The sequence below is a fragment of the Anomaloglossus baeobatrachus genome, chromosome 6, assembly GCF_048569485.1.
Source record: "Anomaloglossus baeobatrachus isolate aAnoBae1 chromosome 6, aAnoBae1.hap1, whole genome shotgun sequence".
Lineage (NCBI taxonomy): Eukaryota > Metazoa > Chordata > Amphibia > Anura > Aromobatidae > Anomaloglossus > Anomaloglossus baeobatrachus.
Genome location: NC_134358.1, coordinates 436,352,346 through 436,424,434, shown reverse-complemented (window position 1 = coordinate 436,424,434; position 72,089 = coordinate 436,352,346). Strand labels below are relative to the sequence as shown.

Genomic DNA, 72,089 nt, shown 5'->3' with positions numbered 1-72,089 from the left:
GTTCGCAATATGTCTGGACTGTTATGCCCCAAGGTGCTCACAACAGCTTCAACCAGTTTACTCATTGCTTGACGCAATGTTTGTTACCCTGGATTATTGCAAATCCTGAAATTGCTCTGCTCCAATATGTTGATGACCTGTTGTTATGTGCCCCTACTCAGGATTTGTGCCGTTCCCACTCAGTGTTGCTCCTCAAGCATCTTGCAGAATTGGACTATAGAGTTTCACACTCTAAATTACAATTCTGCCAGTCTCAGGTCATATTTCTTGGCCACTGTATCTCTAGGGGTGTCAAACATCTCACAGAAGACAGGAAGACCACAATACAGCAATTACCGTTCCCCCGGACGTTCACGGATCTCTAGAAGTTTCTTGGATTAATCACTTACTGCAGACAGTGAATTCCAGATGCCTCAAGAACAATGCAACCTCTTAACGATGGACTAAAGAGCGGTACTTCTGTCTACCAGTGTGACAACCCTGACTAGTATAAAGCTATGAGACTTTCTTTCCAGATGTTGAAGGATAAGATTGCCTCCGCCCCAGCTCTCAGATTACCGGATTACCAATTACCATTCCACCTATATGTCTCTGAAAACGTCGGACATGCAGCAGGTGTTCTTACTGAACGTCATGGCACCAGACAGCGCCCGGTTGGCTTTTACTCTGCAAAGCTGGATCCTGTCGCCCGAGCCTCACCCACATGCCTCAGAGCCATACATGCCACCCAACTTCTTGTCCTGGGACATGAAACCAAGGTCTATGCTCCCCATGATATAGCAGCTGTTCTCAAGCTTACCCAACCCAAACACCTGTCACATCAACAACATCTTCATCTATAGTGATCCCTATTGATGCCTGACAATATATCTCTTCACCGCTGCATTACCCTCAAACCAGCCACGCTTCTTCCACTTTGAAGGGGAGATAGTAGTGAGGAAAATGAAGCTGAACATAATGATTGCTTCTAGGAGATGGAGAAAGAAACTGTCACGCCCGACGACTCTGAACACCCACTTGAAAATCCAGACTACACTCTGTTTACGGAGAGACGGTATGCACACCAGTGACTATGTAAGGGGAATATATGAAAAGCAGAAACTTCTATGTGAATACTGACATGTAGTATTTATATACATATTTATATACATATGGTGTAGATTTTTTAGGTTTTTGCACCCAGTTCAGACTCAGAATGGTGTTCCAGACGTTATTTCTTGATTGATTTGTAGTCTTTCGTTTGTGAACCCGGCCCCGTGTCAAGAGACACGTCAAGAGATATTGCCTAGAGCCACTGTATGAATACCAAGTATTGCTGGTGACTGTCAAATTGGAAGGAAGAAAAACCTGGGTCCATGCCTCCCATTGCAAGCTTGCTCCAGGTAAAGAATAAAGATCCTTCTTTTCATCATGAGTTGTGTCTTGCTAACCGAAGGACTGGAGATAAAAAAAAACAAAACAGTGGTAAACCCTATTAGCTATGGGTCAATATGTCACATCACCTGTGAACACTTTCTTTTTTGACTACTGCTCAGTGGTGGACTGTTCAGGGACTGCTTGGGTGTGGAGGGGAGCGCAATTTATTTTTTATCTGTGCATAACACGTAAAGGTAATGTGAATTGCAGATCATGGAATGATGTGAGATGGAAGATTGGGGATATAGACGTAATTGGAGTCCCAAGGGGGGTCCCAAATGACTATAAAGCAAGAGACAAAGTAGCAGCGGGGGGTTGAGTATCTTATTACAATCACCATGGTTAACAAAAATGTTGCATGGATAAATTATCTGTATTACAATCAGCAAAGGTTTGTTAAACGAGGCTATAGCCATGGCAATCTTCCCTTCAGTATTATATACAACAGTAGCCTCCTCCAAATCTGACACAATGGTTACCATCAAAGAGCAACGACCCAAAGTCAAACTTAGGAGGTTGTTATAGAAGGGCACCACGGGGCTCGGATCCCCTCTGTGGGAACTGAGGTGAAGATGTTAGGAAAGACCAGAGGGCGTGATTAGCACGCACCTATATACCATAGTTGGGGGACATTGTAGTCTCTTGATAGCCCTCACGGAGTAAGAAGACAGATAATCTTATTAAGGGGGAACTGTGAAGGTCTAGGCCAGTCATGGCGAACCTTTTACAGGCCGAGTGCCCAAACTGTAGCCCTAAACCCAATTTTTTTTCCGAAGTGCCAACCAATCCTATTATATAAAGAATTGATTTTAATCTTACCTTTGCCGTCTTCTCCTCAGCAGGGGGCATCACGCTCGTGCATGCTTACCACACATTGAAGCTGAGCCCCTGCCCTTTCCAGACACAGCAGTTGGATTGATCTTTCTGGAAAAAAATTGCAGCATATTAGACAGAGATTTTAGCATGGAATGCAATCAGATGTCACCCTGTAATCCACACCTACATTTCAAAGTCTGAACATCTTGAAATCCCATAAAGACATACAAGTGGCTCCCCTCCCCCTTCATTGTGTAGTTATGTCCCCCTTCCTCGGCCACTTCCTGGTAAACATGTCCCCTATCCTGATAAAGATTTCCTACATTCTGGTATATTTGTCCCCATCATGGCCCCATCCTGGTAAATGTCCTCCATCCTGGTAAATGTTACCCATTCTTACATGTTCCCCCATGCTGGTAAATGTACCCCATCCTGACATATTGCCCATCCTTGTAAATGTTCCCCCATCCCGGCATGTACCCCATTCCTGGTAAATGTTCCCAATCCTGGTTAATTTACCCCATCCAGGTAAATGTACCCCTTCCTGGTAAATGTACCCTATCGTGGCATGTTTCCTACATCCTGGCATGCATGTTTCCCCATCCTGCCATGCATATTTTCCTCCATCCTGCCATGCATGTTTCCTCCATCCTGCCATGCATGTTTCCTCCATCCTGCCATGCATGTTTCCTCCATCCTGCCATGCATGTTTCCTCCATCCTGCCATGCATGTTTTCTCTATCCTGGCATGCATGTTTTCACCATCCTGGCATGCATGTTTCCTCCATCCTGCCATGCATGTTTCCTCCATCCTGCCCTGCATGTTTCCTCATCCTGGCATGCATGTTTCCTCCATACTGGCATGCATGTTTCCTCCATCCTGGCATGCATGTTTCCTCCATCCTGGCATGCATGTTTCCTCCATCCTGGCATGCATGTTTCCTCCATCCTGGCATGCATGTTTTCCCCATCCTGGCATGCATGTTTCCTCCATCCTGGCATGCATGTTTCCTCCATCCTGGCATGCATGTTTCCTCCATCCTGGCATGCATGTTTCCTCCATCCTGGCATGCATGTTTCCCCCCCATCCTGGCATGCATGTCATCCCCCCCATGCTGGCATGCATGTCCCCCCCATGCTGCCATGTGCGTTCCCCCTCTCCCACCCCACGCTGACATGAGCGTTCCCCCTCTCCCACCCCACGCTGCCATGTGCGTTCCCCCTCTCCCACCCCACACTGCCATATGCGTTCCCCCTCTTCCACCCCACGCTGCCATTTGCGTTCCCCCACCCCACGCTGCCATGTGCGTTCCCTCTCTCCCACCCCACGCTGCCATGTGCGTTCCCCCTCTCCCACCCCACGCTGCCATGTGCGTTCCCCCTCTCCCAACCCACGCTGCCATGTGCGTTCCCCCTCTCCCACCCCACGCTGCCATGTGCGTTCCCCCTCTCCCACCCCATGCTGCGATGTGCGTTCCCCCTCTCCCACTCCACGCTGGCATGTGCGTTCCTCCTCTCTCACCCCACGCTGCCATGTGCGTTACCCCACCCCAACTGCCATGTGCGTTCCCCCTCTCCCACCCCACGCTGCCATGTGCGTTCCCCCTCTTCCACCCCACGCTGCCATGTGCGTTCCCCCTCTCCCACCCCACGCTGCCATGTGCATTCCCCCTCTTCCAACCCCACGCTGGCATGTGCGTTCCCCCTCTCCCACTCCACGCTGCCATGTGCGTTACCCCACCCCCACTGCCATGTGCGTTCCCCCTCCCCCACCCCACGCTGCCATGTGCGTTCCCCCTCCCCCACCCCACGCTGCCATGTGCGTTCCCCCTCCCCCACCCCACGCTGCCATGTGCGTTCCCCCTCTCCCACCCCACGCTGGCATGTGCGTTCCCCCTCTCCCACCCCACGCTGGCATGTGCGTTCCCCCTCTCCCACCCCACGCTGCCATGTGCGTTCCCCCTCTCCCACCCCACGCTGGCATGTGCGTTCCCCCTCTCCCACCCCACGCTGCCAAGTGCGTTCCCCCTCTCCCACCCCCACGCTGCCAAGTGCGTTCCCCCTCTCCCACCCCACGCTGCCATGTGCGTTCCCCCTCTCCCACCCCACGCTGCCATGTGCGTTCCCCCTCTCCCACCCCACGCTGCCATGTGCGTTCCCCCTCTCCCACCCCATGCTGGCACTGCCGCACACGAGTTATAAAAAAAAAAAAAAGCAACACACAACTTACCTGCACACGCTCCCCCGCTGCGCGCTGCTGGGTCCTCAGTTCCCACGCGGCCAGCAGACGACGCCGGCGCTGCTCTCTGACGCTCCTCCGTCTCCTAGGCAACCCACTGCAGCCTGGGGGGGAGGAGTGTCAGAGCGGAGGAGAAATGTCTCCTCCGCTCCAACACAGATTTAATCTGCCGGCGCGACTGTACTAGCAGACCAAACCTGCAGCATCGGGCGACAGCACGCGTGCCACCAGAATGGGCTCAGCGTGCCCCTGATGGCACGCGTGCTATAGGTTCGCCATCACTGGTCTAGGCTATGAATCGTTTGTCCAGTGTAATATAATAAGATAATATGTCCTTTGAGTGCTTTATGTATTGCTTCTCCACATATACCTAATTGAACGGAATGCATACCAAAACAAATAATGCTTAGGGCTAAGTAGAATAATTTTTGGTTAATGAATAAGTAACTAACATTCTTGAATAGAAGAGATACTTATCTGTAGTTTCCAATAAGTAACTGACATACATGAATAGAAGAGATACTCATCTGTAGTTTCAAATAAGTAATTGACATTGTTCTATCCATAGACTCTCGTCAATGCCTAGACACACCTGAAATGCTTTACTAAGGAATGTTGCTCAAATAAGGGAATGAGCTAGACCCAAGCTAATTGGTTGGTTAAGAGACAATGCAGAATAACTGTATAAGAATGTTATGCTTTGAACACAAGGGTTAGAAGACCTCTACTGTGCTTCTCCAAAATAGAGATACGTCTCTGTGTGGTCATTTTCCTGATTCATATACATCGGCGCAGTTCTGATTCGGAATCCTCCTCCCAGATCCTGAGAGACCCGGAGGTCTCCTCCAACAATACAACTAAATATTAAAAAACCTGTCTAAGTTGGTTAACCAATTTTTGGAACTTATCTCTATCTTCTGGATAGAGGATGACTTTCCGTTCCCTACAGATCTGACCGCTGGGACCCCCACGATCCTGAGAAACGTAATTCTGAATAGCTCCATCTAAATCATATTAGTATAGTATTTGAGCTGGTGGGGTTTGTGTGCCAGGGCTGATTTTTGGTCTCAGTTCAGCTCTTGGCTCCTGACATACACAGCTCTGCTGAGGAGCTATTTTTGGTCCCAGTTCAGCGCTTGGCTCCTGACATACACAGCTCTGCTGAGGAGCTGACTCTGTTGCATTAAAATGTGTGCCTTTTTACATACTTGCACTTAGCTCTGTTGTGGTGCTGACTCTGCTGTATTATTTTAAGAATGCCAACTAACATACACAGTTTTGCTGAGGTGCTGGCTCTGCTGAGTTATTGCAAGTGTGCCTCCTCTGCTTCCGATCCCATACAGAATATTTAGCTCTGCTGCTCAACACTACTTCAAGTTGCCATCCAACATACGCAGCTCTTAACATCCATGACTATCTGCTGAGCTGAAACTAGAACTGTTGACAATGATGTATATTCAGCCACATTTCTTTGCTGTGCCAATGCCTCTGGTCCGTGCTGAAAATCCAGATCTAAAGCTTACAAAATCCACCTCACTAGATAAGTCTTAATACATTGTGCTTCATCGACATGCTCAAACTTTCATCTAAAGAATTCAAAACAGTCCAATTAGCATATCTGTGCCAATATGAGTTAGCATAGCCTTTTTTTAAGTATAGTAGAACATGTAGCTTTTTTGTTGTAGGAATAGATCAGGAGATCCTACGAAAGTAAACCTCTGATGGTAGGCATTAGGCAGAAAAAAAACAAATAAACAAAGCTTTAAATTATTGTAGATTTTACAGCCTGAAATACGTAGGATTGTTAAGAATGTCAGGCACAAATGGACTAAAAACACTTCATTTTCTTTTGTCCTTAAGTACAGAGTTAATAAATATGTTAAGTATTTTACCATGATACTAAGTAAGGCTTAGTTACAAAATGACTAGAGACAAATTATTGAGTAACCTAATTCCAGATAAATCTAGGCACTACGTTTATAGTTAAATACACTATTGGGTCCAAGTGATGCATTTAAAATGTGTTTGAATTTTTATGTATTAGTGACCTCTAGAGGAAACCTCTTCAAAGTGGTAATAATACCTCTTCTACTGTGATGCCTTATTATTAATTCTAGCATAGAAATACAATATCATATATCATGTTATTTAGACACAACCAGTTTTTGTTATGATTGTGTCTCCAGACAATAAGCTTTAAGAATGTTGGGCTTATGCTCTACAAACCTGGAATGCTTTTCATTTCATCTATTACTCCAGCTGAAAAATAAAGCTAAAGGGGCTGTTTGGGAATAAAATAAAATATATACTCGTATTTTCTTTTCCTCCAGAAAGATGGCACATTTTGTTAAAAGCCTGTATCACTTATTACAGTCACTTGAATTATTATGGATAAGAGTAAAAACAAGTGAGGGGCGATTAGTAAAATATTCGGGTTTGGATTATTCGTACTGAATAAATCCTACTATTCGTGTATTCGTACCGAATAATGAACCTAATGCAAGTCAATGAGAAACTCAAATATTTTTCCAGAGGATTTTTCACAGAGGTCTGGGAGGTTTTTAAAATGCTGCAATGGATGGGAAAGTGCTGATACTGAATGGAAACAGCATGGGGAAGATGACTAGATGCATTTCTAACTCACAGTTAGGCGTGCTTTGCACGTTGCAACATCGGTAACAATGTGTTACCGATGCTGCAGCGATAGTCCCGCCCCCGTCGCACGTTCGATATCTAGTGAAAGCTGCCGTAGCGATTATTATCGCTACGGCAGCTTTACACGCACATACCTGCCATGCGACGTCCCTCTGGCCGGCGACCCGACTCCTTCCTTAGGGGGCGGGTCGTGCGGCGTCACAGTGACGTCACACGGCAGGCGGCCAATTGAAGCGGAGGGGCGGAGATGAGCAGGATGTAAACATCCCGCCCACCTCCATTCTCATTGCAGCCGGCGGCAGGTAAGTTGAAGTTCCTCGCTCCTGCGGCTTCACACACAGCGATGTGTGCTGCCGCAGGAGCGAGGAACAACATCGTACCTGTCGCTGCACCGGCATTATGGAAATGTCGGAGGCTGCAGCGATGATACGATAACGACGCTTTTGCGCTCGTTCATCGTATCAAAAAGGTTTTACACGTTGCGATATCGACTGCGACGCCGGATGTGCGTCACTTTCGATTTGACCCCATCGACATCGCACGTGCAATATCGCAACGTGCAAAGCCGCCCTTAGTTTCTGGGAACAATTTTGTCAGAGTATTACACCACTTTTACAGAGTGACAATAAAAGCTTCAAAACTAAATCTAAATTGGATTTTACAGAAAACAATTGTGATGCTAGTCACTACTTACGGGTAGCACAAACGGTAGAGTAGTCAGCAAAGCTGGGGTCTGGTAACAGGAGGGCACACAAGGCAGAGGCGTATCTAGGGGGGTCTGGCAGGGCATCTGCCCAAGGCGCAACTATCAAGGGGTGCTGTGAAAGTCTCCCCAGGGGCATTGTTTGCCGCTCCATAGTGGGAGCCAGCCATTCTCTGAGCGCAGCTGTCAAGCTGACAGCTGGACTCATAGAATCTGCAGTGCGCGGCTCAAACTGATCAATTGTCCTTGTATCTGTCAGACACAAGGACAATTGAAGCGGTGACCACCGACACTGACTTCTGGGTCAGAGCGATGTCTGTAGTGTGATCATGTCAGCTGATCACACGGCTGACCCGGAAGTCAGGGCTGCAGGGCAGAGGCTGCGGAGAGCGCTGATGATAAATGCGCCAGTGGAGCTGAAGACGCGAAGGAGGAACAGTGAGGGGGGGTATCTATGCACACACAATGGGGGGACAGAGGGTGGGGAGGGGGCAGTATCTATAGACACTGTATGGGGGAGAGAGGGTACTATCTGCGGACACAGTATTGGGGAACATAGGGTGTGGAGGGGGCAGTATCTATAAACACAGTATGGGGGAGAGAGGGTGGGGAGAGAGAACTATCTGTGGACACAGTATGGGGGATAGAGGGTGGGGAGGGTTCAGTATCTATAGACACAGTATGGGGTAGAGAGGGTGTTATCTGTGGACACAGTGTGATGGGAAGAGAGGATGGGGAGAGGGAAGTATCTTTGGACACAGTATGGTGTGAGAGAGTGAGGGGTCATGTATGGGGAGAGAGGGTGAGGGGTGATGTATACAGAGAAAGTATAGGGAGTGAGGGCTAATGTGTATACATAGTATAGGAAGTGAGGGGTAATCTATACAGACATAGTATAGGAAGTGAGGGGTGATATATACAGACATAGTATAGAGAGTGAGGGGTGATGTATACAGACATAGTATAGGAAGTGAGAGGTGATGTATGGTGAGAGAGGGTTATGTATACAGACATAGTATGTGGAGCGATTGGGGGAATGTATACGGACGTAGTATGGGAAGCAAACAGGTGAAAAAACTTGGAAGACATAATGAAGAGTGACATGGTATGAGGAGCAACTGAGCAGGATGGGGAGTGAGGGGGGAAAGTATATGGACACACAGGAGGTAGTGAGGAGACAGTAAGGGATGAGAAAAATGTGAGGGGGCACAGAATAGAGTCTGGGTAGTGGAGGGGGGTGGTATGGAGAGGGGGCAGAATGGGAGGACAGTGTGAGGCCATAGCGAGGAGAGGGTGGGATGAGAGGGCACAGTATAAAGGACAGTGTGAAGAGTGGGCTCTGTATGGAAAGGAGAGGGCAGTGTGGAGGGCATGTACCATAAGAGGGATAGTGTGTGGGTAATATTTTGTGCAGAAAACACAGGGAGGGGCCTTTATTTATTCTTGGGCACAGCATAGGGCAGATATTTTTAAATAGGAGTATTATAATCATTTTGCTATTTTTAGGGGCATCGTGTCGGGATGTGCTGCAGAAGAATGGAGAAGATGGAAATCTGCAGAGACGAGATGTGAATGTGAAAAGTCATCATGGCGTCAGGACAAGACGAAGAATAGATAGAAATGACTCGGAGACAACATCATCTACAAGGTACCTGAATGTAAATGTTTATTTGTGATACTGACTATGTCACATCATTAGTCCTCTGTCCCACTTGCACATCGACACTGATATGAGAGCAATGGGACCCCCACTGATCAGCTGTTCTTGGTCCAGGTGGCCGGAAATGCTTATTTCTGAATCTGCTCCATCTTCTGATAGAAGCAGATTCAGATTCTAATAGGAGGCTGCTGCCACTATCAGAAGATGGAGCAGTTCCAGAACTGAGCACTTCCGGCACCCCACGCTGCCATGTGCGTTCCCCCTCCCCCACCCCACGCCGCCATGTGCGTTCCCCCTCTCCCACCCCACGCCGCCATATGCGTTCCCGCTCTCCCACCCCACGCTGCCATGTGCGTTCCCCCTCTCCCACCCCACGCTGCCATGTGCGTTCCCCCCTCTCCCACCCCACGCTGCCATGTGCATTCCCCCTCTCCCACCCCACGCTGCCATGTGCGTTCCCCCTCTCCCACCCCATGCTGGCGCTGCCGCACACGAGTTATAAAAAGAAAAAAAAAAAAAGCAACACACAACTTACCTGCACACGCTCCCCCGCTGCACGCTGCTGGGTCCTCAATTCCCACGCGGCCAGCAGACGACGCCGGCACTGCTCTCTGACGCTCCTCCGTCTCCTAGGCAACCCACTGCAGCCTGAGGGGGGGAGGAGTGTCAGAGCGGAGGAGAAATGTCTCCTCCGCTCCAACACAGATTTGATCTGCCGGCGCGACTGCACTAGCAGATCAAACCTGCAGCATCGGGCGACAGCACGCGTGCCACCAGAATGGGCTCAGCGTGCCCCTGGTGGCACGCGTTCCATAGGTTCGCCATCACTGGCCTAGGGAAACAGCAGAGCATCTCCTAATGTGCAAAATGCTCTGCGCAGAGGATTCATGACAATAATCTTAAGAAACGTTCTTTCCTGTATGATGACTTGTATATGAGGCAAATGACAAAGAGAAAAAAAATTTATCCTCCCCTTTAGCCACAGCTGTGTCAAGGTTGGCAGACAGTCCTGTGGTGTCCAGCTGTAGAAGGTCACAGCTTTTGGCTACAAAAACTTTTCCCTAACATTCTATTTTTCCTCCTGTGGTGTAAATGGTATCCTATATATCTTCTTATCTGCTTGGAGTTAATCCTTTTTCTTTTACGACCCTGCGAATATCCTCACCTTTCAGCTGTTAATCCTCATCACTATCCCTTGTGTTAAATACCTACATTTCCCCTTGGTGTTTGCTGGTGATAGAGTTATATTCTTACATAGCTGAGTGGAAGCAGTCGGCTTGTAAATTTAATCATCTAGAGAAATGTGGTTGCGATTCCTCTCCCTGAGTCTTCTTGGATATAAGGTGTTCATTTACATCCCCCTGTTTATGCTCCCTGTGTTTTCTTTAGAGCTTAGTGGGGTTGACAAAGTGCTCATCCCATCCGTTCCTTCCCTAAGGTCCAGTTCAGGTTGAGCCAGGATCAGGTATCCTGCTCGGCGCATAGGTGCAGAATCTATCTAGGGTGGTCAGGAGAGCCAGGGGCCAGCAAAAGGTTGGATCAGGGATCACTATTTCCCCCTTCCCCAGACACAGGGTTTCCCTCTTCCCTTCCTGCCCTTTTCATCGTTCGCTTGGTATTTCCCGGTAACTAGCGGCAGTTATTTTGTCAAAGCTGCCAGCGGAACAAGCAGGATTTAGGAAAGACAGAGGAACAAGTGATGTAATTGCTATCATTAGATGGATAATGGAAAAGGCCAAAGAATATAAAAAGGATCTTTAGTTTTGCTTCATCGACTACACCAAATCCTTTGATTGTGATCGGCCTCATTAGGAACCTTTAAATCGACTGAGAAGCAACAGTCCGAATGGAACATGGTAACTCAGCATGGTTCAAACTAGAACGAGGTGTTAGACAAGGCGCCATCCTGTCACCATTTCACTATCCTCAGGAAGGCTGGACTAGCCAAAAAAGAAGGAATCAAAATTTCTGGACATATCATAAATAATCTTAAATACGTAGTGTAAATGGAATGAAGAACTGATTACGGAGTGTCAAGTTGGAAAGCTTTAACATGGGACTCCTACTCGATACAAAGAAGACAAAGATATTGATTGCTGCCAAGTATGACCACGACACATTTGAAATGGACGACCACAAACTGGAAGTTGTAAAGGACTTCAATCTACCCATTTCAATGATCACTCAAAATGTAGCAATGACACCGAAAGTCAATAGGAGAATAGCTAAGGACAAATCAACAATGAAGTCACTGTACAAGGTCTTCGAATCGAGGAACATTTCACTAGTATAGAAGTTACGGCTCATATATAGTCTGTAGTTTTGCTATGGTAACATATGGATGAGAAAACATACAATAAAGGAACAAGACAGAAGGAGAATCAAAGCCTTCAAAATGTGGTGCTGGAGAAGTTTGTTATCAATACCATGGATAGCAAGAAGAACAAACAAATCAATTTTAGAAAAATTCAGGCCAGACATGTCAGTTGAAGAAAGGATCACCAAGCTAGGAAATGCCTATTTTGAACATATCATACGAAGAGAGCAATTGCTGGAGAAGGACACCATGGTCGAAAAACTAAAAGGAAGAAAGCGAAGAGGAAAACCAGCAGTTATGATTGTGTAGTAAATTCACATGGGATAAATAAGTAAGACCCTGAAAATACTGCAAATGACCCAGTTGATTTCTGTACAGATTAGAGATTTGCGCCCCGAAGTCCCTAGAGGTTCCTGCTTGGACTAGAATGGCCCTAAGTTCGGATTAAACGGTGCCAAATTGAACCTGTGCTGTGAGTGCTTCACGTTCCTGCTAAGGAACTAGAAGGCAAAACAGAGTGTAATATACCTAGAGAAAGGACAGAGTGCTGAGATAAAAAGAGTTACCAGAGTGAGTAACAACAAACCATAAAATACAAGGCAAATAATGCTTAAGAGTATGATGCCTACCTACTACTAAGAAATTAAAGATTGGTGAAGGGTGAAAAGCATAAACAGCGGGGAGAAAACCCCTTACCTGGTCTTTCACTGACTGGCATAAAACAACGGCAGTATGGCTGGACATCCAAATTAAAATATCAGCAGGAAATAGCAGCTGGGGGTAGGTACTTATAGCCGCACCCGAAAGGTGACTGAACAGACAAATAAGTACGGTAAGTGAAAACATCTGTTAACCTAAAAGATCAAACAAGGATAACAGATGATAAACACCCACAGAAAAAGTGTATCTGCCATGGTTTAATAGACAGATAACCCGACCACAAGTCACAAGCTGACAGGTTCAAACCCCGAAGCATGACAGCAGCAACCGGATGGCTTGATATTATCAAGCAAAAATTGGATAGACCCAGGTGGAGCTATCTAGGCTTGCTCAAGATCGATCTTCCTACAGAGTGTTCATCCATCAAGTCGCCATGGCTCGATATTGAGCTGAAGGCCGTTAAATAATAATAAGTAAAGTTATTTATTGAACTTGTATTTGCTGTTGGATTACTTTGTTGTATTGTCATTTATAATCATTTTTTGAGCGACTTTGCTTAATTTATTATGTTTCATGTATTCTTAAACCAATTTTAAACAGAAATAATTCTTTCATTTTTGAGGGGTTCCATGCACTAATTTTGGTCTGAGGTGGCTCTCAGTGCTTTTAAATTGTATCTATGATTCTAGAGTGTTATCCCGGTTATTATTATGTGGGTCTCCTGGTCTAGTTAGGGATTTTTTTGTCTGTTTGTATTATGATATAAACATTAGAAAAAATCCTGGAGGTGGGAGAGATTAGAGTTGCACAGCTAATTTGCTATTAAAAATGAGCTGCCAAGTGAGCATAGCAAATTAATGACTGATAAAAATAGGGTCATAGACAGATCCAGGCACGATAAAAATTCAGCAGCCTTACCTCTCTGTGTTGTGCTGTGGCTGTGTCGAGCCATGAGGTCCACTAGTCTAACAGCTGGAGCAACATCAGAGATGTCCTCACTTCCTGTAATCCGACTTTGTATCTTGGTCAGCAAGTAGCTCAGAATAGACACACCTAATAGCCATAACCTTTCAGTTAACCATAGAAATCAACCATAGAAAACAAGTAACCTAGCAGGCCTGCAAGGCCCCAGGTATGCGTTCTAGGGTTAAAGGGTTTGTACTCCTTTAAAAAAAATAATGGAACCATGCCAGTTCATTAAAAGGGGTTGCCTGGCTATAGACTACCCCTTTAAGACTTTAATGTAAATATGCATTTACCAAAAGGAACTAAGAAAGGATGGATATGTGGTGCCCCTGAGACACCAGGTTGCCACAGGGTAATGCATCTCCTGGAGGTGTGATACCCATCCTGGATTCTAAGGACTCCTCTGCCGGTAAAAGCCACTAACAACACACAAATACACACTAGTTCCCCCTGGGCCTGACTGGGTTACTGGGCTGGAGTAGGATTATAGGGATGGTTAGTCACATTATGGGCACATCTAATCCACTAGTCAGGAGCCTGGGAGAAGCTAGGAGTGTCAGTACACAGAACAGGAAGGAAGGCAGTCAGTCAGGAGTGAGGTGTGAGAGAAGCAAGAGGTTGAAGGGAGAGTTCTGTGGGACCCGCAGTCTGGGCGATGTGAGGACTGGGGTACGGCCTGACCACCGGTGTCGAGTGGACCAGAGGAGCAGTCAGAGAGAAGCAGAGGACATGAGAGCAGTGAGGGGCCGGAGAGGCCAGTTGGTCTGGTGGCGCGGCAGCCACAGAGCTGGCAGGGCCCGAAGCAGCTTGACTACCTGTGTATAGCCTGGGGCTGGAAACTGGAGCTCAGCCCAGGTTCTGTCTTTTAACCGCTGGTGAAACTAAAGGCGCAGGAAGGGTTCATCTCACATGGTACCAGCACAGGAGTCTGAGAAGAAGGGATTCCCTGGAATCCACCTTGGTGGAAGACAGTACCGGGCGGCTGCACCTTTTACTGTGAGTAAAGTGACATCAACCGCAGCACTTGTGTGGACTGAATAATTGCCGACACACTGCACCGCAACACCAGCTCCAAATACTACTACCACCATCATCACCTGCAGGGGAAAAGCTCTACTTTTGGAAGGCCCAAGTCATCAGAGCTGCATATTCCATCAACCCCAGCAGAACTCTGCAGCGGTGGCCCCCAAATCTGGCCGCACACCGCAAGTGGCATAGTCACTACAATCCCCTTTTTATTTTATCCCGCTTTCTATTTTTGGACCGATCCCCCCAGGGTCCATGACTGGCCACGACCCCTAAGTGTCGCACACTCCCAGGACCGAGTACCCCAAGCTCTAGGGGCGTCGCAGATAAAATATTTATAAACTGGCTCAACTGATAAATTGACAAAAGAAGGAAAAGGCAGTCAGGGATCATGTAAAGTCTCGTTCAGGAGTTGTTTTTTCCATGTGCGACAATAATGGACCGTGATTAGCATCACAGTTTCAAGAGCATTTGGTCAGCGTTTCATCAGTTTTTTTTCACTGCTGAGGAAATAAAAGAAAGTTTCTCCACCTTCTTCTATCTGTCAGTGAAATAAAGAGTAGTAGTAGAGAAGGGAACATCACTGATTTGATGTTCCTTGTGCCTGTTCTCCTGAGGAAGGGAGCAGAGACTCCTGAAACGCGTAGACCTGAGCATGAAATAAAATGACATTAATCTTACAATTTTCATCAATGGTCATTGGCGCGGTGTGAAAAGCCCTTCTCTACTACTACTCTCTGTTATCAGCCTGTGGGATGCTGCTGCCGTGGCCTGGATTTCATGCATTTATAGGAGTTGTGACTTTCACAACTCCATTTGGTGAGTAAAATCTACTTGTGTTTAACCCCGTGTATATTCGGTTAAGACCCTATTGCGCTTTTTATCCACAGCTTCTCTATTCATCTGTCAGTGAAAAACAGACAGCACAAAGATTGTACCTGAATGCTGTCAGATTTTTTTCATGTACCAATAGACTTCCGTTGTCGATTTTGATCTCACAAAGTAGAAGATAAAATACTGTATTTTAAGGACGCACTTGGGAGGAAAATGAGGGGTGCATCTTATAACCTGAATGTTGCTTACTGGGGATGGTGGAGAGGGATCGCAGGAGAAATGCCGCGGGTGCTGTGCTGGAGCTGTGGGCGCTGTGCCAGAGCTGCCCTGTGCTGGGGATGCAAGCCAAAAGTGCTATGCTGAGGCTGCGGGCCCCATTCTGAAAATGTCAGCAGCGTGGGCTTCAAAATAATGGAGCCTAGAGTCAGCGTGTGTGCAGATGGAGCTCTTGGCTCAAGATCTCATCTGCACAAGCGCAACCTCCAGGCGCCATTTTCCTTAAGCCCGCTGCTGGTAGATCAATGGGCCGTAGGAGGCGCGTGCGCAGATGAGATCTGTAGCCGAGAGCTCCATCTGCGCACGTGCCGACTCCGGGCGCCATTACTTTTAAGTCTGCACTGCATTATCACATTATCAAGATGGTGCCCGCAGCCCCAGCACAGCACAACACCCTCGGCCTGCAACCCCAGCACAGTGCAGCTCCTTCGGCCTACAGCACCAGCATGGCGCAGCTCCGGCACATTGCCCACATTTCCAGCACATTGCCCACAGCCCGCCCACAGCCCGCCCACAGCCCCCGCAGCATTGGCCTATTTCACCACTGCCCCTGCCTGTGACCCTACTTTACCACCGCTGTCAGTAAGAAACCACTGGATCGTAAGACGGACCCCCTCTTTTTTTTACCTCTAAATTTGGGGTGCGTCTTATAATCCGATGCATCTTACAAACCGAAAAATACCAGTAATACCCAATAAAATCTTTCTGCAGTCGACAAGACAAGTGTGACTAGGCAATTATTCTCAAGCAAAATAGCAGCTCCTTCTAAGACATCGCCAAGGCAGATAGGACTTATAATTACCCCCGTGAGTAATGTCAGAGTACTTTTAGCCTGAATGACCAAAGGATTGCAGGTTACATAGCTATAATATTTTGTTACATTATGCTGGGATATTGTTACGTAGAGCACTTTTTTCTCTCCACTTTTTATTAGAGGGGGGGGGGGGTTCTAACCTGATTCATAGCTAGTAAACGTGAGAAGTATTGTGTTTTACACATTTTTACTTTTGGATCGTGTATGGCAGGATTTTTATTACATTGTAGCTCATGTGATTTACTTTCAATTGCATTCTAGCCAAAGCTTCGTGTGACATCTGCTGGCAAATAGATGAACATGTATTATAGCAGAATATAGCAAACAACAAGCTCCTTTCTCGTCACTCTCCCCCTCTAAGTGCTGGGTACCAGTCCCATCATCCTCGCAACTGTTGTAAGATGTATCAGCATTCCATCAGTATTTGACAAAACCAGGAGTGGCTCCAAAACACAGAATAGGTGTCAATCTTACAATATAGTTTTTCTCTGTAAGTCCCACTACTGGCTTTGGCATACACACACTAACAATCTTCTGAATTTATATTGGATTAATGTGTTCATAAAAAGAAGTATTAGCTTGTGAATTTTATTTTTTTTTATACCTTATCCTGAAAAAAAAACAACAAAAAAATAGGTTGACAAGACTGGTGGTAATGCCACATCTATCGTAATCCTAAATGACAGGCTTTAAAAGGGGTTGTCTAGGAATTATAAAAAGGCTGATACTATGAAATCTGATAAAATATTAAAACATGCAATTCTCATTTATTCAATCCACATCTATTCAGCAGCGATGACACCACATACATCATCCATATGACTGCTGCAGCTAATCATTGGCTTGAATGTATGACTGCAGTATTTATTTCTGCAGGCAAGACGATAATAACCACCAATGCAGCAGATGCATTTAATCAGTGGGTGATGGAAAAGGGGAATAAGGCTATATTTTTTTAATTTAATTTTACTTTTGCAGAGACAGCTCATTTTAATCATTATTCTAGATAATTAGGCACATCCACGCTGCCAAGTCTACTTATTATTGGACCATAAAACCAACTGTGATGCATGGACTGGCTGCGGGTCCCCTGACCTGAACTTGCCAGCCTCATAATAGAAGATATAAAAAAGGCATGCACTCAACCAATATGTTGTGTACGGGAAAAGACAGATGTGTGAATCCGGTCTTATATTGTGTGTTTTACTGTATTACAAGTCACAGTTATATTTTTATTATTGATTGATGCAAGTATTTACTGCAACCACTTCTAGCAACAATTTAGCCATAACTTAAGCGGGCTTTACACGCTGCGACATCGCTAGCCGATGCTAGCGATGGCGAGCGTGATAGCACCCGCCCCTATCGTTATGCCGATATGTGAAGATCGCTGCCGTAGCGAACATTATCGCTATGGCATCATCACACGTTCTTACCTGCTCAGCGACGACGCTGTGACCGGTGAACCACCTCCTTTCTAAGGGGGCGGTTCGCTCGGCGTCACAGCGACATCAATGAGCGGCCGCCCAATCAAAGCGGAGGGGCGGAGATGAGCGGGACGAACATCCCGCCCACCTTCTTCCTTCCTCATTGCTGGCGTGTGGCAGGTAAGAAGAGGTTCCTCGTTCCTGCGGCGTCACACGTAGCGATGTGTGCTGCCGCAGGGACGAGGAGCAACTTCACCCAAGCGACAGCAGCGATAATTGGGAGAGAACCCCCATGTCAACAAGGAGCGATTTTGGACGTTTTTGCAACGATCCAAAATCGCTCCTAGGAGTCACACACAACGAGATCGCTACAGCAGCCGGATGTGCATCACAAAATCCGTGACCCCAACGAGATCGCTGTAGCGATCTCGTAGCGTGTAAAGCCACCCTTAGTCATATAGTCAACTGGGACTCAGAAATCCATTATCCTTTCTCTCTTTTAAAATTAAGTGCTAGAAAAAAACAGGTTAAAATATGTTTTGTTTTCATAAAGTAGTGTGTTAAAGGAACTACCCTCAGACCCTATATCCACTTTTACGCTAAAGTTCCATAGGCTTCTCAACACGGCTTACAATCTGGGCATTATCTCAGGCAAAGAGAAAAAAATACATGTGGGTGGAACAACCAGTCATACCCACTTTCTATTTGTTGCCCAAGAACATCTCAAAACCATCTGGTTGCCCAATTATTTCTAGTATTAGTAGCCTATTGAGAAGGCTTGTACTTATGTGGACTTCTTACAGCCTTCAGTCTCACAGCTTCCTTTCTTCATCAGGAACACGTCACATTTAGTTATGGGTGGACCTGGACTGTAAAAGGTGCTGGATTGTGTAATTTTTGGGATAATGGGATTGGGGACCTAGTAGACCCTTACGATACTTATCGTCATATATGACCATCATTCTGTATTACCCCCAGCATAGATGTTGTGATATGTGCCTTGCTTAAGGTGCCAACTCAATCCTGTCGTTCCTTTTCTTTGTTTTATCACTGCACTAAAAATGGCATTTCCACCCCCCTCCCCACCCCCCCTTTTTTGTTTTTTTGTTTCACCTTTTCCACTCTGAACATTTATGATATACCTCGGGTCAGTCCATTTGACTAACCTGCTTACTTAGAGGCTCTGCAGCCATCTTTCTATGCAGCCTCTTTGATGATTAATAGGGGGCACCCTTGTATGCCCTTCTACAGTATGGGCATGAGCCTGCTTGGTTACATTGCCACTTGGTTTGCTTATCATACTTACCCGACATCCAGTAACCAGTCTTTTAGCTTAATGTACAGCTTAAGCATAGCTTCTATACACACCCTGTTTGGTACATTGTACAAGTTATCTTGGTATCAGTAGGTGGGACACTGCCTTTAGTGGGCCCTTCTTCAATATGTCAACACAGACTTTGTTATGAGTTATGTTTTATATCAGTAAGTTGGACACTACACATATTGGGCCTTTGTGCAATGGGTTATCCGTGGCCCCTGATAACCATTTAAAAATTACCATTTCACTCCTTATGTACTATTTGCTTAAAGGGAACCAATCACCAGGATTTTCGTATATAAGCTAAAGCCAGTGCTATACTGGCATTATCAGGCTGATTCTATATATACCATTAGTGGTCAGCTCGGATGCTTAGGTTTTGAAATCCAAGAAAGTGAAGTTTGTAAAATGAGCAGCTTTTTGAGTGACAGTTGCACTGGACCAGATAATATATTCATAGTTATCTCCTCCCCCTGTTATGCTAATTATAAGTATTATATAAACGACTCACTTTGTCTAGCAGAACCTGTGTGAGGTCATACCCATGTGACCTGGTATCCAGCTTTGGTGGCTGAGGCCCCGCCCCTTCTGGTCACATGGCTATGACCTCACACAGGTCCTGTTAGACAAAGTGAGGCGTTTGTATAATACTTATGCTAATTCTAACAGGGGGAGGGGATAACTATGAATATATGATCTGCTCTACTGCAACGGTCACTCAAGAAGCTGGTGATTTTACAAACTTCACTTTCTTGGATTTCAAAACCTAAACATCCGAGCTGACCACTAATGGTATGTATAGAATCAGCCTGATAGTGCCAGTATAGCACTGGCTTTAGCTTATCTTATCTTACCTTTAGCGAAAATCCTTGTGATTGGTTCCCTTTAAGTACAGCTGTTTCTTCCTTCCTACACCTCCACAGTGGTGTGGCATGGGGAAGGCATTTTGGGTGTTTTTTCTAATGATATACCCATTATATGGATCTTTTGTGTCTACCTGGACTTCCAGCCAACTAGAACCTCCAAATTATTTACAAAAATATACAATTATATGCTCGTTCTGTTTATGGAAGAAATCTCTAAATCATTAGGTATCAAACACTTCTTGCCCTATGGCCGATTATTGTTTTCTGCACCATATTACCAAACTCTCTATGTTCCGAGGTCTCTGTAGGGCTTAATCGTTTTAATCAGGGCAATGGACTTTAAAATTGCCTAGTTTCTAACCTTGCCGTTCAATTGCACGTGACATGAGGGCCAATAGCTTCTACTGGACGTTTTGGCTCCATGCTCTGGCTCATCCGTGCTTCATCCATGTACATTACCTTGTGAGCATTTATCTTTGTGTATATAACTGCCATAATACTCAACCATTACCAGACATCAGGTCTTTTATGTTTTTAAAATTGTCACTGAACACTTGGTTTTTGTCTCTTGTACTTGAATTGCTATGTCTATAATACCAACGCTGGACACTTAAACGGTTGCCCTATTATATATATATATATATATATATATATATATATATATATATATATATATATATAATTGCCTTATTCTGTCTGTCTGTCTGTCTTGCTCCAAAATTGTGTCCTTACGGTGACAAACAGCGGATTGGCCGCTGGGCTCGCCATGGCCCCGCCCCCCGCACGGATTGGCCGATCGCTTCGCCTCGGCTCCGCCCCCTCGCACGGATTGGCCTCTCGCCCCGGCCCCCTGCACGCATTGGCAACTCTTCCACGCCCCGCCCCCCTCACGCATTGCACGCTCGCTCTGGCCCCGCCCCTCGCACGCATTCCCCGAACCGACTCCCTGCAGCGGCGGAACACACACACACACATCAGATCACTCTCACTCACACACACCTCACACACACATCAGATCGCATCCACACACTCACAACATCCCGTGATATCGCTTGCTTCTCGGCGGCGATACTGTGCGTGCAGTGACCTTCCAGGACCTGCTGGAGGATCACATGGCAGGAAGCATGTGGTATCTCCGGATGTTGTGATTGTGTGAGCGCGTATGTGCGATATCGTCAGTGTGTGTGTGCGTGTATGCGATCGGATGTGTGTGAGTGTGTTCTGATGTGCAAGTGTGTGTGTGTGTGAGTGTATGCGATCGGATCTGTGAGTGTCAACAGAGGAGCACGGCATGCAGCACAGCTGCTGGGACCGCCCACCGGTGGGCACAGGGAGAAGTGGGGTGTGTGTGTGAGTGTATGCGATCAGATGTGTGCATATATACTGTCTGATGTGTGACTGTGGAGGGAGCACGATGGGGGGTGCACAGCATGGGGGATGGAGCACGATGGGGAGTGCACAGCATAGGGGATGGAGCACGATGGGGAGTGCGCAGCATGGGGGATGGAGCACGATGTGGAGTGCGCAGCATGGGGGATGGAGCACAATGTGGAGTCCGCAGCATGGGGGATGGAGCACAATGGGGAGTGCGCAGCATGGGGGATGGAGCACAATGGGGAGTGCGCAGCATGGGGGATGGAGCACAATGGGGAGTGCGCAGCATGGGGGATGGAGCACAATGGGGAGTGCGCAGCATGGGGGATGGAGCACAATGGGGAGTGCGCAGCATGGGGGATGGAGCACAATGGGGAGTGCGCAGCATGGGGGATGGAGCACAATGGGGAGTGCGCAGCATGGGGGATGGAGCACAATGGGGAGTGCGCAGCATGGGGGATGGAGCACAATGGGGAGTGCGCAGCATGGGGGATGGAGCACGATGGGGGGGTGCGCAGCATGGGGGATGGAGCACAATGGGGAGTGCGCAGCATGGGGGATGGAGCACGATGGGGGGGTGCGCAGCATGGGGGATGGAGCACGATGGGGGGGTGCGCAGCATGGGGGATGGAGCACGATGGGGGTGCGCAGCATGGGGGATGGAGCACGATGGGGGGGTGCGCAGCATGGGGGATGGAGCACGATGGGGGGGTGCGCAGCATGGGGGATGGAGCACGATGGGGGGGTGCGCAGCATGGGGGATGGAGCACGATGGGGGTGCGCAGCATGGGGGATGGAGCACGATGGGGGGTGCGCAGCATGGGGGATGGAGCACGATGGGGGGTGCGCAGCATGGGGGATGGAGCACGATGGGGGGTGCGCAGCATGGGGGATGGAGCACGATGGGGGGTGCGCAGCATGGGGGATGGAGCACAATGGGGAGTGCGCAGCATGGGGGATGGAGCACGATGGGGGGGGTGCGCAGCATGGGGGATGGAGCACGATGGGGGTGCGCAGCATGGGGGATGGAGCACGATGGGGGTGCGCAGCATGGGGGATGGAGCACGATGGGGGGTGCGCAGCATGGGGGATGGAGCACGATGGGGGGTGCGCAGCCTGGAAGATGGAGCACGATGGGGGGTGCGCAGCATGGGGGGGGATGGAGCACGATGGGGGGTGCGCAGCATGGGGGGGATGGAGTACGATGGGGGGTGCACACCTCCCCCCAAAACACACACTGGGAACCACAAACACTGCCCTACACAGACACCCACACAGACAACGCCGCACACACACAACACCCAAACACCCCGGCACACACAAATATACGCACATACCGCACGACACACACATTGCACAAAACATACCTCCCCCCAAAACACACACACCCCACACAAACCGCTCAACACACACACAACGCTACAGACACACAGCGCTCCACAAACAACGCAACACACAAACAACACCGCTCTCACCCCCCGCCACACCCAGACAACACCCAGAACATGTACAGCCCCTACACAAACACTTGGTAACTACACACAACAACATCTATATAACAAAAATCATACATTAACTACACAATACGTAAATTCTAAAATACCCAATGCGTAGAATCGGGCCACCTTCTAGTATATTTATATTTTTATTATTGAGACACAAGTATAAATGCATCCTCATTTTTGTGTCTGTAATGATGTCGCTAAACACTTTGTAACTGCCTAACGCGCTTGCTTATACCTTGCTTGGTGTACAGTTACTGATGTCCCTCAGGCTTTTTGTGCCACACAGTAGATATATTTATTATTCCGCTGCCCCATTGACACCCAAGACATTTTGCCTGTCTTTAGGATCAGTGTGGATGAGCACTCTCAACTATCTCACTGGGAGCAACGTGCACACGCTCAAGCGCATTAGTTATCTTTCCACTAAAGCTTTACACACTAATGATCTCATTCTTTGAGCATGCGCTGTATGTGTTAGGCCTGTTTAATACGTCAGTGAAAAACACAGACATGTTAAAAATGCACACGTGGGTTCTACATGTGCTATCCGTGATCCATGATAACAAATGGAGATAAACTCACCTGGCACCACTCCTGCTGTCCATGGTGCTATAGTCTCCCGGATGCTGTGTCCGGCCACTGTGTCTCTCACTGCTGCAGATACTTCTGGGTCAGCTGTGCAGTGCATAAATGCATATGCATGAGAACAATAAACCAGCTTGGAGAGAGCTGCGGACGGAGAGAGCGTTGCTGGAGATGGGAGAGTTTAAAAAGCTTTTTATTATCAAAGTATGTGTTTTTCTGGTATGTTTTTCACAGATCACACCATAGTGACACCAAAAAAAAAAACCGAACACGTCTCCATGCGGAAGACACGTGTGTATTCAACGCAGACACCTTCAGTAAAAAATCACCGATTTGTGCGCAGACTCATTGATTTTAATGGATCTGCATATGTCCGTGATTCTGGTGCGTATAAAAACTGTCACATATGTACCAGAATCACTGACATGTGAAACAGGCCTTAGGGCTCATGCGCACGCTGCGTAATAGCATGCATTTACGCTGCGTATTGCACTGCAGCGTAAATGCATGCGTCCTACATCCCCAGCACAATCTATGTAGATTGTGCATGATACGTGCGCATATTGCTTTTATGATTGCAGCGATTTGGGTGCTAAAATTTTGACCCAAATCTGCACGTTCAAAAAAGCAGCATGTCAATTATTTCTGCGTGCTGGATGCAGCTCCCACTCTGTCTATGGTGGGGGCAGCAGCCATAGCGCATGAAATCGGCTTTTCTAACAAAAATACTGCATTCATTATGCAGTGTTTCTGCAGCGATTTGACGTGCACATGTGCTGTCAAATCGTTGCAGAAGAATCAGCAGCTACGTGCGCATGAGCCCTAACTGTGAAGGAGTTTGCCATTTCATGTTTCTATTTCGTTCTGCGCAAGTATTAGGCAATTGCTCCACCCACCTCAATTTCCTGGACTCTACCACAGACACCGGCATTTACTGAGGTTTGACTAATTGCTCATTGCTATCACTATAATTTATGCTAACACCGTAGGCTTCACATACACCTGATGAACCTTTGCTCTACAGCTATACATGTGGGCCATTTCCTCTGACACCCTGGTTGTTCCAGGCTGAGCTCTCCCACAGCTATGTCGCACTTGATAGGTGCTTGTAAGTTATCAATGACCATGTTCCCCACATGGCTTCAGCATTCATTCTCTCCTGCAAGAGCCTCACGAGCATCATTCTTGTAGCATCTTTTAGGCTATGTGTGCACTAGAAAGTGCCTTTTTCTTAAGAAAAAAAACGGACACTCTGAAAGAATCCCGCACCCTCATTAAAAACCGCGGTAAAACCGCACCTGCGGATTTGTCGCAGATTTAACGCAAGTTGGTCTCCACGGTTTTTACCATTATCTATGGCAAAAACCACAGGTACCTGCGCAAAAGAAGTGAAACGCTCATTAATTCCGCAGCGGAAAATCCGCGGGTATAAAAAAAAAAAAAAAAAAAAAACGCAGTGTGCGCACAGCATTTTTTTTAAACCCATAGGATTTGCTGGGGAATGACTGCAGCAATTTTAGACACATTTTCTGCAGCAATTCCGCGGCAGAATCTGCAGTGTGCGCACAGGGCCTAAAGCGGGCTTTACACGCTGCGATGTCGCAAGCGATGGCACTCGCCCACGTCGGTGGCATGTCACGGGGGGTGTCACACGCAATTACCAGTTCACCGACGTCGCTGTGGCTGCCGAACAATCTCTCCTTTAAGGGGGAGGTTCGTTTGGCGTCACAGCAGCGTCACTAAGCGGCCGCCCAATAGAATCACAGGGGGTGGAGAGGAGCGTCCGGAACATCCTGCCCACCTCCTTCATTACACATTGCCGGCGGCCGCAGGTACGGTGTTGTTAGTCGTTCCTGCGGTGTCTCACACAGCGATGTGTGCTGCCGCAGGAACGACAGACCACCTGCGTTCCAAACGAGGAACGATTTTTTTAAAAATGAACGAAGTGTACACGACAAACAATTTGACATCTTTTTGCGATCGTTACGGATCGCAAAAAGGTGTCACACACAACGACATCGCTAACGAGGCCGGATGTGCATCACCAACACTGTGACCCCGACGATACCTCGTTAGCGATATCGTTGTGTGTAAATGGGCCTTTATTCTGCTTTTATTGCTAAGATTGCTGACTGGTACTATGCACCCTTATATATAGATTTTCATTGTGTGTGGACTATTGATTAGTACATTGCACATGTATGCTACATGGGGTCTTGAGCTACCCATTTCCCACTAGGTCTTGAGTTTTTGTCCCTCTACTGATTGCAAACACACACACCTACACTCTGTTTTATACATTGGTATTATTTGATATTGTATTGTACTCCTTTCCCTTGTGTGGAGGCTACTGTTCATGAACCCTCTTTCCTTGGCATATTGTGTATTTGAGACTTTACGCCAGCCTGGCCTATGGTGGACACTAAGGGTTGTCATTTATTGATTTATAGGTTTTAAGTGTTTTTTCTATGGTATTCAATAAAATATATTTTTCTTAGAATTCAGGTATGCATTGTCTTTCTATTTCTAATAAATTGTCCAGGTCGTTCTTGGTGTGTGGCCTTCAAAATAAACAGGACATCGTGCAATAATAAGAAGTCCAAAAATCAATTCTGAAGATCCACTATTTGAGAGGGAAGTTAATTGTTGCCAGATACAACTCATCTCCCAAGAAAAAAACCAAAAGAATCGGGTGTTTAAATTCAACATTTCTGTTGATAAGATGGTGGAAGGACCAAATATATTGGATTAAAAGGATGGTCCTGCTGAAATGGGAGTGTGGGGCAAATTTAAACCAATGTTTATGGGGTGAATTCAACATAAGAATAGAAAAAGTTGGATTAGTTTAATGGCAGAAAATGCAACCAAGAAGATCAATCTGATTAAATAAAAGACCAGACACTTTTTGTTAGAGTGTAGATGATTTATTAACCAAGACCCCAGTCCACAGATAGAAGCAAACATCTTTTACATGCAATGCCACCACAAACCTTTGTCTACATGAAATACAAAGCATTTTTTTGTGTTTTTTTTTTTGTTTTGTCTTACATACAGCTTGGTAACTTACACAAAAGATTAAGTTGTCGGAAGCAACTTTGGAAACAATGCAAATCTGGATATGGTATTGAGCTATGAATACAGTAAGCTTGTAAAAGGAAGAATACACCCAAACTTGGGGGGGGGGGGAGAGTTAGGCTCACTTCTGTCTGAATAACATGCAAAAATCTTCCTTGTTCTGGCATGTGCGACCAAGAAACCAACTTAAGTGAATAGAATGGCTGCCCACTGTGCCATTGTTTCAGTAATTATATTTTTAAAGGGTATGTTCACTGTTTAACATCATTTTCCAACGTGTATATGATATAATCCAGCTAAATGCTATTCAGCAAAGCAAATAAATTAATTTTATTATTTATCATGTAGTGATCCATAGCTACAGGTGTATTCACAATGCTACAGGTTGTTACAGTCAACATGCTTGTCAAACAAGATGGCCGAGCTCCTGTACAGGAGTGGTGGGATAGGTAGTTTACTTGTATTTAAGAATTATACTTTTCTTGGTACAAAAGACAATACTTTCCAATTTGCAGCAAAAATTCTGTGCAGAAAGTGCATCAAGAAATGATGTGAGGTTTCTGTTTGAACCATGCATAATTGTGAAAGCAGCTCTTGAATATAATATAATTTGTACAGGTTAGGCCAGGGTCACACTTGTGAGAGACTCGCACTATTCTTGCATCACATCACCTGGCACGGCCGCACGCTCTGCTGACTGGAGCAGGTCGGCTGCATGTATTTCTATGCAGCTGAGATACTCCTGTTCGGAGAGTGTGCAGCCGTGCCAGGTGATGTGATGCGAGTCTCTCGCAAGTGTGACTCCGTCCCTAAAGTAGTCCATCGGCAGTTTATAGCTAGCATATTGTTATCAGTGCCAGATAGGAGACATGAAAAGCTGTTTGAGTTGAAGATCCAAGTGCCTTGAAATCAGTCCCTTCCTGTGCAGTGCCCCAAGATCTCCCTCAACTCTCCCCACAAGCTTCGTGCAATATTTATTAGGGGACTGTGCGTTCAGGGCACTTGTAATTATGCCCACGAAGAACAAAAAAAAAAAAAAAAAAAAAAAAAACAAAAAAACTCCTTCAAAGTCTTGCTGATAGTAAGAACATACACAAAGCTATGTATAAGCTTCTCTAGGTCTCTTCTTTCTATTCCTGTCCACAGAATGAAAACTACGAACAGATTTCCTTAAAAAAAAACAAAAAAAACAACAACATGATGTATTTTGCAAAGTTGCTCCATTATTTAGATCAATTGTATGTGCTTAAAAAAAAAAAAAAGACATACCCTTTAAGTATATAATCGTTCAGAACGTTACAACGCAAAATTAAAAATATTCCTAAACAACTCAGCCAAAAAGGTAGCCCCGACATATTTTGGGTGTAGTATCCCTTTAATTGTAAAATGGATATGAATGTGCTGTCAACCTTGGAGAGGCACTACAAATCTGAATCATTTCAATGAGCATGTACACAATTTGTAGAATAAAAAGAATATTTAAGAATAAATAAAAAGGTCCGCATAGACCTCAAAAGTCAACCTCTCCGGTTATTACACACACAAAACAGTAGCCAATCCCACCCAACTTTGTATTTCAAAGATTTAAAATAAACATCTGATTTAAAAGAGACTTTACTACGTGAACTTCTTCTAGACTGCGGGAAGAGTCAGCCGCACAGAACAATGACACTGAAGACGAGATGGAAGATCTGAGCGGATATTAGCATTTGTCTGGTGCCAAGTGTCAGTCCTTATGTGTGGATATGAGTAGTCAAATGTGATCTGGCAATTGGTCAGACCGATCCGGTTATTGGCCTATGGCTTCTTTACTAGAGTGGATGAGCCAGAAATCAAATTTCAGAAAGTAATAACTTAATAGTAAGTGGACTGAATGGATGATAATGGAATACACTTTTCGCAACAAATTATTCCCAGATCAGCTATATTCTACTGCGTTTGCACAAATCTTTCCCATATTCAAAATTCTAATCATTCAGACTGGCATAATGGACTCATCAGGAGCCTAAGATCATGTATAAAAGAACAGACCAGAATACCTGATGCTTTATATGTTAATAGTACACATTCGATTTGGCTACAGGTCACTGACTTCTGCACTATTTCTTAGACCCGGAATGAAATTTAAAGTCCATGTAAAATGCAAATCAGGCAGATCTTAAAGCAGCAGATCTGCCATACACTCCATTAATCCGTTTTCCACCAATTTTTAAAAACTTCCCAGAGTTGAGATCTTTATAAAAGAAATAAATAAGTATTTGTTACCCCTCTAAACTCCTTGCACTCCAGTCCCGCCACTCTGGTGGTCTCCACTGAAACTAGAATTGATAACATCTTGTCTATCCAGCCTGCTGACCACAAAGGCCACAGATTTGATGTAGGAGTCTGGTCGTCTACCCAATAGAAGAGGGGACCCCCGCAATCAGTGGAAGAAACAGTCAGGTGACTCAACAGACGGGGCACCATTACTTCATGTTCATATAGAGTCCATCATAACAATAGTGCTGGACCAAAGAGGGTTCAGGGGGGTAAGTAACATTTACTTTATATAAAAAAAAAAAAAAAAAAAAGTAGTGGAAAACCCCTTTAACCTTCCGTGAGCCATGTCGAATTTACAATATCTTCCTTCGATATACTATGTAATTCTTCCCAGATTGATCTCCCTGACTCTGTAGTTTCTGTACTCCTTGAGAGCTCGCTGACAGGCAACCTACTAACAGTCAAGGAACTCCCAATACTGTGGCAGGTGGTATAGTGTGAAGATGAGCATAGCAGGAAAATCAGGAGGATCTGTGACTGTAACTAACCAATGTATGAAAGGTTATGCGGTATGCATGGCGCATGAACTGTAATAAGGAATATCGGTCCGCTTCTATTTTTTCTAATATTTCCAGATACAAATATTGCTGTGCTTACTGGTATCAAATTACTGTAGTTACAGATTTTTACAATTTTCTGCTTCAATCCACTTTCTACAAAAAATTTGCCAATTTGCCAGAAATACTTAAGTGTCTGGGCAAGCCTCCTTGTGACTTCTATCATCTGTACTACATCAATGCCACAAAACGAAGAGTTGGTGGCTAGAGGAGGTGAGGGGTGGGGGAGTTCTGACAAGGACAGTTGTGTTGTTAGGCAATGTATCATTGAAACCAGACATAACTCAGCTGTCCGGCTTACAGCAGATCTACCACCATGATGACACAATGCAGCTCAACACCTGTCAAAGCAGTCAATTCCCATCTGAGAGAGTGTTATAAGATTTGTTTTCGACAATTACATTTCAACGGAGAACTCTTATATAAGCCATCATCATCATCATGAAATTTAATCAACTGGTTTTATTAAAGGACTTGTACAAAATTAGAGTTTGCCTTCTGTGGTGCGAAGGCTTTATCTGCAATGAATGGCTGCACCATATACCACTGTACAAGCATAGAATGGCATAGCTGGTCCATAGGAGAAGAACACATTTTTTTCTTCTGTATACTATTGCAAAATAAATCACAATGAGAAAATATGCAAATGCATACCAACATGGTGTGTACCAAAAGGATACGGCTGGCATATGCCAGGTAAATGGAGTTCTGAGGATATGTTCAGCAAATTAAGTTTACAAATAAGTTGTAAAAAATGCCTTACGTTAGAAATGGTGCTATTTCTGGAAATTTCCTTTAGTCACGTAGGACATGAACATACGTTTATCTTCCAGCTTATTGGTCTTAACATTATTTTACAAATGTTGCTGAACTTTTACTTATGCGATTTGTACTCACTTTAGTCGTCGTACTTCAAAATAGCTAAATTCTGACTATACCTGGAGCTTTGATGTTACAAGGTACATCTTACCCAGTGAATTTAAGAAAAAAAATATGTATAATGTTAAATTAATATTACGTTGGGAGTATGCAGTTGATCTACATGCAATATTGTCATAACCCCCCCACACACTTAACTGTAGAAGTATCTTATGTAGCGTCAGCCCCGCTAGCAAAAAAAGCAACAGGAGTCTGGAATGCAAGATATCTATGCATGCTATACTAATATGGCAAACTTGGACACGGTCGTCACAAGATCCTTGTCGCAGAAAGTGTTTGGATATAATACAATGAAAGATTAATGAGTGTAATTGGCTAAATATATCAAGGTATATATTTCCTGCTCTGTGTAATGAATTCCAGTTCAACCATTACAGTGCAAATTATGCTGCCCAACTGAGGGCACCAGCATCTCATGTATGTCTGCAGAATATCCCAGGGCGACTTGCTGATAACCAGTGACTGAAAGAAATTCTTAGGCTGGCTTTACACATCCGATATTCAAGGTCTGAGTATAGGGCAACGATGTCTGGATCCCGCAGGTCTCGAGATCCAAAACTCAACAGCTTCATAGACATACATAAGGTTGTCAAGTTGTGGCCTGTTCATCGCAGTCCTGTACTCAGATTGTGAATGTTGGATGGCCTTATTCTTCACGTCCACCATCACCTTATCTGGTGCAATGCAGTGCGCCACTCATAACCAGTACATCATGGAGGGATAGTATTACTCATAGGAAGCCATGATGTTTGTGTAACAGCAGAACATATATAGGTGTGCGTTAAAGGAAACTAAGCTTGGGGCGTCTGATTGCGGTCTAGTCTACTTCTGATAAGAAATACTGATCTAATGTTAATATTGAACTTCTGCAGTTTGGAAGGACTTTTTCCAAGTACAGAGCTCTCAGTTTTTACACTTTACTATTATCTGTTTTAGTAATAATAAATAATGTATATAACATTTGTAATACATTAAATAATTTATGGGATGAACTACTTATTGGCCACTATGATTTATTACATTTACATAACCAAATAATTCCCATGCTAGACAGGGTGTAAGAGAGGCTTATTAAGCCAAACCACCTCTAAGCTCAGGAACACGAAGTTTAATTGATAAGGAATCCATTTCTGGGAAATCATCTGCAGATTTTCCCCTATAAACTTCATATGTTTATATCATTTTGTAAAATTGGATTGCTTATCGAAGAAGGAACAGTTATTACTTAGTACGCCAGTGCTTTCTATTGCTTCTTGATAAAAGGTAAGACCACAGGCATTCATTAATGACTACACAAATTAAACTTAGTGTTTAGCTCGGGCATCTAGGTACAGTGGCTAAATGACACCATTGCTACTCCATCGGAGATTCGATTACTAATAATGGTGCCTGCAAAAGATTCTATTATACTTTATGGGGGTGGGAATGTGTACCTACAAAAAAGCAACCATGACATTGGATTTCTATTTGGTCTTCCTCAAAATAGCAATAATATTCAGTGCTCGCTATGTTTACTTAAAAACCGTCCATCATGAATACTAATTTTGGGCCATTTAACATTTAAAAGGTCCCCATCCATTGTTATCATATCAGTAATCAGCACTTACAATTCCTATTACTTAGATCCATTCCAAACTAAGCCCAACAACCTGAAAAACAATAGAACTTCTAGAATCAGAAATGGATGGAAAGCAACAAAACTCCCATGGAAACGCTGCTGTCGGCAAGCCTGATGCTCTGCTCGCTGTGAGTGTTTCTGCATTTTTGTCAAAATGTGTTTACTATTACATTATGTTGGGTTTGATTTCCTTCCTATAGTGGATATCCCAGGTTTTCTACTGCTGGCTGACCCCCATCTGCTGGTGATCTGCCTCTGGTTCTTCCTCCTCCACATCTGCATTGTATTCTTCAAAAGTGTCGTCATCCACATCTGGGAGACCGAGTAGCTGCAGGAAATAAAAGTACAAATCCATCAGAGACCAGGTCACATTACATAAATAATAATATAGCTCATAAAGAAAACAACCAGTAGCTAATCGTGGTGCCTTTCTACATAACTAAGAGCAGCAGGTTTAGGTCGAAAGGTCTTGATACGGTAGTTGAAGTCAACTGCATTCGTCGACATCGTTGGGTTAAGCTGACAATTTAATTTTTATCGAGGTGCTGGCCAACTGATCATTGCGGGAGACTTTAATTGGGCATGGCTGATTTTAGTCTGCCCATCGCTTTGCTCAGATGTCAATTTGCAGCCTTTTCTTAAAGAACACAGGAGTGCTCAGCTGAACGTGCGTTCCTGTGTACAGAAGAGCCAGCCAAGATGGCTGACAGTTGAACGATCACCAACAGCCATCTAATGTATATGGAAGACTTAAAAAAATGGGTGGTTCAGGTTTAACATGTCTGTATTCGCGCTATGTGACTGCAGACTGGTGAACGCGCAAAGTACACACAGTGTACACTGTCACATTTGCTGGTGGCAAGACAATGCGGTCATGTGACAGCAATATGCATACTTACCGCCACATTCCAACTAGCCATATGCATTTACTAGTTTCGAGTAAGGCTGCGCATGGCTAGTCGGAAAGTGGTCGCGAGTATGCATAGTGCATACTTGCAGACACAAAACAGTCTGCTCACGGTGCCTACACTGGGAAATCCTGACTGTGCTTTGAGGATGCACAAGTCTGCAATCACAGAATGAATGCAGACTTTCATGTTAAAACTAGACAACCCTTTTAAGGCATAACTCTCGTGTCCAACAGAATTTGCAGGAGTGAAGAAATTAAAACTTAAAAAAAAAAAGCAAAGATTTTTTTACAGCAATATGACAGACTACCAACAAGGAACAGGTTTTCTGTAAACATTGACACCGGATCTTGTATTATTGGTAGTGTGTTGCTAATGATGAAAATTTCCCATCTGCCAACACTATGTTTGGCTGTATATAAAAAAAAAAAAAAAAAAAAAAAAGAAAATCTGTAATGCTCTTCAGATGAAAGATGAAAGTTGGCCAAAATTTGCTGATTTTCATGTATGGGGACCCTTTGACTTGAGGGGGGAGGGAAAGATCGTACAGCAAGAATTTGAAAGCTAGATCCTATAATTTTTTCAAGGAAGATAAGTGGTTACCAGAGAGCTGGGCACCTGTGTATCGAGGAGTGGGGAGAGATGGATAATTCCAAAAAGGATAAATTTTATTTATAGATTTTGAGAGGCATTACAGGCATTGTACGGGCATAGATAATTGATGGATGATCTACAGGGTAGGTCATCAATAAAGAAATTGTTGGGCATCCGACACCCGATGCCCCTATTGATCAGCTGTTTGTTCTGGGTTTGTACAGATGTTAACACTTTGAACGGAGCTAAACGCAGCTCCATTCGAACTGAAGAGATCATTGCCGCACTTCGCAGCTTATATGCAGAAGGACAGATGCAGTGCTGCGAATACACTCTGAACGGAGGAACATTCAGAAGCTCCATCAAAAGTGTTTACAATCAGCTACAACCGTAGCAAAACAACAAAAACAAAAAACAAAAAACAGCTCATCGTGCGGGATCTAGGTATCAGACCCTCACAGATTTGTTAAATGATTACCTACTCTGTAGATAAATGGTAAAATACTAAATGTCAGGACAACCCCATTATTTCCATGGCGCTGTACATATAAAAATGGTTTATGTATGTAACAAAAGAACAACTAGCACAGAGGAAGAGAGGATTCTGCCCAGGACGGCCTATTACCTACAAGAGAAGGAGGAAGGAGACCGTAGTGGAGGGATGAAGCTGTTCATGTAGCAGGAGTTTTCAGATGAGCCAGCAAGTTCCAGACCACGAGTGATGCACTGAAATCTTGGAGATGCTTGTGTGAAGAGCAGTTAAGCGGGAAGCAAAGTGAAATCTCGCGAGGACTGGAGATTACATGGGAGGGGATGTAGGAGAAGTTTAGATCAGAGATGTATGGAGTAGAGAGGTTACTGACGGACTTGTGAGTCAAAGTTAGTATTTTGAAGTTAATTTAAAAAGGAGTGGCTAGTGAAGAGACTGGCAGAGGTGGACTAACCATGCTGCAGAGTTGAGGGTGGAGTAGAAAGGAGGAAGTGTTATGTGGGGGCTATCACAGACAGTTGTTGCAGTAATCAAAGCGGGAGATAAAGGCATGCTTTACCCATTTTGTTGGCTTAAAGTCAAATAACGTGAAGACTTAACTCCAAAACATTTCTTAAGCCTTGTATGTAGCTTGATTCATACGTCCTTCGCAAAGTTTAATCTGCCCAATTCTAGCCTTGCTGGAGCATCCCCAGATCATCACCAATCCTCCACCAAATTTCACAGTGGGTGCAAAAACACTGTAACTTGTACGTCTCTCCAGGTCTCCGTCTAACCATTAGATGACCAGGTGTTGGGCAAAGCTGAAAATTAGACACAGCAGAGAAGATTACCTTATTCTAGAAATTGGGCAAATTAAAGTTTGCAAAGGACAAATTAATCAAGCCGAATACAATGTTATCCTGAAAAAACAGTTGCTTTCTTCTGCTCAGGCAATGTTCCCAAACTCTGAGGACTGTTTTTTCCAGCAGGACAATGCGCCATGTAACACAGCTATGTCAATCAATGTGTGGATGAAGGCCCACCACATCAAAACCCTGTCATGGCCAGCCTAATCTCCAGACCTGAACCCCATTGAAAGCCTCTGGAATGTAAATCAAGAGAGGAAGATTGATAGTCCCAAGCCATCAAACGAAGAAGAGCTGCTTAAATTTTTGCACCAGCAGTGGCAAAAGGTCACCCAAAAGCAGTGTGAAAGACTGGTGGAAAACATGCCAAGACGCATGAAGCTGTGATTAAAAATCATGGTTATTCCACAAAATATTGATTTCTGAACTCTTCCAGAGTTAAAACATTAGTGTCATTGTTTCTAAATTATTCCTTGAATTATTTGAGGTCTGAAAGCAATGCATTTTTTGTTATTTTGACCATTTCTCATTTTCAGAAAATAAATACAAAATTTATTGCTTGGAAATTCGGAGACAGGTCAGTAGTTTATAGAATAAATGAACAATTTACATTTTACTCAAAAATATACCTATAAAAAGAGAAAAACTGACACTTTTGTAGTGGTGTGTGTGTGTGTGTGTGTGTGTGTGTGTGTGTATTTTACATACATACACACAACTATATTCAGTTCATCAGTCACTTTACATGTTCAAGCGGCTGCCTTACAATAATAAAAATGGTGAATGATTTGCTTTAACTTTGGGAGCATGAACTGTACAAAGCTTACATTTTAGCATTTGTCTGGAGTGAACTATTAAAAAGGAATGTGGCAATCAAGTAAGTAAATATTTTCAATGTAGATCACCTAGTCTGCATAGGTTTTTTTTAACCCCTTCAGCCCCAGGGCACTTTCAGTTTTTGTTTTTTGCTCCCCTTCTTCCGAGAGCCGTAACTTTTTTATTTTTCTGTCAATCTTGCCATATGAGAGCTTGTTTTTTGCGGGATAAGTTGTACTTTTAAATGAAACCATAAGTTTTACCATATGGTGTACTGGAAAACAGCAAAAAAATTCCAAGTGTGGAAAAACTGCAAAAAAAGTGTGCTGGCACAATAGTTTTTGGGATGTTTTATTCACGGTGTTCACTATATAGTAAAACTGATGTGTGGTTATGATGCCTGAGGTCGGTGTGAGTTTGTAGACACCAAACATGTATAGGTTTAGTTGTATCTAAGGGGTTAAAAAAAAATTCACAAGCTTGTCCAATAAAAGTGGCGCACGTTTTGCGCCATTTTCCGAAACCTGTAGTGTTCTCATTTTTCTGGATCTATGGCTCAGTGACTGCTTATTTTTTGCGTCTCTAGCTGACGTTTCTAATGGTACCATTTTTGCACAGATGCTACGTTTTGATTGTCTGTTATTGCATTTTGCGTAAACCTTGCGGCAACCAAAAAAAACCGTAATTTTGGCGTTTGGAATTTTTTTGCCGCTACGCTGTTTACTGATCAGATTAATTGATTTTATATTTTGATAGATCGGGCATTTCTGAACGCGGTAATACCAAATATGTATTTTTTCTAACCCTTTAATTTTCAATGGGGTGAAAGGGGGGGCGATTTGAACTTTTAGGTTTTTTTTTTTTTTTTTTAATTTTTAAAAAAACTTTCTTTACTTTTTTTTATGTTACTAGTCCTCCTAGGGGGCTATAGCGATCAGCAATCCGATTGCTCTGATCTATCTGCTGATCACAGCTATACAGCTGTAAATAGCAGATACGGTCACTTCCTGCTTCACTGGCCTCCAGGCCGAGTGAAAATGAAAGTGAAACGTCATCGCTGCAGGCGTCATCACATGACCCTGTGCTACCATGGCAACCACTGAAACTCACGTGACTTTGGCAGCGAGATGTAAGGGGTTAATGTTACGGGTGGAATGCGATTCCACTCGTAACATGCAGGCACACATGTCAGCTGTTGAAAACAGCTGATATGTGCGCCGATCGCCGCACCCTGCCCGCGGCAGGGGGCAGGGGCTTAACGGCACACGCTCCATGACGGAAAGATCCATCCATGGTCGTGAAGGGGTTAAAGGGCAAAATCATATACTGTATATATTTAGAGAGACAGTTATTACAGGAGCGCATCTGTGACCTCTGACCACAAAATACCCCAAGATGCCAAGCATTTCCCTCTGAAATTTTGCAACATAGCGCTAAGGATTTCAGAGGTGCTCTATAAATACCCCTAATTTCTGGTGGTTCAATGTTATGCCAGTAAACAAAAATTATCTTTTCATTAGAAAGATGACCCATTATACAGAAAAGTGCTTGCTGAATAAGACATGGCACTGCGGAGTGCTTGTAACTTAATAAGGGTGCATTACTCTCGTTATTGTGAGCAAAGCATCAGTGAAACTGATTCATTGTCTTACTCATGGATAATGCAATATAATCATTAAGGTGTTGGCAAGATCCAACAACCTTCATCACAAGTATAGAGTCTCAAAGCTCCAGCACACAGAGGCCAGGAGGTTAGGGATCTATGTGGCAATCTATGTGGCTTTCTCTCTAGACGACAATTACAGGTCCTATATTGGCTGCAGGACTCAGAATGAATCATAACCAGAGGAGCAGAATAACATGCACTCCTCGTTCTAGGTATTACCATGGTATAACTAATTTTCTGAACAGAAATCGTACTTTTCATTGTAAAATGGATTCTTAAAAAAGGGGTTGTCCAGTACTCGTACAACTCGTCAATACCTATTTTTCTCCCCAGTAATAATAACACCTATGACGGGGCAGATGGCCATATTTTCAGTCCGAGTTTGATCCAAAACATTGGATCACGCCCAGACCAATGTTAGGCTATGCACATGAAAAACAAAAAAAAAAAAAAAGCTGCATGTCCAAGTTTGATATGATATTTGGATCTAACTTGGCCATGCAAATCAATGAGTCCATGGAAATCATCAGACTACACACAGATGACATCTAAGTGCAGTCCAATTTCCGTGAACTGACACATCTTTTCTTCACTGTGTGCTCCGATTTTCTCATCTGAGAGAATCAGATCACACAGACTAAATCTCGATCAGAGCGTCTTTTGGATAAATTGACCCAATTCTCTTGGCTGAGATTCTACAGCCGTCTTCCCCTGCCTTTTCACCCACCTCCAGTGCCAGCGCTGTTCCAGTGGTGTTTGCACTCTGGTCAATGGTACATAGTAAAAGCATCATATATGAGAGTGCTGATGAGAGATCTCTCTATAATGGACATTTACCATATAGGTTTTTGCATTTGTAAACCCCAAGAGCATAAATGATGCCAACCAAAAAAGCCTTGGTACTGTACCAACCACAGGCTGCAGAGGTCCTCAAAATTCTGAATGGAGCAGGAATTGTCTAACGCAGCATGTGCTATAATCTGTGACAGAGAAGGAAGAGGCGTTCGCCATCAAATATATTTAGTGCATTCACAGCTACAAACAAAATATTCTCTACATATGACAGCTCCTTAAACTTTAATTTAGAATTTCATTCTGCCACCTTATTCAGGCTGTATTCAATTTTTAACAAAAAAAAGTTACAGGGGACAAAGTCTTAATATGTCCCACATATTGTCAGACAAATATTTTCTGTTAGTGTGCAATGTGAGCTGCCAGCACTTCCATGTTACTTTTTCTAGAAGTTGATCTTTAGTGGCGTAGTTCAATCTTAGTATAGGAGCTACATAACAATGATCATAAAAGGCAACAACCTCTGGGACACACAGCAATCCTGAGAATGAAGAGGTTGCATCACCTTTAGGCTATGTGCCCACGGGAGCTTATTTCTGCGGATTTTGCCACGGAAAACCTGCGGATTTTTCTGGATTTTCCAGATAAATCCGCAGGTTTTAGCATGTACAGTCACTCCCCATGTTATCGTATGGGACATGGGGAGTGCTGTGTCCACGCTGCGGAAAGTGCGGCTGCCGAACATGCTGCGGATGTCCTCATAATTGCATGTCAATTATTCATGCGGAATTACCTGCGGATGTCCCGGCTCTCCGCTATGGAGATAGAGGCCGGGACGTCTGCAGGTAATTCGCATGAATGTCCGCATGTTTCCCGCAGCTATTCCGCTGTAATCTCGTAGCTAAAAATAGCTGCGGACGCCGGCGGGCAGCTGCGGGAAACATGCGCTCGTACCTGCGGATACATCCACAGGTACGAGCGCCCGTAGGCACATAGCCTTACAGTTTTTGCACTGCATCTGGGGTGTCTGGAAAAGCATATTTTCAGATAACCACTATCTGACCTAGTCACCTGATTTCAGACACATTACAACAGGTGGTCTGGGTGAGATCCTCTGCAAAGAAAAAACTGAAGACAAGGCAGTGCTGAAGACCCCTTTATTCTTAGAGGTTAAACCCCCCATTGATCATTAAAAGGGAATCTGTTAACAGGATCCACCCCAAAACTAATTTATTTGCCCATTGAGGTCTTTCAAAGACAAGTCCAGCAATACAATTGCATAGCCAGTTAGTCGATTTCTTCATTACTGAGAAATCAAGAGTTTGAATCAATATGCGAATGACGATAAAGAGCTAAGGTAGATCTGAAACCTTTGTCACTCCAGCTTTATTCCTCACCCAGTGCAGTCTCCTCCTGGTTGACCTTTGCCTCAAGTAACAAAGAACAGAGACTGTCAATCAGGATGAACTGGTGCTGGATGGGGAATAGAGCTGGAGTGACAGAGGCTCCTGATCTACAAATAGTTCTTCAGCCTCGTTTGCACGTCAAATCAGACGTTGATTCCCAGTAACGGACTCCTCATGTAAATGTTTTGTTGGACTGGTCTTTGAAAGAGGTACATGCTCATGTAAATCGTTTTGGGGTGAAATCCTGCTGACATATAATGAACTGGGAATACCTCTTTAATAATATCTTGTAGACAAGGGGAATCACCAGCAGAGGACTTTGGCTATTTTCACATTGTATAGGTAGGTAACCAGTCACCTAGACAAAAAAAAAAAAAACAAAACAAAAAACAGACTAGCCATTTATGTTTACTGGGCAAAACATAGGACTTACTGGCCTAAAAGACTTGAAGACTTTCTCCAGTATTTCATGAAGAGTTTTCTTCCCACAAGATGAAATGTAATCCTGAGCTAGCTGCAGGAAAGGCAAGCAGTCTTCACTTTCACTCCACACATGCTGCAAGACAATGAAGGAAATAATACCAGTGAGTCAATATACCCCCGCAACAAGAAAACACATTATGTAACTCCATCCAGGCAGGCCCTGCGGCAGGGGTAAAGGGTCATTCCTGCCTCATGTATCTGAAGAGACATCGGAGGAGGTTTATTTTTACCCATCGGACTGTCATGTCTTCTGCCCACATATGTGCCAAGTGCAGAGAATGCCCCTTTGTGGTCTGTGGTTATGACTGGATAATTACACCAACAGATCGAGGCTCTGACAATAACATTTGTGTCTTGTATCTGATTATAGTGTTCTGCTTACACAACTATCGGAGATAATCATCTTTGTGTCTACAGGCTTTTATTAATCAAAGTAATAATGGAGAGTTTGTCATCATCTGACGTTCTACAGAATGCGACCAAGCACTGGCACAGCTGGTTATCTCCAGCAGATGGTTCTCATTCCTTATTACATTCTAGCAACATAAAAGAAGAAAAAAAAAAAAAAAGAGAAAGAAGAAGGAAGGGGGGGGGTATAAAATTAAAAAAAAAAATAAAAAAAAAAAAAAAAATGTACCTGATCCAAGAAGTCATGTTTTTGCCATACATCAAAAATTCTGTCTTTTATAGCATTAACGCTGACTTTCTCCTTGGCTCGAGCACTTAGACTTACCGATTAATCTCAAAATATACCTTTGAGAGTTTAAGATCTGTTTACTGATACAAAACTCCAAATACTCTGCATGCACAACATTTAAAGAGGTTTTTTGGAACATTTATTTTTTTTGCGTATGGGGCTAAGAACTAACAGGCAAGTACTGGCTAAATAAATGTCTGTTCCTGCCCGCCGCTGATCTCTACCAGTTCAGAGCGGTCACAGACCATTCTGCAGCTTCAGCTGACGTCACGTCCACACAGCACTATCTTCTCTTCTGCTCTGCGGAAGGGGCGTCTTTACCGACGTCACACTGATTTATAGCCGCCCTCCCCACTGCCCAACTGGAGGGTTCAGCTGTCAATCAACATGACGTCAGCAGTGATGCCTTGTCAACAGAGCAGACCAGAAGAGAGGGTGCTGCTCTGTTGATATGAGGTGAAATGAAGTGGGAAGGGGGGGATATTTGCTGTCTTAGATCATGCTAGCAATTGTTAAAAAATTCATAGCCTCATACACAAAAATAAGTCATGTATAACCCTTTAAAGCTCTGCCTGCCTGTTGTCACCAGTTTACGCTTGCTGCAGTTGACTTGCACATTGCTCAATGACAAAAAGAATATGTTCCATTTATGCTAGCAATGCCTGTGTCTTGTATTGGTATGGAAAAGCTCCCAACGTATACATTATATACTGTTATGGTTCCCCGGTCGGCAAATATCTGAAAATTTTAACTTTTAAGAAAAGTTATTTAAAAACAAACATTTTATGTTGTAATTTCAGTTAACATTTTAGAGTAAGCGTATATACAATATGAGGGTACGGCACACTCAGCTCCTTATGGAGGTAGAGACAGGTTCCATTAGGATAAACACAAACCACTTTCTCAGGTATCAAGTAACTAACAGGAAAATAAAATGATAAAGTTCCCAAGGTACTGTGGGGTACGCCCCATCAGGATAACATCCAGCTCTTTAAAACACAAGTAACACTGCTGGAGGTCTACACACCTCCATACACAGACACTAACTGAGATTACAGTTCTCCATTTTATTTGAAGTGTCATACTCCCCAGTGTGGGGATATGTGAGCAGTTATTCCCAACCAGCTCTTTCATGCCCTATTAACCTTCTCAGCATTTAACATGCTAAAGTCTGCTTCTGGTCTTGCATCACCAAGGCCGTCTCCTTCTTGGACTTTTCCGGATGCCTTCTTACAAACAATCATGGCCAAAAATGTTGATACCCTTGAAAATGTTACAGAAAATTGAGTATTTTTCCCAAAAATTATTGCAATGACATGTTTTATCATACACACAAAATGTAAGCATATGTATTGAGCAAAACAAAAAAAAAAAAAAACCTCCAAATTGGACAGAATTTCACATAAAACCCAAAGAATGGGCTGGACAAAATTGGCACCTTTCCAAAATGGTTGGTAAATTACTTTGTTTCTAGCATTTGATGCTCGTTCAACTTCAGCTGTAGCAAGTAACATGTGAGGGCAATATAAAACTCATACCAGAAAATTGACTTGAGAACCACAAAATTATCAACAATCTAAAAAAGGTTACAAGTCCATCTCCTGAGTGTTCCTTTGTCTATGGTTCACAACAAAATCAAGAAATGTACAACCCATGGCATTGTAGCTAATCTCTCTGGAATGGCAGAGAAAAATTGATGAAAGGCTGAAACACAGGGTAGGCCGCATGGTGGATAAGCAGCTCCAATCAACTTCCAAAGAAATTCAAGGTGTCCTGAAGGCTCAGGGTGCCATGTCAGCGCGAACTCTGTGTCGACATTTGAATTAAATGAAATGCTATGGCAGGGGACCTTGGAGAGCCCACTGCTGACACATACAAAGCTAGACTGCAGTTTACCAAAAATGTACGCGAGTAAGCCAAAATCTTTCTGGGAAGGCACCTTGGGATAGAGAAGGCTAAGGCTATGTGCGCACTAGAAATGTGAAGTTTCTCAAGAAAATTTCTTGAGAAACTTCTGCCAGTGAAAGATTTCCGGACCTGCGGAAAAAATCCGCACCAAATCCGCATGCGTTTTTGCCGCGGATTTGCCGCGGATTTACCGCAGGTTTGTCCCTGCAATAAATAATAAAGATAATCGATAGACAGATAATGGATAGAGGGAAAGATGGATAGATGAATAGATAGATAGATAGAGGGATATATAGATAGATGAATAGATAGAGGGATAGATGGATAGATAGATAGATAGATAGATAGATAGATGAGAAAAACCTATATAATGTTCCACCTCCCTGCATTTTCTAAGCTGGCACCCTTTAGTGACTTTCATGTGGCACTTAGGCTACTTTCACACCTCCGGTTTTTGCTATGCGGCACAATCCGGCACTTTGCATGAAAATCGCAACCGATTTTTTTTGCTGCCGGTTGCGATTTTCCTGCATAGACTTTAATTAGTGCCGCATTGTGCCGCATGGGCTTGCGTTCCGTCCGGTTTTTGCCGCATGCGGCAGATGTAGCCGATGCGGCGGCCGGATGGAACGTTGCCTGGCACGTTTTTTCGTGCGGCAAAAAAAACCGCATCGCGCCGCATTCGGCCGATGCGGCGCATTTTTCAATGCATGCCTATGGCGGCCGGATGCGGCGCGATGCAGCAATAACCGCATCCGGCCGCCGCATGCGGTTTTTGCCACTGCGCATGCTCAGTAGCATGCCGCAAGCGGCAAAAACCGGACTGGCCGCACAGGAAAAACTTATGCAAAGGATGCGGTGTTTTCACCGCATCCGTTGCATAGCTTGCACAGCCGGATTGAGCCGCAGAGCTCAAGCCGGATGTGTGAAAGTAGCCTAAAGGGTGCTTAGCCTTGTATTTAGCCATAAAATAAATAATTAAAAAAAAATGACGTGAGGTCCCCCCATTTTTTGTAGCCAGCTAGGGTAAAGCAGACGGCTGAAGCCTGCAGACCACCGCTGGCAGCTTCACCTTGGCTGATAATCCAAAACAGTGGGCACCCCACGCTGTTATTTTAAATTATATAAATAATTTAAAACAAAAAACGTGGGGTCCCCCCCATATTGGATCACCAGCCAAGGTAAAGCGGACAGCTGGGGTCTGATATTCTCAGACTAGGGAGGTCCACTGTTATCGGACACTCCCCAGCCTAAAAATAGCAGGCCGCAGCCGCCCCAGAAGTGGCGCATCCATTAGACGTGCCAATCCTGGCGCTTTGCCCCAGCTCATCCCGCGCCCTGGTGCGTTGGCAAACGGGGTAATATATGGGGTTGATGCCAGATGTGTAATGTCACCTGGCATCAAGCCCTGGGGTTGGTGAGGTCAGGCGTCTATCAGATACCCGACATCACCAACCCAGTCAGTAATAATTAAAAAAATAGACAACAAAAAAAGTTTTATTTGAAAAAACACTCCCCAAAACATTCCCTCTTTAACCAATTTATTGAAAAGAGCACAATCAATTCCACGTCCGGCGTAATCCAATAAGGGGGGGGGCACGGCGATCCATACCATAGTCGCTGTCCCAGTCAATGAAAAACAGAATGTTCCCCATTGGCTGGGAGAGCAATGCAGTGACCTGAGCTAACATCAATAGGTCAGCTCAGGTCACTGCAGGGGATGACGAGCGCTGCCATCAGGAGCATAGATGAGATCATTACCTTCTGTGATCATCTCCTGTACTGCTGACGTCAGCGCTGTCACTGACTTATCGCGAGAGCCCGTGACGTCACCGCTAGTGACAGTCTCGGTCCGCTCGCGAGACGGGCATAGACAGCAGTGACCGCGGTGACGTCAGGAGGCAGGAGATCGTCACAGCAGGTAATGATCTCACCTCCTGACAGCAGCGATCGTCATCCCCGCGGCTCCCAGCACTGCAGGATGTCAGTGTCTGCCTGCGCTGCCGTGTGACAGGCTGCTGACACTGCGGGCAGACACTGACACCCTGCAGTGCAGGCAGCCGCGAGGCCGGAGCAGGACACAGACTGCACGGGCACCTGGAGGTCGCACAGAAGTGCTTCTGTGCGGCGTCCAGGGAGTGTGACGTGTGTTTACTCTGCTCCTCTTCCTGGCATAATGACATCGCTTCCTGCAAAACCGCAGGCAGCGATGGGCATTACCGCAGGTAAATCGCGGCTATTCCGGTGGTATACCGCACATCATTGCTACCTGCGGAATACCCCCGGAATACCGCAGGTAACTGCGGAAATTAATGGACATGCACATTTTCTCAAGAAAGTTTCTCGAGAAAATTTTCTCAAGAAATTTTCTTGAGAAAAATCCGCACAGTGCGCACAGCTATTTTTTTTTTCTCATTGAATTTCATGGGAAATGTCTGCACAAAGATTGCAGACATTTCTCAAGAAATTTCCGGGGCAAATCCGCGGGTAAATCCGCGGGAAAAACGGTCTAGTGCGCACATAGCCTAAGATAGAATTATATGCTTTACCAAAAAGATCTACTATGTACCGAAGATGGAATAAGGCCTACAAAGAAAAGAACATAGAAACTACAGTCAAATATGGTGGCGTTTTAGGGTATGTGCGCACTAGGCGTTTTTTTCACGCTGCGTTTTTAATGTGCGATTTTGTCTCAAAAAACGCACCCGCGGCTAAAAAACGCGGCAAAAACGCATGCGTTTTTGCCGCTATTTGGTGCGTTTTTTGCTGCGTTTTTGCTCACTGCGTTTTTAATCAGTGCACAATGCCATTAAAGATTGTTGATGAAAAAAAAAAAAAAAAAAGGTCTGATGTCATTTCCTTCTTCAAAATGTTCATTGTATGCAGGAGAGCAGACAGCAGCTGCAGAACTACAAGGCTCAGCATCCTCCATTCACTAGTGTATGCAGGAGAGCAGACAGCAGCTGCAGAACTACAAGGCTCAGCATCCTCCATTCACTAGTGTATGCAGGAGAGCAGACAGCAGCTGCAGAACTACAAGGCTCAGCATCCTCCATTCACTAGTGTATGCAGGAGAGCAGACAGCAGCTGCAGAACTACAAGGCTCAGCATCCTCCATCCAGGACTGTATGCAGTTTTTTGCCCAAAAAGAAAAAAAAAATGACATGGGCTTCGCCATATTTTTGTATGCTAGCCGGGTACAGCAGGCAGGTACGGGCTGCCCCCAACCCCCAGCTGCCTATTTGTACCCGGCTGGGAACCAAAAATATAGAGAAGCCCTTTTTTTTTTAATTATTTCATGAATTTCATGAAATAATTAAAAAAAAAAAAAAAACGTGGGCTTCGCCTAATTTTTTGAGTCCAGCCGGGTACAACTAGGCAGCTGGGGATTGGAATCCACAGTACAGGGTGCCCAAGATTTCTGGGCACCCCCACTGCGAATTGCAGTCCGCAGCCACCCCAGAAAATGGCGCTTTCATAGAAGCGCCATCTTCTGGCGCTGTATCCAACTCTTCCAGCTGCCCTGAAGCCGGGTGGCTAGCTAGGTAATAATGGAGTTAGGGCTAGCTGTATATTATCAGCTAGCCCTAAGCCCGAAATTCATGGTGTCACGCCAATATTAGACATGGCCACCATGAATTTCTAGTAATGATAAAAAAAAAAAAAAAAAAAAAAAACACAACAACAACACACAGAAAAATATTTTTATTAGAAATAAAACACAACACAATTAGTGACTCCATCTTTATTGAAATTAACCCCCCTCCGCAGTAATCCTGGGTCAGGGTCCCGCGCCGTCCAATCCGGATCCAATATCATCTGATCGGTTTGCTGGAAGGCAAAGCGATCAGATGATGTGTCAGGATCAAGTGCCTGAAGCACATCACACATCAGCTGATTGTATAAACGCCGATTATACAATCAGCAGATGCATCAGTAGAAAGAAAAAAAAATAATACTCACTTATGTGCTGTGCTGATTACCGGCAGCTCCTGCAGCGATCGATTGGACAGGAGTCTGATCCCGTCCGATCGCTGCAGGAGCTGCCGGTAATCAGCTGATGAAGTCCCCTGACGGCAGGATCAGCTGATAACCGGCCGGGCGCGAAAAAGCCGGCGAGACTACGATCAGCTGATGCGTCAGGTGACTGCATCAGGTGATCCACCGCCAGGTCCTGCAAGCAAGGTCCTGCTCCGGGGAGACTGCACACAGCCAGAGCGGCGGTACCGGGAGGAGATGGGAGCGGGCATGGCACCGGGACCCTGCGGACAGGTGAGTATATATGACATTTTTTTTTTTTTTTCTACTGTTCACTTTGGATTTCGCTGCTGCCTCCACCTCCCGCCCCGACATGGTGCCGCACGGAGCTGACATGCACAGGACGGGAGGTGGACGCAGCGGTGACGGTACCGGGAGGATTCATGCTTCTGTGTTTACCAACAGAAGGAATCCTCTTCCTGTACACGTCACTGTAGTACCCACCCCTTGCGTTTATAGCTGCGTTTTTAGTCATAGAAACGCGGCTATATGCGTTTTTCATTGCGTTTTTAACATCTCATTTTCTGTGAGAAATACTTCATTTTCTAGAACAATTTGAAGGGTGCTAACACTTTCAGCCACGACTGCATATGAGGAATAAATATTATTCCTGGCCTTTGTAGGACTTTCATTTCCCCCTATGTAGGCAGAAAAAAACAAATCAAAATTTTAGAGATTGGCTTTATTTTTTTTTTTAAGCACCTTGGGGTGTAAGTGATAAGGCGGTTTTATTTCTCAGGGGAGTACGATTACAGCGATACCAGTTTTATATAGGTTTGGCTACTTGCGGGACAAGATTATGTTTTCCCAGAGGTAGTCATCACGGCAACAACCGGGCCCCCGTGATCATGTCACGGGGGTTCTGATGAGAGGTTATGATTAGAGATGAGTGAACCTGAGGTTCAAGGCTCGAGTTCAGAAACAGTCTTCCAAAAACACAACAAAAACAAAGTTCAGGTTCGAAGTTTGAGGAATTACAAGCGCAAACAACTCAAGTGAGCAGTGCTGTGCTTGGGTATGAGTGTTGCTCAGTCCTGTATGAGCTGCTTGCAGTGTTTGAACGGCTCGCACTTGAGGTAAAATTAACATGATCTGATGTAATGTGTACGTATACACACACACACACACACACACACACACACCAGGAAGTGTTCCGCTTATGGCTGGCTGCATTTGGACGGAGACACAAACTGCCCAATTACTGACTTCTATTGAGGTTCGGTTCAACTCAGGGTCAAAAACCGAACCTTGTCTAAGGTTGGAATGTGCCCTGCGAACCGAACCTCTAAAATTTGCTCATCTAGTTCCGATCAGGAGGGATAGGGAGTGCAGCCTTCTAAATGCTGCAATTGCAAAGAATCGCAGCATTTAGAGGGTTAAAACAGCCAGGGGCAGCATGGGGACCGTCCCTGGTTAACAGCCGAAGTTCAATTATAACTTACAGATTTGTGATGGGGCGGGGTCTCATAGAAAACCGCCATCACTAATCTAGGACTTAGTGGCTGCTGTGGGCTGCCGTTAACTCCTTACTACCCAGATTGCCACCGCACCAGGGCAATGGGAAGAGCCGAGTCCAGCGCCAGAATTAGCGCATCTTATGGATGTGCCACTTCTGGGGCTGCTATTGTTAGGCTGGAAAGGGCCAAATAACGATTGGCCTTCCCACCCTCATAATATTAACCCCCAGTTGTCTGCTTTTTTTTTACTAACACAAAAACAGCTGTCCAAGCTATTCTGTTATTTTATTTCTATCTACAAGGTGGCCATAAAATAACCTAAGGTGTTTGGAGTGGTGTGCAGACTGACCCAGTGGACAGAATTGACTGAAAATTGGTATGTATGCTATTCAAGGCATGGCGAAATGAAAGGCATCTTAACAAAAAAATGTTATAGCAATAATCCCCACCACATGTAAAAGTAAAAAGTGGTGTTGTATAGTGAGCAAGCGGCCCAAAAACCGGGTGCCAATAATTGGAGAGATCACACTTGTACCACAGACTAGCATAACTGTTCAATATGGCCTCCACAATGCATGGAGATCATGTCTATCCTATGCAGAACATGCTAGATTCTTGCATGTAACATGTCTGGTGGGATGCTGCGCACTTCCAAAATGATGCAATCTTTGAGGTCAGCCAGGGTGTCGACATTTCCCTGATAAACACGTTCTTTCAAGTGTCCCCACAACCAGAAATCACAAGGATTGAGATCAGGCAAATGCAGTGGCCATGCATTAGAGAAGAAGCGGCCCAAAATCCTGTCATCGGAAAAATGCGCACACAGAACGTTCTCCACACAATTTGTGATATGAGGTGCTCCATCATGCATGAAGATGGTCGTCTGAAGACACTGCAGCTGTTGGAGTTGCTGACCGACCACTGTTTCCAGCATGGTCTGGTATCTTGCTGCTGTCACGGGACAGGTAGCAACCCTAGTTGGCCTCATTTCTTCATAAAAGAATGATCCGAGGATGAATGATGAGGTGAAGCCAAACCAAACGGTTACCTTTGGCGAACGCAGAGGAACCCCCTCAACAGCATGCGGATTTTCTGTCACATATGGGCTCCCGTTTTGTGCGTTTACCGTTCCATTCAGGTAAAAATATGCTGTCGCACCACAGAACATTCCATGGCCAATTGCCATCCACTTCTACTCTCACCAGAAACATGAATGGAAATGTTATGAGGGTATCATTGTCACAAGGAAGAAGTTGTTTATGATGGCTAATTTTGTACGGGTAGTCGGGTATGCTCGCAAAACCTTTTGGAGAACTTTCCACATTGTCCTGTATGGGAGCCCCAATTGCCTAGAAACACTGTGTGCACTGCTGTTCCTGACAGGGTTGTTTGTGCCCTGTTCCACAACAGCAGTGGCAATGTCTTCCACAACCTCTCTGTTAACGGTCGTCGCCTGCGCCCTGGCTGAACGTGTCATCGTATGTCTCAGCGAATTGACAGCCATTGGACCACTACGTGTGTGAAGGTCTTTCAAACGACGAAAGGCTATCAGTGCAGCTGTGGCATTCCTGGCATTCTCGAAAAACAACCGCACTAATTTGGAGTTTGAACGACCTCTCCAACACCAACAATTTTTACCACTTTTGCGATCGTTTAAGGTCGCTTGTACGTGTCACACTATACGATGTCGCTAACGACGAAGCACCCTTAACAACGCATGTTCCAGCAAAGAGACAGGCATCTTGCAGACTGAGTTGCAAGGCGCTCTCACTGTACAGTGACACTTTTTCACCTGGTGGAGAGTTTTGGTATAAAACAATTTTTAAGATGTTTTCCATTTCCCCATGCCTTGACTAGCATACATACCAATTTTCAGCCAAGTCTGTCCACTGGGTCAGTCTGCACATGGCTCCAAACACCTTAGGTTATTTTATGGCCACCTTGTATTTTATATGTTCTTTCTTATTATCTATTCTATATGTGCTTTCTATCTATATTTTCTATCTATCCATCTATTCTAGCTATCAATTAGCCTGTCCTATCATATTTTATTTCTCCTTTAACCCCTTAACGACCGCGGGCCGTAAAATTACGTCCTAAATGACATAATCTTACTGCCCGCGGTCCTCCGGCGGCAGCATGCCGCGATCGGCACACATCTCAGCTGATTTTCACAGCTGAGATGTGTGCCTGCTAGGCACGAGCAGAATCGTTATCTGCTCGTGCCGATTAACCCCTTATAATGGCGCTGTCAATACATGACAGCGCCATTATAAGCGCAATCGCGGTAAAGTTTTACTTACCGCCGAAACCGGAAGTCACGTGACGCGATCACGTGACTCCCGATAGTTGTCATGGTAGTACAGGGTCATGTGATGACTCCTGTACTACACATGAATTGGTTTCACTTTCGCTGTGCCCGGGGCACAGCAAAAGAGAAAGACAGCGTATCTGCTGTTTACAGCCTTCCAGCTGTGATCAGCAGATACTGCAGAGCGATCGGAATGCTGATCGCAATAGCCCCCTAGGGGGACTAGTAAAATAAAAAAAAAAAAAGTAAAAAAATAAGTTTTAAAAAATTAAAAAAAAACAAAAAAACCTAAAAGTTCAAATCACCCCCCATTCGCCCCATTGAAAATTAAAGGGTTAAAAAAATAAAAAATATACACACATTTGGTATCGCCGCGTTCAGAAACGCCCGATCTATCAAAATATAAAATCAATTAATCTGATCAGTAAACGGCGTAGCGGCAAAAAAATTCCAAACGCCAAAACGACGTTTTTTTGTCGCCACAACTTTTGCGCAAAATGCAATAAGAGGCGATCAAAACGTAGCATCTGCGCAAAAATGGTACCGTTAAAAACGTCAGCTCGAGACGCAAAAAATAAGCCGTCATTGAGCCTAAGATCCCAAAAAATGAGAACGCTACGGGTCACGGAATATGGCGTAAAACGTGCGCCACTTTTTTCGGACAAACTTCCGATTTTTTTTTAACCCCTTATATAAAAGTAAACCTATACATGTTTGGTGTCTACGAACTCGCACTGACCTGAGGCATCACACCCACACATCAGTTTTACCATATAGTGAACACAGTGAATAAAATATCTCAAAAACTATAGTGCTATCGCACTTTTTTTGCAATTTTTCAGCATTTGGAATTTTTTTGCCATTTTCTAGTACACAATATGGTAAAACTGATGGTTTCATTTAAAAGTACAGCTCGTTCCGCAAAAAATGAGCCCTCACATGACCATATTGACTGAAAAATAAAAAAGTTACGTCTCTCAGAAAAAGAATGGCGAAAAAAAAAAACGGAAAGCGAAAAATCGGCCGGTCGTGAAAGGGTTAAAAAACAGACAAAAACACAGGCACTTTTTACCACTTTTTTTTATTTGTCAAATGCAGTGCTGCCACGGGGTGTATTTTTTTCTTGTCAAATCAAAAATGCAGGGTGCAGACATACCATGAGGGTTCTTTTCCACTTGTGTACCGCTTCCGATGCGAGAGCCAAGGGTCATGCGACTGTGATGCGATCTTGCAATCATATCACAGCTGCCGAGAAGAGGGAGGAACACTTTCTCCCCATCTCCTCCGCTGTCTGTCTCTGCGTATATCACATGCTCCTATAGGGTTGTATGGGGGTGCGTGAGCTGAGACTTGCTGCCAAACGCAGCATGCTGCGATTGCTCCGAGAGCACGATTCGTGATGAGAAAAAAAAAAAAAAAGGCAAAAGGACACTGCCTCAGTTTTGCACTGGTGCGAGTGCAATCCAATGTTTATCGGATTGCACTCGCACATAGAAATCGAAACTGGAAAAGAAGCCTAACACTGAAAAAAGCAAGAGGAAGAGCAGAAGCAACCTTTCAGAATCAGGAGTTTTTTTAATATGAGGACTATTTAGAAAGTTGCTTAATTTTGCAGATTGTACAAAGATGTACAGGGCCGGTGCCAGCACCGGGCAAACCTGGTCAAATGCCGGGGCCCTGAGCTGCCAGGGGGCCCACTCGTGGTGGCAAGAGAGGCGCACCGCTACTCAGGGGGGCCTGGTGCCCGCGATGTCACCGCCCCCCCTCCCCCCGCCGAAGATCGCGCTTTCAATTGTATTGGCATCGCAGTTGCCGATACAAGTGAGAGCAATGATGAGAGAGTGAGCGGCACGCTCCCTCTCCCCGCTGTAACTGTCAGCGTTCTGACAGCTCTGCAGCAAAGCGCGGTGACGTCATCACTGCGCGCCTGCTGAGAGGTCAGAGCGAGCGACAGCAATGGATGCGCCGAGGAGATCGGATCAGTGGGGGAACGAGGAGAAGTGAGTGTGACAACATGGACACTCAGTGCCAAGCATGGGTTAAAGTTTATTAAAATTCAGCCAGACGTAATGTTCTTCTGTGTGTTAACTCATGTTTGCTAAACTATTGTTTGGGACCAGACCCTTCGGAGCAATCATTGTAATGTAGTTGTGTATTGCTAATCTAATGTAAAATTACCTTAGTAGCAATTGTCTAGTCTGTGACTTGCAGACTACATGTAGATATCCTCAGTCTTTCTATCCACATCATTTAAATGAACATTATCCATGCAGCTTGAAATTCATCCAATAAGAGAAGCAACCTTGTACAACCAATCCGATAAGGGCACAGTATATACTAAGGGAAGGCTATGGCTATAAAAGGTGACTTCTTGGAGTCACCAGGTGGTTGATGGATGTGCATGATCCAGTCTAAGCTCTTCGGAGCTGGCTAGGGGGATCAGAACCATGATGCCTTGTGGACTCGGTCTAGGGACTTTGGCTCCGACTAGAGGATCACTTGGCTACAGGGCTTCAATCTATAGACTTCGATTCCGATTGGAGACCATATTCGACTCCAGCTGCCAGGATTATATCATCATACCAGAGACTACTTAAGGAGGAAATCCAGGTTGGGACAATCCAGTCACCTGGCTACAGACTTTAAGGACCTCAGCCAGCTTCCTAAATCTGGCGTTATTCCATTCTCGGTGGGTGCCCGCCAAAAGCGGGGTGCTGCTGGATTGGAGTAAGTAGCCCTGGAAGCTCTGAAGCCCGGACATTCTAAATCCCTGGTGAGCCAGCGGAAGGGTGAAACTCTGTTGTCTGTTACATTTGTGTGTTTTGCTGGTTATGTGCCGTTAATATTTTGGGGATCCAATAAAGTCTTAATATTGTGATTCCCTCACTCTGTGTTGTCTGAGTAGTGTTCCGCCCACAGTTAAGGAGGTTGTGCGGTCAGTTGGGATGAGCCCTGGGCGACGCTGTCTTTCTAAAGGCGGCTGGGCCAGCGGACGAGAGCACCCACTGAGCCCCGTGTCTCCACAGTGAGTATTAATCACTGTATACTACATGAGGGTGCCTACTGCTCTCTGGCTCTGCACTGCGCTGTATACAGGCTGTGCTATATTATATAGCACCGCCTGTATATAGCACAGTGCAGAGCCAGAGAGCAATAGGCAGCCTCATGCAGCATACAGCTTGAATATAGCCTATATACAAGCTGTATGCTACATGAGGCTGCCTATTGCTATCTGGCTCTGCACTGTGCGATATACAGGCTGTGCTATATACAAGCTGTATGCTAGATGAGGGTGCCTATTGCTATCTGGCTCTGCACTGTGCTATATACAGGCAGTGCTATATACAAGCTGTATGCTACATGAGGGTGCCTACTGCTATCTGGCTCTGCACTGTGCTATATACAGGATGTGCTATATACAAGCTGTATGATACATGAGGGTGCCTATTGCTATCTGGCTCTGCACTGTGATATATACAAGCTGTGCTATATACAAGCTGTATGCTACATGAGGGTGCCTATTGCTATCTGTCTCTGCACTGTGCTATATACAAGCTGCTACATGAGGGTGCCTATTGCTATCTGGCTCTGCAGTGTGCTATATACAGGCTGTGCTATATACAAGATGTATACTACATGAGGGTGCCTAATGCCATCTGCCTCTGCACTGTGCTGTCTGGGTCTGCACTGTACTATATAGGGCTGTGTACTACATGAGCATACCTAATGCTATCTGGCTCTGCACTGTGGTATATAGGGGCTGTATACTACATGAGGGTGCCTAATGCTATCTGACTCTGCAGTGTACTATATAGGGGCTCTGCACTACATGAGTGTGCTTAATGCTATCTGGCTCTGCACTGTGGTATATAGGGGCTATATTCTACATGAGGGTGCCTAATGCTATCCGGGTCTGTATTGTGCCATATGTGGGCTGATTATTACATGAGGATGCCTAATGCTAAATAGGTCTGCATTGTGCTATATGCGGGTTGTATACTACATGAAAGTGCCTAATGCTATATGGGTCTGCATTGTGCTATTTGGGGGCTGCTTAATGTTATATGGGGGCTGCATAGTGCATATGGGGGCTGCATAATACTATATGGAGGACAATGGGGGCTTCATAACACAATATGGGGGCTGCATACTACTATATCCCCCAGAGCTGTATGTCCCCCCCCACCCCAGTGCTGTATACCCCCCAGAGCTGTATGTCCCCCACCACTGCAGAGCTGTATACTCCCAGAGCTGCATGTCACCCCCACCTCACAGCTGTTTGTCCCCCCGCCTCAGTCACTGCCCTCCTCTAGAGCTGTATGCCCCCTTTCCTCAGTAATATGTATTCCCCCCAGTAATGTGTTCGTCCCCAGCCTCTCTTGTGATGTATATATAGCAGTGTTAGTGTGCTCTATGTGCGGCCATGTCTGTTAGACAAGCCGGGAGGTGAATGAGGCTGTTGCCGGCTTCCCAATATTAGAAATATATATATACACACAGGATAAATATATAAAAATAGTGTATATGATGTATATATCTATGTATGTCAGTGTATATGACTGTGTATAGATTTATGTCTGTTTTTGTGAATTTCTCTTTAAATAAGTATGTGTACGTATGCCTGTACGTATGCCTGTATGTGTATGTATATGTATCTGTGCATGTCTATGTGTGGATGGGGCCCACTGAGGCTCTTTCGCCCAGGGCCCACAAAAACCTGGAGCCGGCCCTGAAGATGTACATAGTCACTTCACCTGTTTGTTTTAAAGGTGAACATTGGCACCAGTCATAAGGCGAGTTTTATAGTCAGCAGGTGAATAGTCTGTCCTTGAGTTAATCGTGCTGGGAGCAGGAAAACAGTCATTGGCCATGATGTTCAAAAGACCACATCATAGCATCTCCAAAACAGCAGGTCATGTGGAGTGTCCACGATACACAGCTGTTACTACCTACATAAAGTGGTAAAAAAGAGCAACCTGTGAACCAGCCACAGGGCGACGGGTGCCTACAGATTATGGATATGCGTGAGGAGCAAAGGTCTGTCTGGTCCTATCCCATAAATGGGAATAACGCATGAAAAAAAAAATTAATATAAAATAAATTTATTTATATATATATATATATATATATATATATATATATATATATATATATATATATATATATATATATATATATATATATATATATATATATATATAATTACTGTAACCATTAACACTAGAACTACTAAGGTAGTCATTTTGACTACTTTGCACTATGTATTTCTATATAGGTGTCACGAGTCCAGTAGTTCTAGTGTTAAAGGGTCAGAGAACAGTGTGCATTACGGCTTGCTGCATTGGGGGCTTCGTAACTGTTCATCAGAGTCCCGATAATAAACCTAGTCTACAGCAGAAAGAAGGTAGACCATTAACAATGGAAGAATGTGGCTGGTTCCAATGAATCCAGTTTTCTTTTACATTATGTTGACGGCCAGGCAACAGCTTCCTTAATGTAGATATATTTATTAATTTATATAGCGCTATTAATTCCACAGCGCTTTATATACATTGTGAGCCCCAATGGGGACAGTGCTGCCAATCTAGAGTCCCTAACTGTATGTCTTTGGAGTGTGGGAGGAAAGCCACGCAAACACAGGGAAACATACAAACTCCTTGCAGATGTTGTTCTTGGTGGGATTTGAACCCAGGACCCCAGTGCTGCAAGACTGCAGTGCTAACCACTGAGCCACCGTGTCAGTGTCCTCTTTGAGCAGGTGAATTCCCCACCACCACACTACAAAAGCTGTTCAGGAATAGTTGAACAAAATTGGCCTACCTCAATCTACTTGAGCATTTGTGGTGCTCAGAGAGCAGTCTGATCCACGAAAGACATTCATATATAAGGAGGAAAAACTGGGCAGTATTCCACGCTATGTTCTTAATGTCCAACTGCAGTGTCTCTGCTATAATGGAGACCAGCTCTCATTTAACACCCGATACGGTGATTATATTCACTCCAGTATGGATCCACAACTCGTGGTGCTCTTCCAAGATCCAGAAATACCTTCAATGAATAAGAAAGGAGGAACTCACCGATTAGTGGGATATTTCAACTTCTTTTAATCTTCAGGCACATGGGGAGGGAACAAGGATGGGTGGACACGGACGACGGCGGCCGTTTTGCACTTATTACCGGTGCTTCCAGGGGTCCATGATCATGGACCCGTGGAAGCACCGGTAATCGGTGCGAAACGGCCGCCGTTGTCCTTGTGTACCCATCCTTGTTCCCTCCCCACGTGCCTGAAGATTAAAAGAAGTTGAAATATCCCACTAATCGGTGAGTGCCTCCTTTCTTATTCATCGATGATCTACAAAAGATCCATCTCACGATAAATCTTGATGTCACCCACCAGCACCATGTTGTTTAAGTGGGATGAGGGGTATGTAACCAATATTAGGCTAATGTAATGGCATTATATTTTTAAATATTCATATTTAATGTACATCAGAGCACAACCTGCAGCCTGGGGCCACATGAGGACCTCAATACCAATTTTTGTGGTCCCCCAACAATCTGGTTAAAGGCATGCATGTTTGTATCTAGTAGCAACTCACAGGTATTTTCCATGTGTGCACTGTGTGGCCATCTATAGGACCCCCATTTATTGGTAAAACGGGGGAGTCCTGACCCCTTTGAGGTCTAGATGAGGTGGAGAAGTGGCCATGCTAGAGTCAGGCCATCTGCATTGTAGTGTATGGAAGATCATCACTTGTCTGTTTCAGCATCACACGAGCTACAATGGAGAAAGCAGCACTCATGGCTTCTTCCTGTCCCGGATGTGAAGGCAAAGAAGATGACAGAACCGACACCCATCAGACATTGATAGGATATATTTTTGAGATGCCATCATAGATGGCAACAATACCCAAGTTTTATTACCAGTGAGGAGGTCTTTAAAAAGATTATATTATTTTTTTTTTTTTTGCTTTCTTTATTGTCCATTTCACAATAAACAAGCGATTGCATGGGTTTTTCCAAGTGTTGGATAGTGGCAGTTTTTTTGCTTTAATTGGCTGACTAACCACTAACCTCTCAGTTATTTATAGTTCTTATGGATCCTTCATAAATGGAGGTCCTGATGCCATAGTAAGTAGGGACTAAGTGTAGATTATATGTACTATACCACAAACTGACACCTAAGTGATTACATTACAGGGTTAAAAAAAACAAACTTTGCTATGGTCACCCTCCCCTGGTCCTGTGCCAAGCTTCCATCGTTGCTCCCAGCGTCTGCAATGGATGACATGCTGAGGTTGCATCGACAACGCTGCAGACAATAAGTGAGCTGAGGTTATGGCTGCAGCGCTGTCGAAGTGACATCAGTGCTGAAGACAACAAGAGACACCGGAGAAGCGCTGGGCCCGGAAAAGAAAAGGAAGAACTTAAATAACAACTGCAGCCAGAGAACAAAGTTTTGCCAAAAGTGTAAAACCCCTTTAAAAAGGTGTTTTCCTAATGACAAATGTTATTTCCAACTCACAAAATAAAGAATACCTTGATAATCTCTGAGGGCCCAACTGCTGGGAAAATAATGAAATGTGGCACCAGAACCCTGAGATCAGAACTCTTGAGAGCCAAGTCTTGAATGAAGTGAAGGTGCTCACATTCAGACTCCTCCATTCATTATCCATGGAACTGTAGGGTAAAAGCCGGGTACATCGCCATGTTATTTACAGCAGTGCCATCATCAATGGAGCAGAGGTTGAACACTCACAAGGGGCTCTGCAGAGCCTGGTTCCGAGTGCTGCCCTCGAGATCATTGGGGTCCGATCTCAATATCCTATCACCTATCGTATCAAGAAGGGATAACTCACTACCTCAGGAGTAATTTAATAGAAAGAAAATGACCTATTGCTAACTTAGATTCCCTTTAAAGGGAACCTGTCAGGTGCAATATGCACCCAGAACCACGAGCAGTTCTGGGTGTATATTGCTAATCCCTGCCTAACTATCCCTGTATACACTAGCATAGATAAAGAGATCTATAGAAAAAGTATTTCTAATGATCGTTTATTATATGCTAATGAGCACAGGGAATAGTCCTGAGGGCATTTGTTCCCTTAGCTAGTCAGTCCACATAGCATGATAGCACGCCCCTGTGGGCGTGCTAACATGCTAATGAATGCACAGCGACGTGCACATACCTCACTGTTCATGGCGGCCGCTGGAGGATGGATGCGCTCTGCCCATGATCCTGGGACCTGAGTACCTGGGACTCCCAATCATGCTCACTAAACTGATGACAGGTGTAAGTTTCCCAGCTTCATTGAGGTACAGTGCACATGACTTAAGTGCCGAGGACTCCAGATTGTGCGCAAAGCGCATCCATCCTCCGGCGGTGGCCGCCATGAACAGTGAGGTATGTGCGGCGTCGCTGCGTATTCATTAGCATGTTAGTACGCCCACAGGGGCGTGCTATCATGCTATGTGGCCCAACTAGCTAAGGGAACAAATCCCCTCGGGACTAGTCCCCGTGCTCATTAGCATATAATAGACAATCTTTAGAAATACTTTTTCTAAAAATCTGTTTATTTATGCTAATGTATACCAGGACAGTTAGGCAGGGATTAGCAATATGCACCCAGAACTGCTCGTGGTTCTGGGTGCATATTGCACCTGACAGGTTTTTGTGTTAAAGTGAACCTGTCAGGAAATTCATGCTCCCCAATGCGCGGGCAGCATGATTCACAGTCAGGTATATTACTCTCCAGCGTTTAAGAGAAATCATACTTTCAAGATCTGGCTGGGAACCCTAGCAGGAGACCAGTCCTTGCTCTGCCCAGGCCAGCTCTTCCCAAGCACTACTGCAGGTGACTGACAGATGTCTTCCTCATGTGTACATAGGTAGAGACCTGTCAATTAGCTGCAACAGCGCTGGGAAGAGCCAGCGGGGGCAGCAGCACCAATCTCGTGACTTAGACGCCATCTTAGTGAAGACTTGATTAAAGGGAACCAGTCACCACTTTTTTGGCCTATAAGCTACGGCCACCACCACCGGGCTCTTATATACAGCATTGTAACATGCTGTATATATGAGCCTAGGCCGGGGGTACAACATAAAAAACACTTTATAATATTTACATAACGGTCGCGCTGTGGACCTTATGGGCATCTCCGTTGTCCGTTGCCGGCGCCGCCTCTTTGGGCCATCTTTGTGCTCCTCCTTCTCTAGCCGCGGTGCATGACGGGTCCGACATCATACACACTCGCCGACATTCAGGTCCTGAGCAGACGCACTTTGATCTTCCCTGAGCAGGGAAGATCAAAGTATTGTAGTGCGCCTGCGCAGGACCGGCCAGTGTGTATGACGTAGACGCGTCATGGACACAGGCTTCAGAAAGAGGACGAAGATGATCGAAAGAGGAGGCGCCGGCACCGGACAACAGAGACGCCCATATGGCCCACAGCGCAACCATTATGTAAGTATCATAAAGTGCTTTTTATGTCATACCCCAGCCTGGGCTCTTATATACAGCATGTTAGAATGCTGTATATAAGAGCCCGGTGGTGGTGGCCACAGCTTATAGGGCAAAAAAGTGGTGACAGGTTCCCTTTAAATACTTCATACCGGGCGTGCAGGAAATAAAATGAAATGGCGACAACGGGGGAGAAAGGCCAGGCAAAGAGGATGGGGAGGAATAAGAACGCAGGACCTGACCCACATAGTCCTGCCCCGATGTACAAGCCAATCAAACAGTGCATTTCTGGAACCTGAATTAAAGATTTTTCAGCAATCAAGCATCCAGTCTGAGGTAAAGGTGTCATTGCATTCAGCTTCCAAGTGCCAGTGCGGCACCGGCTTTACTTTATATAGGAAAATTCTGGCCCTGGGGAAGGCCACTGCTGTAGACCCAAAACTAGCCAGAACCTACATTACCATCTGAAGCAGATTACTGAAGACATCGCATGATGACCGCTCCTTATTCTTCCACCTTTGGGCATTAAGAAGTTATCAGACTAAAACAATCTACTCGTGCGAGCATGCCCACCTCTGTGCCAGGGGTGCCACCTACATCATTACTCTATTGCCAGGCACATGTGATAACGCCAGTACAGGAGTGTGCCCTGTGTATAATGTACCAGTACACTAATAATGCTGCCCACCACTCTCTGCCCATGGTATGCTGGCTCTGTGCAGGGCATCTACTGGAATTGCTGACCGTGTGAGTAATCTGCCCAGGGCAGTGGCCAGAATGGGCTGTGCCAGCAGGGGAGCAGCTTGTGCCAGGCCTGGAGCCCATCCTAAACACTAGGCCTCCGGTACACACAGCCCTGCACGCACTGTCATGCCCCCTCGGGTGCCAGGCCTTGTAGCTGCGCAGGGCACCTGGCACATCGCAATACTCACAAAATTGTCCCCGCAGCCGTTGTCGGGGCACAACACATAGAAGGAGACCCCGGGGTCGGCGTAGAAATCCATCCTCCGCTCCGTTTCCTCGGTGGCGATCAGATCGAAAGGGGTGTTCGAGCACCATTTGTCGGCGACGTCTGCCAGCTGCTGAAAATCCATCCTGGCCCGTGCCCGCACTGCGATCTCCCAGGTGACAGCTATGTATGCATTGTTTACATGCTGCTCATGGAGGGCGGGGGCAGGGAAGGCCGCGGCGATGCAGCGGATGCTCGGGTATTGTTCACCTCCCCGGCCGCTCCGAGCGCAGCTGCCGTGTGACGAAGATAATGCAGGTCGGTGACGTCACAGCAGGCCCTGCCTTGCGAACAGCTGGGTCGTTAGTCCCCGTGACGTCACTAAGGCGGTGCCCAACCGGGGCCTGCGCTGCTGACAGGAGGAGCGCTGCAGCGTCCACGGCGTTATAGCCATAGAGACCGGCGTCCTGCATCCACCCCCCACCCCGACCGAAAGCTGCTCTGTGGGAGGACGCTGCAATTCATTACTAGAAGAAGGCCATGTGCCCACGTTATTGGTGAGGTTTTACCTCAGTATTTGTAGCGAAACCAGGAGTGGGTGATAAATACAGCAGTGGTGACGTGTTTCTATTGTAGTTTACCTCAGATTATCCTACTCCTGGCTATGGCTACAAATACTGAGGTAAAAACCACACCAGGGTACTTTCACACTTACGTTCAGCGTAGTCCGTCACTATGGAGAATAGCGCAGTCCGTTAACGCACTGTGCTATTCTCCATAGACTTGTATGGACGACCCACTATAACGCAAGTGTCAGCGTTGCATTCGCTGGACGACGCAGCGTCGTTATTTTGACGCTGCGTCGGGCGAAGGGAACGCAGCATGTAACTTTTTTTGAGCGGCGGAAACCTTTATTTCGCCGGCATGTGAGAGCGCTCAGCTGAGCACCCGGCAGACGGCATGTGAGAGCGCTCAGCTGAGCACCCGGCAGCCGGCATGTGAGAGCGCTCAGCTGAGCACCCGGTCGCTGGCATGTGAGAGCGCTCAGCTGAGCACCCGGACGCTGGCATGTGAGAGCGCTCAGCTGAGCACCCGGACGCTGGCATGTGAGAGCGCTCAGCTGAGCGCCCGGCAGCCGGCATGTGAGAGCGCTCAGCTGAGCAGCCGGCATGTGAGAGCGCTCAGCTGAGCAGCCGGCATGTGAGAGCGCTCAGCTGAGCACCCGGTCGCTGGCATGTGAGAGCGCTCAGCTGAGCACCCGGCAGCCGGCATGTGAGAGCGCTCAGCTGAGCACCCGGTCGCTGGCATGTGAGAGCGCTCAGCTGAGCACCCGGACGCTGGCATGTGAGAGCGCTCAGCTGAGCACCCGGACGCTGGCATGTGAGAGCGCTCAGCTGAGCGCCCGGCAGCCGGCATGTGAGAGCGCTCAGCTGAGCAGCCGGCATGTGAGAGCGCTCAGCTGAGCAGCCGGCATGTGAGAGCGCTCAGCTGAGCAGCCGGCATGTGAGAGCGCTCAGCTGAGCAGCCGGCATGTGAGAGCGCTCAGCTGAGCAGCCGGCATGTGAGAGCGCTCAGCTGAGCGCCCGGCCGTCTGCATGTGAGAGCGCTCAGCTGAGCGCCCGGCCGCCGGCATGTGAGAGCGCTGAGCTGAGCGCCTGGCCGCCGGGTGATCAGCTGATCGTTCACAATAGTCTGCTGCCGGTAAAACTGTAAAGAAGAGAAAAAAAAAGCTTTCCGTTGTTTTGTACGATCCGTTGTGCCACTATATGCAACGCATCTGTTGCATCCGTCACACAACGCAATGCAACGGATGCCGTTAAACGCAAGTGTGAAACTAGCCTTAGTTGCGTACAGCCAAAGTCTGCAAACATTACCAGTGCCCTTATGGCCAACTCTTACGTTGGTCTTTTGACGGTTGCGTTTTATGCCCCAATTCATCGAGGCTTTTAAAAAAACTGCTATTTTTGGCATTTTCACTTCCAATATAGTGTGTGAAACTTGGGTACAATATCCCCACTCCAATTCATGAGGAGAATCTTCCGATCCTGACTGGAGAACACTGTGGGGAGGCACACACCTCTTAATGAATTTGGTGCCTCATACTCCACCACCAGGCAGCAGGTTTGCCTTGAAAACCTCAGGTCTGGAAAAATCAGGGCCTTAAGGCCATGTGCGCACTAGAAAATGGAGTTTTCTAAAGAAAATTCCGGACCTCTGAAAGATTCCCGCGGCAGAAATCCATACGCATATTCCGCATGCAGTTTTACCGCGGGATGTTGCGGATTTTCTGCGTTTTTTCCACAGGTTGGTCCCTGTGGGTTTTTAGCAATAATGAATGGCAAAACCGCAGGGACCTGCAGAAAAGAAGTGACATGTACATTAATTCCGCAGCGGAAATTCCGTGGGTAAATCCGTAGGGACACAATGCAGTGTGCGCACAGCATTTTTTAATCCCCATAGATTTTGCTGGAGAAGGACTGCAGAAATGTTATAAACATTTTCTGCAACATTTCTGCAGAGAAATCTGTGGCAATTCCGCGGGTAAATCCGCAGTGTGCGCATATGGCTTTAATATTCCCTCGTTTCCGATTTTTCTTCCTCACCCATGGATTTAGTTACCATTCCGGGCTCCAAATGACTTTTAGTCTGTTTTTATAATATTTTAATTTTTTTTGGGGGGAAGAAAAGTGACCAAAAAACAGTGATTAAGCCATTTCAATGTTTAGCCCCATTTCGGTGTTCAAAACATGGGATCAGTATTCTGAAATTTTATGCATGTGGACAGTCGCGTATGTTGCACTACGGGTACGCTCACACGAGCGACAAAAACGGACGAGAGCAATGTGAGAAATTCTCGCATTCCACTCGGACCAATACTAGTCAGATTCTGGATGCGAGAAAAGCGGCAGCATGCTGCGATTTGATCCAGAATACGTCCGAGACTCGCCAATACAAGTCAATGGATGCGAGGAAAAAATCGGATGTCACACGGACGGCACACGGACCATCCTAGTGACATCCGTTTTTCTAAATACAATCCTATCATGTAGCACAGAACACTGTAAATTCTCCTGTACATGACTGTAAATGAGTAACAGCTGCTGTGCAAAAAAAACGGATTGCATACTGACAGCATACTGACAGCACACTGAGTGCACACTGATGACAAGTGAGAAAAATTCGTCCGACTCTCGCAAACGAGAATGGGACCGTTTTTTAATACGCTCGTGTGAGTCCAGCCTACCAGATACTATTTTTCCAGCACCCATGATAGCACTACGAGAGAGGGGATCCCCCCTTCAAGGACAGTAAACCTCCAGAATAAAAAGGAGCGGCACCTCTCCCCGCATCAATTGGTTTCCTGTCCTTGAACAGGGAGCCTCCAGGAATCTACTAGGATTGAGGATGGTCCTGATGGGCCGAAGACAAAGATACTGGCACCTGGCCGACTGACTCTGGCAGAGGCACGGGTCCTGCTGTGGTCGGCTGAGGTGATGTGGAGCCGCTACAGCAGACCCACGGGGGTCAGGACTGCAAGCAGCACACCCTCCTCTGGTGACGCCGCGAACATTGGAGTAGCCCTGCAGGGGTAAGTGGTGTGGAGCCTGCGAGGACCATGTAAGAACCGGTCGGCCGCAGTGCTATACCGCCGCAGCAAACCCACGGGGGTCCTGTCTGTGCGCGAATAATCTCCCTACCCCCCCTAACATGCTGGGAGCAGGCGGCGAGGGATGGGATGGACAGGGCTGCTGCACTTACTTGCGGTGGCGTCCTCGCGGCTGCAGTAAGGAAGAGACGGGAGGAACGAGCAGCAGTGATTCTCATAGCCCCCTTTTGGCCAAAGAGACCATGGTTTTATTGGCTGGCCAATCTGTCCATAACCGAGCCATGGGTTCTTCCGGAATTGCCAGATCTCCTGTCTCAGGGGCCAGCTTTCCACCCATAGAACAACAGGTTACATCTGACGGCGTGGAACTTGAGAGGTCACTGTTAGGAGACAAGGGGTTTTCTCCAGGTCTAGCCTCTACCTTGATGCAGTGTAGGAAACCTGTCACTACACAGATCTATGGGCAGATATGGAACAAGTTCTTAGCCTCTACGGGTGCAGATCCCGCTAAGCCGGCCCCAGTCCCCGTCATATTAGAATTCCTCCAGAGGTGTTGGGCATTGGGTCTGTTGGTTAGTACCCTTAAAGTGCAAGTTTCAGCCTTTAGTGCCTTGTATAACCATGCCTTTGTTGGAGATCGCTGGGTGTCTAGGTTTATTAGAGCCTGTGCTAGATCCAGACCTCGGCGCAGCATGCCTCAACCATTATGGGATCATAACTTAGTCGTATCGGCCTTAACACAGCCGCCATTTGAGCGCATAGATTCCATATCACTCAAACATACTGTATGTCCCTCAAAACAATTCTCCTGGTCGCCCTCACCTCAGCTTGCAGGGTTAGTGACCTACAGGCCTTGTCCATAACTCCTCCATATACTCAGTTTTTTGATGACAGAGTAGTTTTAAGACTGGACCCTGCCTATTTACCGAAGGTACATTCTCACTTCCATAGGTCGCAAGAGATAGTGCTCCCTTCTTTTTATAACAGCCCTTCTACTCAGGGTGGCACTGCCTGTATGTTAGGCGGTGTCTTCAGCAGTATCTGTTGGTCACTTCAGAGTGGAGGAAGGACAAGTCTCTGTTTGTAGTCTTCCAGGGTTGTAGGAAGGGGCTTAAGGCTTCTAAGTCCACCTTAGCCAGGTGGATCAGGGATGCCATCGCCATTGCTTACATGGCTAGTGGTGAAGGCGTGCCTCCTGGTCTAAAGGCTCACTCCACACGAGCGATGGCATCTTCCTGATCAGAGGTCTCCATCGAGCAGATCTGTAAGGCGGCAACCTGGTCTTCTCTGTCCACCTTTTTTAAACACTATCGCCTTGATTTGTCATTCACCGACATCACCTTTGGGAGACGGGTTCTGCAGACTGTTGTCCCTCCCAAGGTCTTCTATGTAATTCTCTCGTGGTGCTGTCATGGGTGCTGGAAAAATATGTAATTAGTTACTGGTAATGTAATGTGTTTTTTCGGAACCCATGACGGCACCCTTACATTCCCTCCCTTGCACTTAGGTGTTGATAGTTTATTTTTATTTTTCGCTCCTCTTCACTGGGAAGTTAAGGTGGCGGGGTGTGTCTTAATGATGTTCCCTTTTTCGGAGGTCCTGTCATGCTCGGTAATCCAACTGATGCTGGGAGAGGTGCCGCCCCTTTTTATTCTGGAGGTTTCCTGTCCTTTAAGGGTGGATCCCGTGTCTTTGTGGTGCCGTCATGGGTTCAGAAAAAAACACATTGCCGGTAAGTAATTACGTTTTGGTTTTTGTTTGCTTTTTTTTTTTTTTTTTTATTTACGTTCCAGAATATGAACTTTTTATATATATTTTTTTTTTTAACGTAGGTCCCCTTAGATTAGTGATGTAAAACTTAAATACACAGAGGGCCATTAAAAACTTGGAAAAAAAGCAAGGCTACTTAGTCGCGTGCTCTACGTAGCCCTCCTTTCGGAATATCGGGCCCCACGTAGCCCTCCTTTCAGAATATCGGGCCCCACATAGCCCTCCATTCGGAAAATCAGGCCCCACGTAGTCCTCCAATCGGAGTATTGGGCCCCATGTAGCCCTCCTTTGGGAATAATGGGTGCCTGGCATCGCAGGCCAAACAAAATCAGCCTGGGGGCCAGAGTGTGACATATTTGCTTTTGGTGAACTTGGGATCACTCAACTTCTTGTACATAATACTGCAACACTGATACTAGCCCATAGGCTAGGCTTCACACGTGGCAGAGATGGATCCTACAGTTAACCCACTGTGGCTGTCATGATCATGCCATTGGCGCAATGCAATCCTCCTTCAGGGAACTCCGATGGACGTCGATATTGACATCTCACCTCATATCCAACCTCATAAATGCAACAGTCAGAATCCACAGCTGTTTCTAAGAGGTTAAACTGCTGTCAATATAGCTAGCTCATGCTGCAGCAGTTAGACACAGGTGGCAGCTGTATAACAGTTGGCACTCATGTTGTATGGACCAGACTCAGCTCCTGAACTCGCTCCATATATCCACCATTCATATACAGCAGAGTTACTAAATTGCATATTGAGCCCCATCATACTGCCAGTAAAGCATTTGTACTATTCATACCAAGGTTTGGTCTGCCTTATTCCCACCTACCTACCTACCTACCTCATATAGATGTACCCTGGGAATGGGTTTGGTGCATTAGGAACCAGGTAGGAGCACCGGTGAGACCCCAAACTGCACAACACCGCAGAAGTCTGGAGTCACACGAGCGTATGAAAAAACAGTCCCATTCTCATCTAGAAGAGTAAGATGATTTTTTTTCTCACTTCTCATCCGTGTGCAGTCAGTGTGCAATCCGTTTTTTTTTTCTCAGCAACCATTATTCATTTACAGGACCATTTATAGTGTTCTGTGCTACAGAATAATTTTGTATCCATAAAAATGGACGTCACTCGGATTGTCCATGTGGCATCCGTTTTTTTCTCACGTACATTGACTTGTATTGGCGAGTCTCACACGATTTCTGCACCCACTCACAGCATGCTGCAACTTTTTTCTAATACAGAATCTGAATTGACTAACATTGATCAGAGTGCAATGCAAGATTTTCTCACAATGCACACGTCTGATTCATACGGTCATATGAGCGTACCCTATTAGTGCCTCTTGCACCTACTACCCTTGTTCGACGTACAGTACAGACCGAAGGTTTGGACACACCTTCTCATTCAAAAAGTTTTCTTTATTTTCATGACTCTGAGAATTGTAGATTCACATTGAAGGCATCAAAACTATGAAGTAACACATGTGGAATGAAATACTTAAAGTTTGAAACAACTGAAAATATGTCTTATATTCTAGGTTCTTCAAAGTAGCCACCTTTTGCTTTGATTACTGCTTTGCACACTCTTGGCATTCTCTTGATGAGCTTCAAGAGGTAGTCACTGGAAATGGTCTTCCAACAGTCTTGAAAGAGTTGCCAGAGATGCTTAGCACTTGTTGGCCCTTTTGCCTTCACTCTGCGGTCCAACTCACCCCAAACCATCTCGATTGGGTTCCGGTCTGGTGACTGTGGAGGCCAGGTCATCTGGCGTAGCACCCCATCACTCTCCTTCTTAGTCAAATAGCCCTTACACAGCCTGGAGGTGTGTTTGGGGTCATTGTCCTGTTAAAAAAAAAATGATGGTCCAACTAAACAGAAACCGGATGGAATAGCATGGCGCTGCAAGATGCTGTGGTAGCCATGCTGGTTCAGTATGCATTCAATTTTGAATAAATCCCCAACAGTGTCACCAGCAAAGCAAACCCACACCATCACACCTCCTCCTCCATGCTTCACGGTGGAAACCAGGCATGTAGAGTCCATCCGTTCACCTTTTCTGTGTCGCACAAAGACATGGTGGTTGGATCCAAAGATCTCAAATTTGGACTCATCAGACCAAAGCACAGATTTCCACTAGTATGATGTCCATTCCTTGTGTTTTTTTAGCCCAAACAAGTCTCTTCCGCTTGTTGCCTGTCCTAGGCAGTGGTTTCCAAGCAGCTATTTTACCATGAAGGCCTGCTGCACAAAGTCTCCTCTTAACAGTTCTAGAGATGTATCTGCTGCTAGAACTCTGTGTGGCATTGACCTGGTCTCTACTCTGAGGTGCTGTTAACCTGCGATTTCTGAGGCTGGTGGCTCGGATAAACTTATCCTCCGCAGCAGAGGGGACTCTTGGTCTTCCTTTCCTGTGGTGGTCCTCATGTGAGCCAGTTTCTTTGTAGCATTTGATGGTTTTTGCCACTGCACTTGGGGACACTTTCAAAGTTTTCCCAATTTTTCAGACTGACCTTTCATTTTTTTTTGGCCACTCGTTTTTCTTTACTTAGCTGCTTTTTTCTTGCCATAATACAAATTCTAACAGTCTATTCAGTAGGACTATCAGCTGTGTATCCACCAGACTTCTGCACAACACAACTGATGGTTCCAACCCCATTTATACGGCAAGAAATCCCACTTATTAAACCTGACAGGGCACACCTGTGAAGTGAAAACCATTTCCAGTGACTACCTCTTGAAGCTCATCAAGAGAATGCCAACAGTGTGCAAAGCAGTAATCAAAGCAAAAGGTGGCTACTTTGAAGAACCTAGTCCTAGAATATAAGACATATTTTCAGTTGTTTCACACTTGTTTGTTAAGTATTTCATTCCACATGTGTTAATTCATAGTTTTGATGCCTTCAATCTGAATCTACAATTTATTTTCAGTCATGAAAATAAAGAAAACTCTTTGAATGAGAAGGTGTGTCCAAACTTTTGGTCTGTACTGTATGTTACATCTAAAATTTTGGCGTCACAAACAGGATTTTTATTTCTGTGAATTATCGTCATCTTGGGCTTAAAATGTCAAGCTGCAGATGCTTGTGTGAGTATCTGCCCTCTGGTATAGCCCACATTACCAAAGCAAGTTGCCGCCGCAAGTCTTAAAGGGGCCACACTCCCATATCTCAGCTGTTCCACATAGATCTCCCAAAATTTCGAGTTAGTTCAAATCGACCCATCTAGTCTGGTGCAGGATTTTAAGAGTAATGTCCTGCTCTGAAGATAGCTACAGCATGAAGCAAGAAGGCTCATCAGCGACACAAGTGCCATATTACTTTGGGGCCCCTTGGCTTCCCTGCTATGAGGGAGCGCCTCACACATACAGAGTTCAGAGAGTGTCACATGTGTCTAGACAGGCTCAGGATCAGAGCTCTCTATCACCATCTTACACTATGCACATTTAAACGGTGTTAATTTCCTTTGGGCACTAATTGGTTAACTCCTTTCTGTACTGCAACAGTCTCTCTCTGCTGTCAGCCATTTGATCATTTGCGGCCTTATATAATCCTGCTTCCTGGAGAGGTTGCTGGATATTCAACTTAGTTGGTGCTAGCCTAGGAGCAGAGTGGAGAGGTCTGTGGCTTTCTGCTAAGATCTGTTACCTATTGCTGTGATTGTTGTGAGTCGTTTTACCTCCCTCCTTTTCTTTATACCTACCCGTGTACCTGTGGTAATCCCCTGGAGCAGGTTTTAGGTGTGAGTGAGTTTTTGTTGACCCTGTCATTGTTCTGTGTAGGTGGGTGTTTGGACTCCGTCCAGGTCATTCCCCTGGGTGGTGGCGACACAGTTGTTAAGGCCTGGATAGGAAACAGGGTCATCCTGGAGCCTCGACCCTGCCTTCCACAAAGTCTACCATCGGGTTAAGGGACAGCACAGGGTCCTTAGTCGTAGGGTCAGTTTAGGAACCCTGTTCCACCTTATTCCCTTTAGTGTCAAATTACATAATATCCCAGCCCTACTGGTACCCAAACCGTTTTCTCTTATCGTAGAGTCAATATGACACAGGCTGCTGGGTGGGCCCATCTTGCCCAGAAAATTGCAGACGAGGTGAAGGGTCTGCATTTGGAAATGGCACAGCAGCTGCAACAGGTGGTGGGCCTTTTGGTGGCAGCTGAAGCACACCCAGAACCTAAGGTGGCCCTCCCTGACATGTTTTCGGAGGAATAGGTCCCAGGTTTTCGAAGGAGCCTGTCACTTATATTTTAGGCTCCGTCCCCATACTTCGGAGACTGAGGCACAGTGCATGGGGGTCATCATTTCATTGTTGCGAGGTGATCCACAATCTTGGGCCTTCGCTCTACCGGTCTATTCGGAGGCTATGTGGTCGGTAGACGATTTCTTTTTTCACGACCCTAGCCCTGGTCTATGGTGAACCTGATGGCATCTCCTTGGCGGAATCCCAGCTCTGCAAGATCTATTAGAGGGCACACCAAGCAGAAGTATATTGCTCGGAGTTCTGGAGGTGTGCCACGGACACCCTATGGATTGACCCAGTTCTCTGGAGTCAGTGTGTCTAGGGGTTGTTTGTTCGGCTGACGGAGTCCCTGTTGCATGACTTGCCACCCACTTCGCTGGGGGCTGCCATGTCCCTTGCTATCAGGGTGGACAGGGGCCTCAGGGAGATATCCACCAAGACCAGGGGGTTCCCTTAGCCATGCCGGAGGTGGAGGTCCCACTGGTTGAGGAGGAGGAGCCCATGTAGGTAGGGGTACTCTCCTCTTGCGGCCAGTCGGTTTCTGCCCGTCGTGGGACAAGCACCTGCTTTTTTTGTGGATGTGAGGGCCATTTTATTGGTGCATGCCCTGCTCCTCCCTAGCAGGGTTCCCCTGCAAAAGAACCACACTCTTCTGGTTGTTTTGAGCGGGGTGACGAGCTTTTACAGTTGCCTCTGTTTTTCCCTCAATCTCGGCTACACCATTTGTGGCACATGGGAGGGATACTAATCTTTCTCCGGAGGCTTTGGCTGAAAGCTCGGTTCACAAGCAGGTTTTTCCGTGTCCTTCAGGATGTGCTGTTCCAACTGTAAAACCGCTCACTGCGGACCTTTTTTGTAGAAGAAGTTCTGGAGTGGATATCTCTACTGATCTTCCTGACCTCGCTTCCTTTGACCCTTGAGCTGTAACGGAGAAAGAGAGAGCTAGTTTACCCTTTCCCCAGCTTAAATGTAAGCCTCGGAGTTCTCCCCCCCCTCCCTGAAGAACTAGTAAGAAGGGAGCCGCTGCAGTATTTGGGGGTAGTTACAATCGCAAGCCTCGTTCTCCTCAGAGAGGTGATATGAAGGGAGCAGCTGCGGTTTCTGGGTGTTTGGATGTACGTCCTAATTTTCATGTATGTAAACAATCTACTAATAAATGTGCAGGTCCAAACCTGTGGGTAAATGACGTTGTATGGATACCCACTAATGACATCAGGTGGAGGGGTGCGTCTGGGGGTCTCAGTGTGGACCATCTTGATTTTAGGGATGTTGCAGTCATATGTCAGGATTATATCCATCTAATCAACATATGCAATGCCGTTTCCAGGTTAGCATGTGACAGGTGTAATTTCAACTAATCTTAGGTGGTGGTTTGTGCATGGTCTGAGTGTCCTGAGGTCTCTCCTCAAGGGGAGGGTACTGTCATGTGTGTCTAAGGCTCAGGATCAGAGCTCTCTATCACCATCTTACACCATGCACATTTAGGCCTCTGCCACACTCACGTGAAATTCACGCACGTGCCGAGAGACACGTATTTTCCCTGCGTGTTGCGTGCAGGTAAGTACGTGTCTCTGGTACGTGCGTGACACGTGTGTTCTACGTGTGCTATCCGCGATAGCACACGTAGAACCGGTAATTATTATACTCACCTGGTCCTTCCTGATGTCCGCGCTG

At 45.6% G+C, this 72,089-nt stretch overlaps 1 protein-coding gene across 2 annotated transcripts; it reads right to left on the bottom strand.

Annotated features, from left to right (window-relative positions):
• Positions 1-26,359: 26,359 nt before the first annotated feature.
• MTURN (maturin, neural progenitor differentiation regulator homolog) lies at positions 26,360-61,240 on the bottom strand. 2 transcript variants are annotated; one of them, XM_075315218.1, is made up of 4 exons: positions 60,773-61,240; positions 39,919-40,041; positions 32,136-32,293; positions 26,360-27,701 (listed from the first exon to the last, which is right to left on the bottom strand). In XM_075315218.1, exons 1-3 carry the CDS (start codon positions 60,932-60,934, stop codon positions 32,183-32,185), a joined length of 396 nt encoding a protein of 131 aa, XP_075171333.1. In that variant the 5' UTR covers positions 60,935-61,240; the 3' UTR covers positions 26,360-27,701; positions 32,136-32,182. The 2 variants fall into 2 exon arrangements, with proteins under 2 accessions (XP_075171333.1, XP_075171332.1); XM_075315217.1 differs by lacking the exon at positions 26,360-27,701 and having other exon boundaries at positions 27,782-32,293; positions 60,773-61,238.
• Between the last annotated feature and the right edge of the window lie 10,849 nt (positions 61,241-72,089).

Coding starts and splice junctions, on each gene's coding strand:
- MTURN (XM_075315218.1), bottom strand. CDS start 60,934: ATGGATTTTCAGCAGCTGGCAGACGTCGCCGACAAATGGTGCTCGAAC. Junction 40,042..60,772: donor ACGGCTGCGGGGACAATTTT/GTGAGTATTGCG, acceptor ATTGTCTTGCAG/CATGTGTGGAGTGAAAGTGA. Junction 32,294..39,918: donor TCTTCAAGTCTTTTAGGCCA/GTAAGTCCTATG, acceptor TATTTCCTGCAG/CTACTCGGTCTCCCAGATGT.